The sequence below is a fragment of the Myotis yumanensis genome, unplaced genomic scaffold (assembly GCF_028538775.1).
Source record: "Myotis yumanensis isolate MYYU_CA2020_CCGP unplaced genomic scaffold, mMyoYum1.0.hap1 SCAF_9, whole genome shotgun sequence".
NCBI lineage: Eukaryota > Metazoa > Chordata > Mammalia > Chiroptera > Vespertilionidae > Myotis > Myotis yumanensis.
Window position 1 is genome coordinate 30,342,347 of NW_027223760.1, and position 72,089 is coordinate 30,414,435.

Here is a 72,089-nt window from a genome sequence, read left to right on the forward strand (position 1 = left end):
CTCAATAGTAAATGGGATCTTTGTAATGGTACCAGATTTATTATCAAAAGATTACAACCTAACATTGTTGAAACTGAAGTATTAACAGGATCTGCAGAGGGAGAGGCTGTTCTGATTCCAAGAATTAATTTGTCCCCATCTGACACTGGCCTCCCATTTAAATTGATTCGATGATGGTTTCCGGTGATGCCAGCATTTGTGATGACTAGTAATAAATGACAAGGACAAACTCTAGACAAAGTAGGCATATTCCTACCTGAACCCGTTTTTGCACATGGTCAGTTATATGTCGCTTTCTCTCGAGTTTGAAGAGCATGTGATGTTACAGCTAAAGTTCTAAGTACTTCATCACAAGGGAAATTAGTCAAGCACTCTGAAAGTGTTTTCACTCTTAATGTGGTGCACAGGGAGATATTAAAATAAGTTTAATCACTTTATCAGTGATTGTTTGCATCACTGTTGTTTTTATATCATGTTTTTGTTGTTTTCATATCATGTTTTTGGTGTTTTCATATCATGTTTTTGTCATTTTTATATCATGACTTTGTTGTTATATCTTTTTGTTACTGTTTATCCTATCTAATAATAGACAAACATGGTAATTGACCATACCTCCACTACGCTTCCCATTGGCTAATCAGCAGGATATGCAAATTAACTGTCAACAAAGATGGCGGCCGGCAGCCACACACCTGAAGTGATCATGAGGCTTACTTGCTCCAGTAAGGAGGAAACCAAGGTTCCCTGCCTGCCGCAGCCTGGCTCTGAGCTTCTGAAGCAACAATGTTTCAATTAGAGAAGCTAAACAAACCCCAGACACCTGCTTTCAGCTGGCCACGGCCTCAGAGCTTAGAGCGCCAGTGATGGCAACAGAGTTTCAATGATAGAAGCTAAACAAACCAAGATACCTGCTTCCAGCCTGCCACAGCCTCAGAGCTGGAGCCGGGCCTTAGAGCTGGAGCCCGGCCTCAGAGCTGGAGCTGGCTCTCAGTTCCAGTGACAGCTATAGAAGGTAAATAAATCCCAGAATAAAAAAAAAGAGACTGGGAGCTTCAGTCGCCCACCAGCCTGAAAACGGCCCTCAACCCCTTACCCAAACTGGCCAGGCACCCCAGTGGGGATCCCCACCCTGAAGTGGGTATGACCAGCTGCAAACAGCCATCAGCCCGTCATCCAGGCTGGCCAGGCACCCAAGCAGGACCCCCACCCTGATCCAAATCACCCTTCAGGGCAAACCAGCAGGCCACCATCTGTACACCACGCCACTATCCTATATAGTAAAAGGGTAATATGCAAACTGACCCTAACAGCAGAAAGACTGGGAATGACTGGTCACTATGACACACACTGACCACCAGCGGGAAGACACTCAATGCAGGAGCTGCCCTCTGGTGGTCAGTGTGCTCTCACAGGGGGAAGCTCTGCTCAGCCACAAGCCACGCTGATGGCTGCCAGTACAGCAGTGGTGGTGGTAGCCTCTCCAGCTTCCTCAGCAGTGCTAAGGATGTCTGACTGCAGCTTAGGTCTGCTCCCTGCTGTCAAATGGACATCCTCTGAGGGCTGCTGGGCTGCCAGAGAGATGTCTGATTGCCATCTTAGGCCCAATCCCTCAGGGAGCAGGCCTAAGCCAGCGAGGGGTCCTAGACTGCGAGAGGGCACAGGCTGGGATGAAGGACCCCCTCTCCCCGAGTGCACAAATTTTTGTGCACTGGGCCTCTATTTTATTAATACATTTATATATTATTTTCATATACATTTTACTAATTTCCTTTCATCTCTCACACTTCTATTATAGAGAAAGGGCAAATAGCAACATTAAAATATCTCTGCTAATAAATTCCTTTTTAAAATGTATATATATTTTATTGATTTTTTACAGAGAGGAAGGGATAGAGAGTTAGAAACAATGATGAGAGAGAAACATCGATCAGCTGCCTCCTGCACAGGCCCCACTGGGGATGTGCCCACAACCAAGGTACATGCCCTTGACCAGAATCGAACCTGAGACCCTTGAGTCCGCATGCCGATGCTCTATCCACTGAGCCAAACCAGTTAGGGCAATTAATTCCCTTTTAATGTGCACGAATTTCGTGCACGGGGCTACTAGTATTAATATAAATACATATAAACAAACAATGATGTACTTTTCAGGTTAAAAGAAACATACCCATGTTTAACAGACAACTCTCAGAGCGAAGGCTGGGGTGGAAGGGTGGTTGGGGAAAGATTAACCAAAGAACTTATATGCATATATGCATAACCCATGGACACAGACAATAGTGTTGTGAAGGCCTGGGGAGGGGCCGGTGAAAGATGAAGGGCTTAATGGAGGGAAAAACAGGGACACCGGTAATACTTTGAACAATAAAGATAAATTAAAAAGGAAAAGAAAGCATACCCATGTTTAAATAAAGGACTGGTGAAATAACTGTGTGTTAAAAGAATTTTTTCCTCCCAGGATTGGAAACAATTATAATACATTTTATGAAATAAATTAAAGGCCATGAGACAGGTTATTGCCATCATTGCTTCTCCTTCACATATCACTATCCATAATTGTGACATTTTGAACCCACCAACTGTCCTTCCCTACCTTGATTATTTAACCTGTGTGAGAAAATTGTCTATGTCTGTCCACATCTTCGAATATTCCCTTTGTAGAGCATGGGTTAATCTCAGCAGGTTTGAAATGACGAAATGCTTATTTCCAGAACTGCACACAACATAACTGAACTTTGACATTACTATAGAACATACTAAGTTCCTTAATCATAGGGCAGTGAGTTGTTTGGGGGCAGATGTACCAGCAATGTTCAGTATTAGTCATTGAATTTATAACTTGCACCTGGTTTGGGGAGGGTTGAGAATTTAGGCTGGTCATACAGCTGGAAGACACTTGGGCAACCAGCACAACTTGAACAGGTTTGGGCTGTCTGGTACCAAGGTGCTTCATACACATGGCAGTGGTGGTTCAAACCTGAAGACAGTCTGGCCGGTGGGGATCAGGGGTTGAATGTCAACCCATGAACCAAGAGGTTCTCTGTTCAACTCACAGTCAGGGCACATGCCCAGGTTGCACAAGAGGCAATTAATCAATGATGTTTCTATCTCTCTATCCTTCTCCCTTCCTCTCTCTCTAAAAATCAATAAACACGTATTTAAAAAGAAAACTAAAACAAAGTATATCCTAAGCAACCCAGTGATAGGAGGGTAAGAAAGGTCTACACTAGAGGTCTCCAGACTTCCCCCAATACATTTCATTCTCCTGCCATTGCTATATTATACTTGTTGCCTATAACTTTTAAATTGAGTTCTGTGGATAATTTTAATAATCAAACACTGCCTCAAACATAGTAACGCACCTTTTGATCAGCTTAATTCAATTTTCTTCATTAATAGTTCACACTTAAACACAAAAACTAAAGCTTGTCAAGCAAGTTATGGTACCACAGACTCAAATTCACTCTTGGCATATGAGTCTTTTCCAAAAGTAAATTCACTTTAAATCTGGGCTAGCCTGCAAGTAGCATGAAATAAAAGAGCAAATGTTGGTTCAATCAGTATTTTCTGGTAAACTTTGATCATTCTTTGCGTATCTGTAGGGTAAATAATACTTTTTCTTGCCAGACTATGTTTTAAAAACTTTGAAAACTATTGCCTTTTACCCCAAAACTACTATCCTTATCCTTGAACTTCAGAAAAATGTAGAAAACAAATTCTAAAACTAAAAATTATTGAAGTTCTCAAAGACTTAAATTTCCAAATCTCAAGGTATTCCCATTAGCTTTAATGACGTCAGCACTCCCATTATGAGTCAATGTCAGACTACTCTGTGCATTTAGGAATGTCCTCTCTAGTCATAGTCTTTGCGAAACTGCATGTTGATGTGACTAAATACTACAAATCTCATCATTGTACGGGTAAGGTACAAGTGTGCTTTCCAACTTAACCACATACACAGTACGAATGACCTGAGAATCTGGAGGTAAGATTCAAAACACAATACAAAAAAATGAACGTTACAAAATTTAAAAATTTGTGTTCCATAAAAGACACAATTAAGAGAGTGAAAAAGCAAGCTACAGACTCGGGGGGGGGGGGGGGGGGGATTGCAAACAACATATCCAGTAAATACCATGTATCAAAAATGTACCAAGAAATCTCCAAACTCAACACTAAGTCAAACAAACGAATTAAAAAATAGGCAAAAGATTAGAATATGCACTTCACCAAGAAGAAATAAAGATGTCAAATAAGTACATGAAAAAATGTTCAGCATCATCATCCACATGGCAAATGAAAATTAAAATAACCAGGGGATATCATGACAAATCTATCAAATAACTTGAGTAAAAACATACAAACAGGGCAAATTGTGTCAAGGATGGAGAACTGTAACTCATATGCATTGTTGGTGGGGATGCAAAATGTTACAACCATTGAGAAAAGCAGTTTGGCAGCTTCCTACATAGTCAAACACACCACATGATTCAACCATCTCACTGCTGGAGAAATAAAAATTAATGTTCATACAAACACCTGTATGCAAATGTTTACAGCAGTTTTATTCACAATCACCAAAAATTGAAAACAAACGAAATTCGTGCACTTGTAGGGTCCCTAGCGGCTGCTGAATTCCGGCCGTATACTCCCTCTCGTTCCCCAGCCGTCTATAGCTGCTGCCACTGCTGCCACTGCTGCCAGCCAGAGTCTCCCTCCCTTCCCCAAGTTGCCTGCTGCCACCACTGCTGCCAGCTGGGGCCTCCCTCCCGTCCCCCGGCTGGCCCAGCCCCCTGGTCGAACTCCCAGAAGAACTCCCAGTTGAGGGGACAATTTGCATACTGTGCTTTTATTATATAGGAGACTATGCAACAATAAAAACTAAAGAAGCTGTTGATACAAGCCACAACATGGTTGGATCTCAAACAGATTATGCTGACTGAAAGAAGGCAATTTCAAAAGACTATATATACTGTATGATTCCATTCATATGATATTCTCAAAAGATAAAACAATAGGAATGAACAAGAGCAAGTGACTTCTCCAGGGGGTGCAGGTGGTGGAGGTGACGATTATAAAGAAATAACATGAAGGCATTCTCTGGGTTATAGAAGGTTTCAGTATCCTACATGTGATGGTAGTTATATAAATCTATACATGTTCTAAAATTCATAGAGCTAGAAAGTCAATAATAAAGAGATATTCTAGCTAACATCTTAGCACACAAAGGTGGCAATGAGTGATGGACTGATTTGACAACTGATATTGAGGACCATTACTGCCCACATTCCACACTGCCCCACGCTGATGGAAATTATTGTATCCACTGCCTGTGTGTATATTAGCAAGAATGAATTTTTTAGAGAGAGGACAAGTCAATTTCAGGCAAATTTCAGGACACTTCCATCATCATGGACTGTTGCACAGTTCTTTAGAGGAAGATTAAAATAAATAACCATTGTTTCCCTAATTACTACTTCTTTCCCTTTCATTAACAACATCCAGAATGTTCCCAGGAGGGATTAACCCAGCGGTTCTCAACCTGTGGGTCGCAACCCCTTTGGGGGTCGAAAGACCCTTTCACAGAGGTTGCCTAAGACCATCAGAAAACACATATATAATTACATATTGTTTTTGTGATTAATCTCTATTGTTTAATTATGTTCAATTTTTAACAATGACATTGGGGGTCACCACAACATGAGGAACTGTATTAAAGGGTCGCGGCATTAGGAAAGTTGAGAACCAGTGGATTAACACCAACTCCACATGTAGAAATGGCTTCTACTAGTATTCTCTTAAGGCAATCAAATCAGTCTTTTATTTCCTTTGACCACTCTGATTGATTTAGCGATGGATGGTTCAACCAAAAAAGACTATTGAGGCAAAAAAGACTCCATTCCTGGGTTATGGTTGAGCTATGGAGGAGGTAAGCTCTGTGTCAGTGGACCTGAAGCTGGAGCTGAGTCACTTCAAGGGCTGATTACTGTCTTTCAATGATAAGGGGAGAGTCAGCTGAGACAGCCAGGAGACAGAGGGGGTGAAACTGTTTCCTGCTTTTTCCTTTGATCCTCTGGCCCAATGTTTCCAAGTTTACATCTAGGTGGTAGCAATCCAGACCCCTGCCCCATCCTGCTGCCTCAGAATCTCCAGGGAAGTTCTGGGACAGGAACTACTCTAGTCTCACCTTAAGCTAGTCCTAATGTTGACGTTTTCAGGAATACAAACCAATAAATTTCCTTTATATTCTAAGAGAATTTGAGATAGACCTGTTAGTTGGCAACAAAAGCATCCTAACAGAACCCCACTCGATTCCTTTCCTTTGTTGTTGTTGTTGTTCAATCTTTTCTTTGCGGAGGTATAAGCATAAACTCTCAATTGAGTTATTCTTATGTCTCGAATATAGTTCAAAGGACAATCTCAGTATTTCCATAACAACCTAGAAGAAAACAGGTTGAGAAATAGATCTGTCAATCTCTCTTCCCTCCCACTGCTCCTCCCTCTTGCCCTCCTTTCTTTGATTAAATAGGCCCTAGGACACCTGTCCAAAGTGTTCCGAATCACTCCTAGAAATCTGAAGTCCTAGGCTCGCCAAGATGGAACTCACTGCAGCAGATCACCGCATACCTCTAAGTGATGGAAACAGCATTCCTATCATTGGGTTTGGTACCTACCAAGACTCTGTATTGGTAAATTTATATCTCTTTCTGTATTTTTTTAAATAAGAAACTTTTCTAAAGTATAATCTGTACTTCATTTTAAATGGATCTAATTGATTGACTTTTTGTAATAATGAAAGCAACTTCCAAGGGCTATTGTTTGGCTGAATGAGTATTGAGCCAAACATTAAACTAAATCAATTTGTGATTTAAAATGATCTTGGATTAGAGAATGGGACCTTTCTGCTTTCTTGACTAAAATTCAGCGAGTGCTTCTTATTTTATTGATCTAAAGCACATGAAATCACTGAGGTTATGGCCTGTGATTTTTTTAAGTTCATATTTGAGCACTTTTAGTTTAGTCTAAAATGCATCTCTGTAGCAATATGTTTACAAATACATCTCCTAGGGCAAAGGAAACTACAGAGAAAATAAACAAATAGGACTATATCAAAATAAGCTTCTGCACAGCAAAAGTAACCATCAACAAAATGAAAAAGGAGCCCACAGTATGAGGGAACATTCTCATCAACACTTGCTGATTTTTTAAATTTATGCAACTCTGGTTTTGATTTGCACTTCCTTTCAACTCTACATGAGATTAATTTTTCATATTTTTATTAGGCATTTGGAGATCTTTTGCAAAGTGGCTGTGTCTTCCACGAATGTTTTTTTATTGTATTTCTCTTCTCTTATTGCTATAGTGGATTTTTAAAATATCTGTATATGAGTTCTTTGTTAGTTATATCTATGTGAAAATATCTCTTCTCACTTACCTTTTTACTCTTTTAATGAATGGTGTCTTCTGATGAACAGAGATTCCCAATTTTAATGTGCTCACCTTTAGCACTCTTTAATTTATCATTAGTACTTTCTGTGGCTTGTTTAAGAAATCCTTCTCTATCCAAGTGTTAAATTGGGAAATCTGGGAACAGCCTCTGAGAAGGAGATTTGCACACAGGAGGCTTGTTGGAGAGTACTCTGAGACCAGACCTGTAAGGGTGTGTGCAATGGGGACAGTTGAACTGCGATGCAGTTGCTCATCAATGCCACAGGGAGTTCTGGAATGGGAATGGTGCCACAGAGATGTGCTGAGTTCAGGTAAGAGCATCAGGCCTTTATACCCTGGGTCATCCATAGAGGGAACCAGATGTGAGTAATGAGCAGCCAACACTTCTGAGGACTGAGGAAATGCAGTTCATTATGACATGTTCTACCCCTGCTGTCAATTGCTTTTATATGCTAAGTTCACCCCTGGGAACAGCTCTTCCAGAATTCTGTTTGGTCTGTTTCCTGGGAAAATTTTTAAAGAGGTAGATTAGCAGGATGAATAAGGCCCTTGCCACTAAAGCTGTCTTCAATTGCAACTTCTACTTATTCTCTTCCTCCAAGAATACCCATTCTAAGTTCCCTGTATCCTTAGCCAATATCTCTGCTAGTCTGTGTGACTTACCTAGTATTATGTCCCAAATCCTCATCCCTGAGTTGTCTGAATCTCTAGTCAACTACCTTCTCAAGTTATGGCTGCTGCCTTGTCCATTAACAATCACAATTGGTAATAAGTATATCATTGGTTCACCTAACCTCTTGTGATTAGGTATGTTACCCCTGCCAACATGGCAATTCTTTCCTTGAATGCTGAACTCTTACAATAAGGAGGCTGATTTCCCCCTGTGAATTAGGACCTTTAGAATCACAGAGCCAAAAATTCAGGGATGGGAAGCACGCATTTTCCAAGTAGGTCAAAGGGAGTGATGCTAAAATGAATCACTCCAACTGGGTTTTCAGACTCATGTATTGTACTTATTACACAATACCATACAAATATGTGGCCCTAGGACATATGTTATATCCTGTAGTTCCAAAGACAGAGAAGCATCGATCAGACCGTCAAACCTCAGAGGGAAGGTAGGGGAGGTTGGGAGTAAGGGGGAGATATCAAGCAAAGGACTTGTATGCATGCATATAAGCTTAACCAATGGACACAGACAACAGGGGGGTGAGGGCATGAGTAGGGGGTGGGAGCAATCGGGGGATAAGGACACATATATAATACCTTAATCAATAAAGAAAAAAAAAAGAAAGTTCATCCTTAAGGACTTGCTCATTTCTCAAGTGGAGAAAGGGTGCTATTGGCCATTTTAGGAAACAGAACTCTTTATTTTATTGACATTGTCCTTAATTGTGAAAAAAAACCTTTGCACTTTAGATTCTCCTATCATATCACTTATTTCAGTCTCCATATATGGTATGCTATTTGATCTTTCTGATTTTTTTCTCTAAAATTTATTTTCCTAACAAAGCTGTTAGAATTTATATAGAATTCTCCAATGCTACATTTAAAATTATAAAGTTTGTTGTTTATGTCCACATATACAACTGGTTTATACAGATAGGTTAAAATTAATTAGTAATTGATTACTAATTTAGTAATTATAGTTCACCCCATTGCTGCTTCTGCCATGTAAGGGTGAATATTTTTTTAAATATGTTTTTATTGATTTTAGAGAGAGAGGAAGAGAGAGGAAGAGAGAGAGAGAGGGGAACATGGATCAGTTGCCTACAGTATGCACCCACGTCCTGGGTATATGCCATAAGTGGGAATTGAACCAGTTACCTTTTGGTACATGAGTTGATGCTCAAGAAACTGAGCCACTCAGCCAATGCAGGGAGAATACTTTATTTTATTTTATCTTATTTTATTTTATTTTTTATTGTCTAAAGTTTTACATGTGTGTCCTTTTTCCACAATTGAACCTCTCATTTCCCCAGCCATTCCCAACCGGGGCAAGCCCCCAGCACCCTAATGTCTGTGTCCATTGGTTATACTAATATGCATGCCTACAAGTCCATTAGTTGCTCTCTAACCTCCCCTTCCCTACCATTTGTCTCTAGATCGATCTATTTTTCTTCATCAAATTATGTTGATCATTTTATCCCATATATTAGTGAGATCATGCAATATTTATCTTTCTCTGACTGGCGTATTTTGCTTAGAATAATGCTCTCCAGTTCCATCCATGATGTTCCAAATGGTAACAATTCCTTCCTTTTGACAGCAGCATAGAATTCCATTGTGTAGATGTACAACCATTTTTTAATCCACTCATCTGCTGATGGGCACTTAGGCTGTTTCCAAATCTTAGCTATGGTGAATTGTGCTGCTATGAACATAGGGACGCATATATCCTTTCCGATTGGTGTTTCTGGTTTCTTGGGATATAGTCCTAGAAGTGGGATTACTGGATCAAAAGGGAATTCCATTTTTTAATTTTTTGATGAAACACCATACTGTTTTCCACAGTAGCTGTACCAGTCTGCATTCCCACCAAGTGTGCAAGAGGGCTCCTTTTTCTCCACATCCTCCCCAGCACTTCTTGTTTGTTGATTTGTTGATGGTAGCCATTCTGACAGGTGTGAGATGGTACCTCATTGTTGTTTTAATTTGCATCTCTCGAATGATTAGTCACTTTGAGCATGTTTTCATATGTCTCTTGACCTTCTGTATGTACTTTTTGATTGGACTGTTTATCTTCCTTTTGTTAAGTTGTATGAGTTCCCTGTAAATTTTAGAGATTAAACCCTTAGGAAAGATAGCTTTTTATTTTGATGTAGTCTCATTATTTTATTTTCTCCTTAGTTTCCATTGCCCTAGGAGCTATATCACTGAAGATATTGCTATGACAAATGTCTGCTATTATTCTGCTTATGGCTTCTTCTAAATTTTTTATTATTTCCTGCCTTACATTTAAGTCCTTTCTCCATTTTGAGTTTGTTTTTGTGTATGGTGTAAGTTGGTGGTCTAGTTTCATTTTTTTTCAAATATCTGTCCAACCACAGGGACTGGATGCCAATAGCCAGGGTCACACCTTGTAGCAGATCAGAGAGGAACCCAAGAGCCACATTACTGGGGCAGTGAACTCAGGGGGCCTGAGCACTGGATCAGTGCCACTGTGGTGACTGGAGGTCGGCAGCTGAGGAGGGGGAAGTTCAAGTTTTGCTGCCAGGGCCTTGTTCCATTGGTTGGATATGAGCACACCCAGTGGCGGCTCCCAGAGGCACGTGGGAGTCGCCTGCCAGGGTGGCAGGCTCAGGGGACCCACTTGCTAAAGCCAAGCAACTGTGGTATCTCTGGGCAGGCAGGTGGGGAGGGGGAAGTCCCAGTTTCTGTTGTCAGGGCTGTGTTCCCTTGTTTGGATATGAGCGCACCCAGCGAGGGCTTACCGAGGCCTCTGGGAGCCAGGCGATGGGCTCAGGAGGCCTGCGCACTGGAAACGCAACTTTGGTGTCCAGAGGTCAGCAGTCCGGGAGGGAGAATTCGCACGTACTGCTGCGGGATCCGTGAACCCTTGGAGACGGACTTCCTAGGGTCTGCAGGTCTGCAGGTCTGCGGGCGGGGAAGCAGGACTTTGGCTGGTGTGGCTGCTGGGTCATGGGCAGTGTCCAAAGCCAGTCTAGATGGTTGTGCTGATGAGTTCCTAGAGGAGGCCACTCTCCCCTTCAAGATGGCCTTGGGCTCCATGCATGAGCCCCGCAGGCTGGAGAGTACCCACAGCAGTGGTAGGGGCTCCCTGCCCAGGAGAGCCTGGTCTGCCAGCCTCTGATACTCCTGCTAGATTTTCCTGTCCCTCACTCACTCACACACACTACATACATCCACACACTCTCCTTTCACCCCCTCACTCACTCATACCCATCCTGCCAGACATCACCTGTTGTTCTAGAATCTGTTCCCATTCTTTTTTGTCTTGCTTCTTTTCTTCGGTATACTTATTTGATATTCATCCATGTTGCTGTGTATATCAATAGTTCATTCATTTTTACTACCTGTTAGTTTTCCATTCTGTGGCTATATCTCAGTTTACTCACCCAAACCTTTGATTTATAACTGAACCGATGTCAATGAACTGTGCCTTCCTATAGCATGGAAACCATGAAATATTTTGTCACTGGTAACATTGACCAAGTCACATCTCTGAAACCACAAATCTAAGGGCAGACCTGGGATGGATGGAGTCTCCCACTGAGGATGGAATGCTCCCTAGAAGGTCAGTTTCTCCAGCCTCTAGATACCATCTCCCAATCACAACAGCATGGAATTGGAAATTTGTCATTTTCACTCTACAGCAGTGTCCTGATTAATACTGATTAAACTAAATCAGGGGTCCTCAAACTACGGCCCTCGGGCCACATGCAAATACAAATATTGTATTTGTTCCCATTTTTTTTTTTTTTTACTTTAAAATAAGATATGTGCAGTGTGCACAGGAATTTGTTCATATTTTTTTTTTAAACTATAGTCCGGCCCTCTAACGGTCTGAGGGACAATGAACTGGTCCCCTGTTTAAAAAGGTTGAGGACCCCTGAACTAAATGAAAGACTCATTTCTTTTCTCCCAAACTTCAACCCCTTTATTTCAGACCCCTAAGGGGAGCTGTAGGGCAGGATTGAAGCTCGCCATCGATGTTGGGTACCGGCACATTGATGGGGCCTACAGCTACCAGAATGAGAACGAAGTGGGGGAGGCCATCAGAGAGAAGATAGCAGAAGGAAGGGTGAAGAGAGAGGATATTTTCTACTGCGGAAAGGTGAGAGTTTCCCTTCCCCTCCATCCCCTCATATTAATGATGGACCTGATGTCACTTTTCTCTGCCCAAGAAAGTTGGACTCACGAAGAGGAGTGAATTTTCAACTGCCAAATTCCTTACTCTTGCCAAGATGTTAGGGACTAATGAGCCCCTTGAAGTGGGCTTCGGGCAAAGCTTTCTTCATACATGGGCACAGATTTAAAACAATATGCAAAGAACCAAGTCTATAGAGCAAAAATTAGGGAAGTGGAGGGAAAGGAGGAGATGGTTCACGTTACAGAACAGCGGTTCTCAACCTGTGGGTCACAACCCCTTTGGGGGTCGAATGACCCTTTCACATGGGTCGCCTAAGACCATTGGGAAACACATGTATAATTACATATTGTTTTTGTGATCAATCACTATGCTTTATATTCAATTTGTAACAGTGAAATTGGGGGGTCACCACAACTTGAGGAATTGTATTAAAGGGTCACGGCATTGGGAAGGTTGAGAACCACTGTTATAGAAGTATTTGCTAAAGGTTTCTTTAAACCTTTGTGCCTCCTTTTGTGCCTATTTGTTCATAGATAACTAATTCTTTTTATTAATTAAACTAGAGGCCTGGTGCACAAAAATTTGTGCACTCGGGAGGAGAGGGGGGTCCCCCAGCCTGGCCTGTGCCCTCTCGCAGTCTGGGACCCCTGGGGAGATAACGACCTGCTGGCTTAGGCCTGCTCCCGGGTGGCAGAGGGCAGGCCCAATCCCTAGGTGCAGCCCCTGGTCAGGCTCAGAGCAGGGCCGATTGGGGGGTTGGGGCACCGCCCCGTCACACTCAAGGCAGGGTCGATGGGGAGGTTGCGGTGCCACCCTCTGTCATGCACAGAGCAGGGCCCATCAGGGGGGTTGGGGCTCCATACCCTGTCACACACATAGCAGGGTCGATCAGGGAGTTGGAGAACTCCCCCCTGTCACGCACAGAGCAGGGCCCATCAGGGGGGTGAGGAGCTCCCCCCTGTCATGCACAGAGCAGGGCCGATCAAGGGGTTGAGGAGCTCCCCCCTGTCACTCACAGAGTAGGGCCGATAGGGGAGTTGGGGCACCGCCCCCTGTCACACACAGAGCAGGGCGGATCAGGGTGTTGGGGCCCTGCACCCTGTCACACTCAGGGCAGGGCCAATGGAGAGGTTATGGCTCTACCCTGTCACACACAGAGCAGGGCCCGTGGGTGGGGGAGGGGTTGGGGTGCCGCAGCCTGTCACACACAGAGCAGGGCCGATCAGGGGGTTAGGGCTCCGTTCCCTGTCACACACAGAGCAGGGTCGATCAGGGGGTTGGGAAGCTCCCCCCGTCACACACAGAGCCGCAGGGCGATCAGGGGGTTTGGGCCCTGCCCCCTGTCACGCTGATCCCGGTGCTGGGGGCCTCACTGCTCCGCTAATCCCGGTGCCAGGAGGCATATTACCCTTTTACTATTTAGAATAGAGGCCTGGTGCATGGGTGGGGGCTGGCTGGTTTGCCCTGAAGGGTGTCCTGGATCAGGGTGGGGGGTCCCCACTGGGGTGTCTGGCCAGTCTGGGTGAGGGCTGAGGTCCGTTTTCCAGCTGGCGGGTGACTAAAGCTCCCAACTGCTCCTTTTTTTCTTTTTTTTTTTTATTCTGGGCCAGCTTTAGCTCTGAGGCCTCAGCTGCTGAAAGCCGGTTTCTGGCCTTTGTTTTTCCTTCTGTATTTGATACAATGTTGCGGTCCGGCTGGCTGAACCTGCTGACTGAAAGCCGATTTCTGGGGTTTTGTTTAGCTTCTTATTTGCAACATAGTACAGTTGCTTAGAGTTGCAGCTCAGAGGCCGGCAAGTCAGGTGGGGAACGTTGGAGTCTGCAGTCACTGGAGCCAGCAACCCTCATGTTCGCTTCCAGCTGCCTGGCTGCCAGCCGCCATCTTGGCTGACAGTTAATTTGCATAAGGATATGCTGATTAGCCAATGGGAAGGGTAGCAGTCGTACACTAATTAACATGTTTCTCTTTTATTTGTGTAGATCTTTATTGTGGAAAGTATTACATATATCCCCCATTGAGCCAGTCTAGCCCACCTCCAACACCCACACCAGGCCTTCACCATCCTATTGTCTGTGTCCATGGATTTTATATATATGCACATACACGCATACAAGTTCTTTCCTTTTTCTCTTCCCACCCACCCATCCTCCCTTGCTTTCCTTGTGTTCTTCGAAAATCAGTTCAATGCTTCTATGTCTCTGGATCTATTTTATTCATTAGTTTATTTTGTTCATTAAATTCTGCTTATGAGTGAGATCATGTGCTACTTGTCTTTCTCTGACTGGCTTATTGTTGCTTATCACAGCGGTTCTCAACCAGTGGGTCATGACCCCTTTGGGGGTTGAACGACCCTTTCACAGGGGTCTCCTAAGACCATGGGGAAACACATATATAATTACATATTGTTTTTGTGATTAATCACTATGCTTTAATTATGTTCAATTTGTAACAATGAAATTGGGGGTCACCACAACATGAGGAACTGTATTAAAGATCGTGGCATTAGGAAGGTTGAGAATCACAGTAATAGAAGTATTTGCTAAATGTTTCTTTAAACCATTGTGCCTCCTTTTGTGCCTATTTGTTCATAGATAACTAATTTTTTAAATTAAATCTTTATTGTTGAAAGTAATACATATGTCCCCCACTGAGCCCTTCTAGTCCACTTCCAACACCCACCCCAGGTCTTCACCATCCTATTGTCTGTGTCCATGTGCTGGGGTCCAACCCCAGCAGGTCCATGGGTCCCCAAAGGTGTGGACGGAGTCGGCGAAGAAGGAATGACACGGAGACAGCCTTCAGTTGATCAGCAGCCTAGTCAGGACCTCTAGCCAGGATCTCCAGCCAAAGTTCTGGCCAAGTTCTGGTTAGGATCTGATGTTTATTGTCTTGTTACATCTGTATTTATACCAGTTGATTTTAATCCTGTCAATTTCTATTGCAAAGATTAGGGCATTTCTTATCTCCATTCCAGGGAGTAAAGATTATGTAGCTTAAGCGTGATTGTTTGTAGTTAAAGTGATTAACTACCCGCCTGGCACTTAGTTAAGGGGTTGTATCCCCTCCCTAACCTCAGGGAAAAATCCCTACCTGGGGAAACAACCTTTCTCGGAGAGGTGACCTTGGTTAAAACACATAGCGCTAAGGGGAGCAAACATATTAAGAACAGTATGCTATATACACCAGGTCCCTTGAAACATATGCTGTGCAGATGTTTCTTCTCTGCAGCAACTGTGTCAAGCAGCAAGGATGGACCGGCTCCCGGCATCCATGGATTTTATATATATGCACATACACGCATGCAAGTTCTTTCCTTTTTCTCTTCCCACCCACCCATCCTCCCTTGCTTTCCCTCTGCTATTCAAAAGTCTGTTCAATGCCTCTATGTCTCTGGATCTATTTTGTTCATCAGTTTATTTTGTTCATTAAATTCCGCTTATGAGTGAGATCATGTGCTACTTGACTTTCTCTGACTGGCTTATTTTTGCTTATCACAGTGGTTCTCAAACTGTGGGTCGTGACCCCTTTGGGGGTCAAACGACCCTTTCACAGGGGTCTCCTAAGACCATTGGAAAACACATATATAATTACATATTGTTTTTGTGATTAATCACTATGCTTTAATTATGTTCAATTTGTAACAATGTAATTGCTGTCACCACAACATGAGGAACTGTATTAAAGGATCTCCGCATTAGGAAGGTTGAGAACCACTGGCTTAGCACAATACACTAAAGGTCCCTCCATGCTTGCTAAAAGAGTAAGGGATCCTTTTTCTGGTGCATAGTATCTATCTATCTATACAAAAGCCTTAGCAACCAACCGATCAACCAGTAACTATGATGCGCACTGACCACCAGGGGGGCAGACACTCAACACGGGAGCTGTCCTCTGGTGATCAGTGCACTCCCACAGTGGGAGTCCTGCTCAGCTGATCGCCAGGTAACAGACGCCGAGCTCATGGCTGGCAAGCGCTGTTGTGGTGGCACAAGCCTTTCCTGATCAGGAGTGACTGGGAGTGAGCCCATGGCAGGCACAGCGGGGCCAGGAGGCAGGAGCAGCAGGTGGTGATGAACTGCCAGTTTCGACCTAATCCCCGCAGGCCATGCTGAGGGATCCCATTAGTGCACAAATCTGTGCACCAGGCCTCTAGTTCCATGATATAAATGTACCACAGCTTTTTTATCCACTCATCTAATAATGGACACTTGGGTTTTCCTGGCTTTAGCTTTTATAAATTGTGCTATGAACATAGGGGTGCATATATCCTTTCTGATTAGTGTTTCAGGTTTCTGAGGATATATTCCTAGAAGTGGGATCACTGGGTCAAGAGGCAGTTCCATATTTAATTTTTTGAGGAAACTCCATAATGTTTTCCATAATGGCTGCACCCGTCTACATTCCCACTAGCAGTGTACTAGGGTTCCCTTTTCTCTACATCCTCGCCATCACTTGTTATTTGTTGATTTACTGATGGTAGCCATTCTAACAAGTGTGAGGTGATACCACATTGTTGTTTTAATGTGGATCTCTCTGATGATGAGTGACTTTGAGCACTTTTCCATATGTCTCTTGGCCATGTGTGTATCCACCTTGGAAAGTGTCCATTTAGGTCCTTTGCCCATTTTTTAATTGGATTTTTTTCTTCCTTTTGTTAAGTTGTATGACTTTCTTATATATTTTCGTGTTTTTGTTGTTTTTAAATATATTTTTATTGATTTTCAGAAAGAAAGGGAGAGGGGGAGAGAGATAGAAACATCAATGATGAAGGAGAATCATTGATTGGATGCCTCCTGCATATCCTTTACTGGGGATCAAGCATGCAATCTTGGCATGTGCCCTTAGCAGGAATCGAACCTGGGACCCTTCAGTCTGCAGCCGACAATTTATACACTAAGCCAAACAAGCTAGGGCTCCTTATATATCTTGGATATTAACCCTTTGTAAGATGTATCATTGCCAAATATTGTGGGCTCCCTTTTCATTTTATTGATGGGTTCTCATGCTGTGCAGAAGCTTTTTATTTTGATGTAGTCCTATTTGTTTATTTTTCTGCTTAGTTTCCTTTACCCTAGGACCGTGATTGGCAAACTGCGGCTCGCAGGCCACATGCAGCTCTTTGGCCCCTTGAGTGAGGCTCTTCCACAAAATACCACATGCGGACGCGCACTGACAGAGCGATTGAAACTTCGTAGCCCATGCGTAGAAGTCGGTATTTTGTGGAAGAGCCACACTCAAGGGGCCAAAGAGCCGCATGTGGCTCTCGAGCTGCAGTTTGCCGAGCCGCAGTTTGCCGACCACTGCCCTAGGAGATGTATCAGTAAACATATTACTAGGAGAGATGTCTGAGGTTTTGTTGCCTGTAATTTCTTCTAGTATTTTTAAGGTTTTACTGGAGGCCCGGTGAATGGATTCATGCAAACTGAAAGTAATTAGAAGATGGCCGGTGGGGTGGGACTGGGCTAGACGGGCCAGACACACCTTGGAGCCAACCTCCTATGGTCCCTCCCCCGCCAGCCGCAACTGGGGAAGCGCTGAGGCTTAGAGGGCATCTGCTGAGTGAGCGGGGTTTCTTCAGTAGATGGGGTCCCTCAGCCAGGCCTGCAGGGATCGGGCCGAAACTGACAGTCCGACATCCCCTAAGGGGTCCTGGAGTATGGGAGGACACTCTGCAAAGTTGCTGTTGCTTGGAGGTTCCTTTGTTGAGCGTCTGCCTCCTGGTGGTCAGTGTGCATCATAGCTAACATTCGGAGAGTCTACCCCTGGTGGTTATTGAGTGTCATAGCTACCGGTCGGACAGTCGAACAGTTGGACAGTTGCTTAGGCTTTTATATATATACTAGAGGCCCGGTGCACAAAAATTTGTGCACTCGGGGGGGAAGAGGGGGTCCCTCAGCCCGGCCTGTGCCCTCTCGCAGTCTGGGACCCCTCGGGAGATAATGATCTGCTGGCTTAGGCCTGCTCCTGAGTGGCAGAGGGCAAGCCCAATCCCTAGGTGCAGCCCCTGGTCGGGCTCAGAGCAGGGCTGATTGGGGAGTTGGGGCACCGCCCCCTGTCATGCACAGAGCAGGGCAGATTGGGAGGTTGTGATGCCACCCTCAGTCACGCTCAGGGTAGGGCTGATTTGGGGGTTGGGGCACCGACCCCTGTCACACTCAAGGCAGGTTCAATGGGGAGGTTGCGGCGCCACCCCCTGTGATGCACAGAGCAGGGCCAATCAGGGGGTTGGGGCGCTGCCCCCTGTCACTCACAGAGCAGGGCCCATCAGGGGGTTGGGGCACTGCCCCCTGTCACTCACAGAGCAGGGCCAATCAGGGGTTTGGGGCACTGCCCCCCCCCTCATCACGCACAGAGCAGGGCCCATCAGGGGGTTGGGGAGCTCCCCCCTGTCACGCACAGAGCAGGGCCCATCAGGGGGTTGGGGAGCTCCCCCCTGTCACGCACAGAGCAGGGCCCATCAGGGGGTTGGGGAGCTCCCCCCTGTCACGCACAGAGTAGGGCCGATAGGGGAGTTAGGGCACCGCCCCCTGTCACCCACAGAGCAGGGCCAATCAGGGGGTTGGGGCGCCCCCACTGTCACACTCAGGGCAGGGCCGATGGGGAGGTTATGGCTCTACCCCGTCACACACAGAGCAGGGCCCGTTGGGGGGGGGGGGGGGGTTGGGGCACCACCCCCTGTCACACACAGAGCAGGGCCGATCAGGGGGTTGGGACGCCACACCCTGTCACACACAGAGCCGCAGGGCGATCAGGGGGTTTGGGCGCTGCCCCCTGTCATGCTGATTTGGTGCCAGGAGGCCTCGTGGCTCCGCTGATCCCTGTGCTGGGAGGCATATTACCCTTTTACTATATAGGATAGAGGCCTGGGGGCCAGCTGGTTTGCCCTGAAGGGTCTCCTGGATCAGGGTGGGGGTCCCCACTGGGGTGCCTGGCCAGCCTGGATGAGGGGATGATGGCTGTTTGCAGCTGGTCACACACCCTTCAGGGTGGGGGTCCCCACTGGGGTGCCTGGCCAGTCTGGGTGAGGGGCTGAGGACTGCTTTCAGGCTAGGGGTTTTGACTGAAGCTCCCAACCACTCCTTTTTTTCTTTTTTTTTTTTTCTTCTGGGCCAGCTTTAGCTCTGGCTCTAGTTCTGAGGCTTCCGCTGCTGGTTTGTTTGCCGTTCTATAATCGAAACAATGTATAACTTCAGCTCTGAGATCCCAGCCGGCTATATTTGTTAGAATGTTTCAAACTGCCAGCTCAGAGTCCGGCAAGGCCGGGAACGTTGGAATCTGCAGTCACTGGAGCAAGCAAGCCTCAAGTTCGCTTCCAGCTGCCTGGCTGCCAGCCGCCATCTTGGCTGACAGTTAATTTGCATAAGGATACGCTGATTAGCCAATCGGAAGGGTAGCAGTCGTACGCCAATTACCATTTTTCTCTTTTATTAGTGTAGACTATAGGCCCTGTGCATGAAGTTCAAGCACCTGTGGGGGGCGGTCCTTCAGCCCGGCCTGCATCCTCTCATGGTCCAGGAGCCCTTGGGGGATGTCCAACTGAAAGCCAAGGGGGTTGGGCCCTAGGCGTCAGTCAGACATCCTTAGCGCTGCTGCAGAGGTGGGAGAGGCTCCCACCACCACCACTGCACTCGCCAGCCCTGAGCCCAGCTTCTGGCTGAGAGGCCCTCCCCCTTTGGGAGTGCACTGACCACCAGGGGGCAGCTCCTGAATTGAGTGTCTGCCCTCGGTAGTCAACGTGCGTCATAGCAAGCCATCGTTCCCCCGTTCGGTTGATTTGCATATAAGCCTTTTATTATATAGGATAGAGGACTTATATTTACGTATTTTATCATAGAGCACAAATTCTTTATTGAGCTATAATTCACGTACCAAAAGTTCACCATTTTGATTAAGTAATTATTTGTATATTCACAAAAGTTGCATGACCATAGCCACTACCTAATTTCAGAATATTTTCATCACTCTAAAAATAAAAAAATCCGATATCAATTGAAGAGCAATCAGAAAAATAAAACATCACGATTAAAATGAAAACCAATGGGAATAAAGAATGTATATTTACAGGCAGCTTTGCAGGAATAAAGCTGTAGAACTTTAAAGAACTTATAATACAATTCTCCTGAGGAACCTAAAGAAAAAAAGATACTGTTTCTGATTTCACCCTCTCCCAGACCTCCCCTCCTTCCAGCTCCCTACTCAGTCTCTTTCCAATTTCTCCAGGGATTTTCAGTTCCCCAAATCACCAGCCACTTATGCCTTATGATTCCAAGGGGCCGCATGGAGCCACTGTCCCAAAATATCAACCTGAAGCTTTTCACTTTATTATAGCTTTACAATTCTGATACCTAAAGATTTTATTATTACAGTCTCACATTAGAGTAAAACCTTAAGCCTTAAATAGTGCTCTCCAAATGTTTCCACAGAGGAGTAAACTTGAATTCATATTGTCAGGACCTACACCAAAGCAACCTGTCCAAAGCCAGAAAGACTTTTGAAAACTGACTTATCTTAAAATTTTTTAAACTTTTACATTATCTGCATGATTTATCCTTGTTTGTTTCTTGCAAGAATGAGGTTTTTAATAACCACCAAGAAAAATGAACCCCAAAATTTCCTTCTAGGAAACATTTAAACCTGTTGCAATATCTATCATGTTGGAAAAATCACACTGAATTAAATCAATTATTTCATAAAGTTAGCATGAATTAAAATTTACAAAATACTTAAACAGTACCTATTATAAAGCTAGTACTATATGGGTTTTTTAAATTAAAATATAAAAAAAACCCAGAATTTTCACTGACATTGGGTGGCAGCAATACCACCAAAGGGGCCCACAGTAACAACAAAAAACATTTTCCCACTATGCTCTCCACCTGAACATTTCTCTTGTCTTGCTTTCAAGGCTAAAAAAATAAAATGATTGCCTGACATCTATATAAATAAAAATGTAAATGTTCGTTTTTCAAAATCTTAAATCTCTGAAAGTTCTTCACCGATTGCTTTGAAATTTTGAAAGTATGTTGCATTCGAATACTCGCGTGTTTTTATATACCTATTATATAAATGTCACAACTGTGACAGGTAAAAACATGCCTTTTTGAAAAGCAGCGCCATCTGTTGGACATAAAAGCAACACACGCTATACTAAATATTTTACGCAATCTCTATATCTGCACAGACAATGGAACAACAAAAAATATTGTATGCCCACAAGCATTGTGAAATTAAACATATTAGGAATGTGTGCTTTCTCTTTTCTTTCTTTCCATTTAACCAGACTGAGCCACAGCAACTCGTGGCTGGGTACAGCTAATAATAAATAAAAGATCAAGATCACATTTTACTAATTTTACTTGCCCTTACTTGTGGCAAAAAGGGTAGAACTTTTATTCCCACTGAAATCTTTCAGCAAATTTGATTCTTCAAGATGTACTAATTTATCCTGAGATGCTTACTACCCCTCAGCAACTTATGTGTACAGACTTTAAAAGTACACATGCTCCTACTTGATAATCCAAGCCTTATTCTTTCATTACCTAACTCTTTCAAGAATGAGTAATTTATTTTTCTTTTTTTTCTTAAGCTATCTAAGTTTATCTTATTAACTTTTTCCAAATATATATATATATATACACACACACACACACACACACACACACACACACTAGAGGCCCACTGCAGAAAAATTTGTGCACTCAGGGAAGGTTGCTCAGCCCGGCCTGTGCCCTCTTGCAGTCTGGGACCCTTCAGGTGATGACAACCTGCTGGCTTAGGCCCGGTCCCCAGGGATTGGGCCTAAGCTGGCAGTCAGATATTGCTCTGGCAGCCCGGGAGCTCTGGGGGGATGTCAACTTGCCAGCGAGGAGCAGGCCTAAGCTGCAGTCAGACATCCTTAGCACTGCTGAGAAGCGGGAGAGGCTCCCTCCACTACCTCTGTACTGGCAGCCATCAGCCTGGCTTATGGCTGAGCAGAGCTCCCCCTATGGGAGCACACAGACCACCAGGGGGCAGCTCCTGCACCAAGCATCTGCCCCCTGGTGGTCAGTGTGTCAGAGTGACCAGTCATTGCCATTCGTTTTGCTTTTAGGGTCAATTTGCATATTACCCTTTTATTATATAGCATAGAGGCCTGGTGCATGGTGGTGGCCTGCTGGTTTACTCAGAAGGATGTACCGGATCAGGGTGGGTGTCCCGTTAGGGTGCCTGGCCAGCCGGGGTGAGAGGCTGAGGGCCGTTTTCAGACTGGCCACACCCCCTTGAAGGTGGCGGTCCCTACTGGAGTGCCTGGCCAGCCTGGGTGAGAAGCTGAGGGCCGTTTTCAGGCTGGCCACACCCGTTTCAGGGAGAGGGGTCCTGCTGGGGCGCCTGGACAGTCTGTGTGAGTGGCTGATGGCTGTTTGCAGGCTGACCACAGCCCCCAGTCAAACAAGCTCCCAGTGGAGGCTGGCTGGAAGCAGATATCTGGCATTTATTTATCTTCTATAATTGAAACTTTGTTGCCTTGAGCGGACGTCACAGCTGGCCAGGGCAGGCGGGAAGCTTGTCTTCCTCCATCACCGTGACAACCAAGCTTCCTGCTTGCTCCTGCTCTTTGGCTGCTGGCCACCATCTTGGTTGGGTTAATTTCCATATAGTCACTCTGATTGGCTCGTGGGCGTGCTTGGGGCAGAGCAGAGATGCGGTCAATTTGCATGTTTCTCTTTTATTAGATTAGATATCTATATAATAAAAGCCCAGTGACCGTTATGGTGAACCGACCAAAACGGCCAGTCGCTATGACGTGCAGTGACCACCAGGCGGCAGACACTCAAGGCAGGACCTGCACCCTGGTGATCAGTGCATTCCCACAGTGGGAGTGCTGCTCAGCCAGAAGCTGGGCTCACGGCTGGTGAGCACAGTGGTGGTGGCAGGATCCTCTCCCGCCTCCACAGCAGCACTAAGACCAAGCAGTAAGGAATGTTCAGGCAGGAGGTAAGGTTCGAGCAGGCAGGCGGTTAGAAGCTAGAGGTCCCAGAGTTCAAGAAGGTGCAGGCCAAGCTGGGGGCCCCCCACCCGCACGAATTTCGTGCCTCAGGCCTCTAGTATATATATAAAAACCAAATGTGGAAATTGTCCCCTCGGGAGTTCAACTGGGAGACTGGGAGTTTGATCGCTCACTATGACATGCACTGAACACCAGGGAGTCATGCAGAATGAAGGAAGGACCCAAAAAGCAGCCAGCAGCTGGGGAAAGGAGGCCCTGGCAGGCAGCTGGCAGCCAGGGAAGGAAGGCCCTGGCTGGCAGACGGATGGCCCTGATCGGCCCTTATCATTGGCCAGACCTAAGGATCTTACCCGTGTACGAATTTTGTGCACTGGGCCTCTAGTTGAGATATAATTGACATATAACATTATGTGAATTTGTGTGCAGCATGTTCATTTGAAACACTTATAGATTGCAAAATGATTAGCACCATACTGTTAGCTAACACCTGCATCTCTTCACATCATTACCATTCCTTTTCTTATGGTGAGAAAACATTTAAGACCTATTTTCTTAGCAACTTTAAAGTATACAATAGAGTATTATTAACCTGAAATAGCATGCTGTATATTAGCTCCCCAGAACTTACTCATCTCATAACTAGAAGTTTATACCCTTCGACCAACATCTCCCCATTTCACTCATCGTTAGCTGTCTAATTGTTGGCCTTGTTGTGGGATAAGTCTGGGATCTCATACCCTGCTGTGTTGGTGACATTATCGTTTAAAATAGACATCCAGTAACTTCTTAGTAGGAACTGACAAAATTTCCCTGGAGTCTGAGTATAACCAAATGAGAACAAAAGACCAGTAAATCTAAATCTTTGCAATAATTTAAAACTTCACCAGCTTCTGCACTGCCCGTGACATTGTGAAGGATCCAGTGAAGATGTCCACACAATCATATTTCTTGCTCAAATGAAGCACATCCTTTATCAGAGTGACATGAAAATAAAGGGGCCAGGTCAGCACAACTATTCAGGTACATGCTCCCTAGTTACACAGTGAGGAAAAGTTTAAGTACTGAGAGTCAATTAGGAAATTAGCACTGCACAGAGGAAGGCTTGTCTCCAAATTAGGTCCTCTGTGGTTCAGGTGAATCTTAAAGTCTCTGAATCTTTAGGTCCATTATTCTTATTTTAAAAATAATTTTTTATCTTTCAATTACAGCTAATATACAATATTATATTAGCTTCTGGTGTACAACCCAGTGATAAGACATTTATATAACTTACAAAGTGCTCACCCTGATAAATCTAGTACCCATATGAGACCATACATAGTTATTACAATACTATTGACTATACTAGAGGCCCGGAGCATGAAATTCATGCACTCGAGGGGCAGGGGGTGGAGGGGTCCCCAGCCTGGCCTGTGCCCTCACACAGTGTATTATCCCCACAACCGATCTCCCCAAAGAGGTAGGCCCCACCCACCCATCCAAAGCTCCTCAATGGATTTCCCCAAAGAGGTAGGCCAGAGCCAGGGGTCCCGCCCTTGGCATCACCTCGTGGAGCCACGGGACCTGCCTCAGTGCCATGCACACAGTGTCAAGTCCCCACCCACCCACGCGCATCTGCTGCACACCCAGTCTCCTGGTGATGGATGTTACAGTGTGACAGCGTGAGGGTGTGACAACCACATAGGCTTTTATTCGTATAGATTCCCTATGCTATGCTTCACAACCACATGACTATCCTGTTACTACAAATCCAATTTGTACTTCTTAATCCCATCATGTTTTTCACAGATCCCCCCAACTCTCCTCCCATCTGGCAACCATTCAAATGGTCTCTGAATCTGTGAGTCTTTATCTGTTGCTGCCTGTTGATTTATTTTGTTTTCTAGGTTACAGGTATAAGTGAAATCATATGACATTTGCCTTTCTCATTTTGTCTTATGTCACTCAGCACAGTTTCCTGTAGGTCCACCCATGCTGTAGCAGATGGCAATATTTCATTCTTCTTAATGGCTCAGTCATGTTCCATTGCATATATACACTACTTCCTTATCCACTGACCTACTGATGGGCACTTGAGTTACTCCCATATCTGGGCTATTGTAAATAATGCTGCAATGAACAAATGGATACATATTCTGGTATTATATTCATTTTTAAAATATTTTTTTTATTAATTTCAGAGAAGATGGAAGAAGGAGAGATAAAACATCAATAATGAGAGAGAATCATTGATCAGCTGCACGCCCCCCACTGGAGATCGAGCCTGCAACCCGGACTGGAATAATGTGCCCTTGACTGGAATCGAACCCAGGATATTTCAGTCCTCAGGCTGATACTCTATCCACTGAGCCAAACCAGCTAAGGCGGTTCTGATATTATAGTCTGATAAAGTTATACTATGGGTGTCAAGAGTTATATCAGCTTATCCTATACTCAGATGAAACTTCAGCATAAACATTTTTATGCAGTAAAATGAATGAATGTATTGTAAGGAATAAAGAGCAGTACCCTTTTCGTTGAAAGAGAGTGGATGTCATTAATTATCCTTTTTATTCTTTCAGCTGTGGGGTACACATTTTGAGCCAGAGAGAGTCCTCCCATGCCTGCAGAAGACACTCCAGGACCTCCAGCTAGATTATGTTGATCTTTACATCATGGAAACGCCCATGGCTTTTAAGGTGAGTGCAGACACCTAAAAGTTTGGCCTCTGCTCTTTGGCAGCCATGAGCCAGCAGCCATGTGCACAAAGCTAGTTCATTACTTAGCACCACAGAATGTTATCGTTTTGTTACTGTAGGTCAGACAGCACTGACCTAACCTAACAGATGCCCAGAAAGATTATGTGTAACATACTCAGGCTTGGATCCCATGGCTCTTGATTCTAAACCCAATGCACTTTTTATTACATCATGTCTTTACAACTGTAGTTTAAATTCTCTCCATCAATCCATCACATAGTCACCTAACGGTGCTCCATATTTTAATTTTCCAGCATCCAGACACACCCTTCTTCCCACTCATATAGACTTGAAAATATCTCTGCATGACAAAACGCAAAATAATATATACAACTGAAAACTTACTCACCTTCCACCCCCAAAAAGGGAAATAACCCAAAGAATGGTCAGGTTTTTGGGGGGTCAGCAACAAGATCATGGTGATAGCTATTCCTCTGGTTCAAATGCACTTCTTCCTTAAACTTCCTCAATCTATGTACTCTGTGTTAATTTAACCACCAACAACACATCCCTACTGCTTTCAAATGTCTCCAAGAAAGGAGAGACTGAAAATGAAACTGGTCATTGAGGTGCCCAGATTTCCTTCACACAAGCAACCTGGCTGCCCCTGTTCTGTTCTCTGGAAGCTCTTTCCTTAATGACTCTTCTCTATGGTAACATCCAAAAGGGACTTTGGGAAAGATTCCCCTCTTGCATTCTTCATACGAATTTGCAAGCTTCACAATGGCCTTCGTTAAGCAAAGACTTTCAATGGCCAGTTTGGGATTTCGTGGACAGTCAATATCCCTTAAAAATTTGCTTGGCTTTCAGTAAATTCACATTCAGTCAGCTCCATTAAAGAGTAATTAAAACTAGAAATCTTCCTGTATCGAATCTTTAGCCTGTGGTTTCTGGATCTTAGTAAAGAAATATCCTATCCTCCTCATCTGATCAGTCCTTAGCTTAATGCCCCTTCTGACTTGAAATAATACAAAACAGGGAGGCACAAGTCATGCATTCTTTGCACCCAGTCTCCATCTCATTGGATGGCGCTCCTTTGTTGGGTGTGGCATCATTGGCCTGAGATCTTGTCTTCAGAGAGAAATGGACAAGGATTCTCCCAAATTCCAATTTTATTTCCCTCTAGGATTCTTACCTTCCTGTCTTGGCTGACACAGACTTTTCTAACTCTAGAAGGCTCAGAGCTGAACTTCTGCCATTTGGGGAGGCATCTAGAAGCAGAAAGTACCTGTATTAGCAAAATATGATCTTACCATTCATCTTACAAGCCAAGTAGCAATAAACACATTTATATTTCTTCAGGACCTGAGTGAAGACTGCAAAAATGGCCAAAAAACTCTAACACCCAATGTTTTCCTACTAAGTGCCCTAAAGCTCCAATCGTAGTATGCCCGTTGTCAGAGTCTCAAGACACAACAAGGCAACAATTTAACAAGATGCCATGCTATTGCATAGCAAGAATATCCAATTCTCAGCTGGAGAATCCTCACTATCCACAATCCCATACTGACCTGGCCAATTCCACACTCTGTTCATTACTTGCCATACCCAACACCTTTGTTTTAGTCAGAACTCTTGTTATAAATGGCAGAAACCCAACTCAAATTGGCATTAGCAAAAGAGGGAACTGAGAATTCCAAGGCTTTTCTAATTCCAAAGGACTGGATCCAGAAGTTCAAACTATGTATCTACACTCTGGCCCTTTCTCAAAAATCTCTTTCTATATGAGGGCAAATGCCCATTGATATGCCAATCCTTCCTTATCAAAACAACTTAAGAATTCAGAGGAAGAGCCCGGCTGGCGTGGTTCAGTGGATAGATTGCTGATCTGCGTACTGAAGGGTCCCAGGTTCAATTCTAGTCAAGGGCATGTACCTTGGTTGCGGGCACATCCCCAGTAGGAGGTCTGCAAGAAGCAGCTGATCCATGTTTCTCTCTCATCGATGCTTCTAACTCTCTATCTCCCCTCCCTTTCCTCTCTGTAAAAAAATCAATAAAATACTTTTTTGAAAAAAAGAATTCAGAGGAAGAGAAACTACACATTAAACCTCATAAAGAAACAAAGATCAGCCTTGCTTGGGTCACATAAATTTTGCTGACTAATCTTTGTGTAAGGGCATTGGTGTCTGACATCTGTGGCCAAGAATTGGAGCTGGGTCAGCCCACACAATGTGCAATGAGCTTCTCTCTAAAAGAAGGTTAAGGATAGTAGAAAGCAAAATAACCGATTTCCACTGCACTCATTAATCAGAGCTCACGTAGCAAGCATGGTGGTATGAAGCATGGGCTACAGATTCAGGGCACCTTGTTTGCATCCCAGCTCTGTCACATGTGAGCCAGATGACTTGGTCAAGTTATTACCTGATCCTTTCACACATCACCTAAACATGGTCCAGTGGAAAGAGTATGAACTTTGGAGTCACACAGAAGAGGGACTGACTGTCAGCTTCATTGGGTATTAGCATATTGTCTTTGATATTCCTGAACTTTCCTTCAATTTCATGATTGGTAAATTGGAGATGATACCAACTCATTTGCCAAGTATTGTGAGGAGTCATTAGTGTTATATATGTGAAATTACAGACACAGTGCCTGACATTTTATAGCTAATAAAATGTTATAAAATCTTCAGGTGGAAATATATATTTCAATATACAGAATATCTTCAGTTCACAAAAGAAAAGGTTGAGGCCCCAGGCAATGAAATAGCTAACTCAGGTTTAAAATCCATCAGACTGAGACCAGATCCTGGATCCCCTGATGCCAATCCCATATTTGTGCTTCCACACTGTACAGCCCCTTCTCCCTCATGCTTTTTAAATGAGGAATGGCATTTTTAAAAGATAAATGAAGTTACCGATGGACAGGAATGAGAATCAATAGCATGGATTTTTAGAGGGTTGAATTATTCTTCTAATACTGTCTGACAGTAGGAGCAGGAGTAGAGGGAGAGAGACCATGGAATGATTCAGATGAGGGATGAGTAAGGTAGGCACAATGGAAGCTTAAGAGGAACATCATGGAAATAGCTAACATGAGCTCAGAAATGATAAGGACTTAATAAAAATAAGGGTACATAAAAAATATTTAACACAGTATATGATAGAGGCATAAAACCATTCTGAGCAGAAATAAAATTGGGAAATGCAAAAGGCAAGAAATAAGGAGAGAGGCTGGAGTGGAAATGTGGGCCATAGTGTTGAGAAGTACAATGAGTTTGGGAAGCAGAGACAGAAAGGGTAATTAACATGAATGATTATGTGGTATTGAGGAATAAGTGAGACAGGAGGAAAAAGAGTCAAAATTGTGTTTGCTAAGTTATCACGAGGGGAAAGTTTTGTCAGGTGAGATGCAGAAGAAAAAAATATATATAATGAATTTTGTCCAATGGCTTGATTTTCAATAAAAATTCCTATTATCCTAAAAAGACTTCAATGCTGCCAACCATACAAAATAGACACTATATCCTCATATTATTTGACTAGAGGCCCAGTGCATGAATCCATGGACTTAGGGGGTCCTTCAGCTCGGCCTGTGTCCTCTCGCAGTTCAAGACCCCTTGGGGGATGACAGTCTGCTGGCCACCACCGCCACTGCACTTGCCAGCCGTGAGCCTGGTTTCTGGCTGAGTGGCGCTCCCCCTGTGGGAGTGCACTGACCACAGGAGGCAGCTCCTGCATTGAGTATCTGCCCCCTGCTGGTCAATGCACATCATAGCAACCGGTCCATCTGCTGTTCCATTGATTTTCCTATTAGGATTTTATTATATAGAACTAGAGGCCAGATGCACAAAAATTTGTGCACTCTGGGGGAGAGGGAGGTCCCTCAGCCAGGCCTGTGCCCTCTCACAGTCTGGGACCCCTCACGGGATGACCACCTGCTGGCTCAGGCCCGCTCCCCGAGGGATTGGGCCTAAGATGGCAATCAGACATCCCTCTGGCAGCCTGGCGGCCCTCAGGGGATGTCCACTTGCCAGCAGGAGCAGGCCTAAGCTGCAGTCGGACACCCTTAGAGCTGCTGAGGAGGCAGGAGAGGCTCCCACCACCACCGCTGTACTGGCAGCCATCAGCCTGGCTTATGGCTGAGCAGAGCTCCTGCCATGTGAGAGCGCACTGACCATGAGGGGGAAGCTCCTGCATTGAGCATCTGCCCCTTGCTGGTCAGTGCACATCATCGCAACCAGTCCTTCAGCTGTTCCATTGATTTGCCTATTAGGATTTTATTATATAGGATATCTTTCAACAAAGTTGACCATTATCTCCTATATACTTTTTCTTCTTGTGACTTCTCTAATACCACCCTCTCTTGATTCTTTGGCAGCTTCTCTGCCAACTTCCAAATGTTGTTATGCCCAGAATAGTACTTCTATTCTCAATATTCTTGTCTTACTGAGCCACCCTGTGTCTATAAATGACTTCATATAGTTGGAAGGATTGATTTTTATTTTATATGTAAGGGCTACCAACTTTTGTCTACAGCTATGGCGTCTTTCTAAGCATCTTTCTGATACTTCTCTGTTCATCAGCCTTCTCGAATAGCCACTTGAACGTTTGGTCATTTCAAACTCAAAATATTCATAAAAAACTCTTGATTGCTAACCCAAACTCAGGAAATGATTACCACCATCCACCGCAGGAGCCTAGGAATCATCTTTCATTTCTCTCTATTTCATTTTCAAGCCCATAAGAAATGAGTCGCATGTTTACATACAGCCAAAAAAAGAGAAATCTGAAAGACAACGTTCCACACCAGCTAGCCTTAGTTGGGAAAGGATCACCCAAAAACCAAAAAAGGGGAGTTGACACTAGCTATGGTGTGAAGTAGGAAAAAGAAATGCTGAACTCCTGGAAATCCCCAAAATGAAAGGAAAAAAACCAGTGAGCAAGTCCGCCAGAACTGAGAAGTAACATGCCGTGCTCTCCTCAACTTTGGTAAGGCTAGACTGTCAAACACTGAGTCTCAACCTCTACTATTTTTGATGAGAAATTCTGTCATTAGGAGAAAATTCATGGCTTAAGAACAATAATCTGTTGATAAATAAAGGGAAAGTGAATGCCAGTACGTATAGGATAATAAGATTAATGTGTCACATATTTTGGAAAAATGAAAGAATTTTTGGACAGTCCCATAAAAGTAGTAAATATATATGTAAATATAATTTATTATATAATTATATAAACACTAGAGTCCCAGTGCCCAAATTCGTGCACGGGTGGGGTCCCTCGGTGTGGCCTGTGGGGATCGGGCCCCAAGCTCATGCCCCCTGCCTCACAGCCCCAGCTCACAACCCCATCCTTGCAGCTCCCACAGCCCCACCTGGCATCCCGCCTTGTCCTGGTGCTGCCCCATCACCTGCTCTACCATCCTGCCTGCAGGGCAATTGATTGGGGTTGGGCCACCTGCCCTGCTCCCTCAGCGCCTGGGAGCCGGGCAGGTGGCCCCACCCCCTGCCACCGCTACTGGTCACTGTCTGGTCACTGGGTGACAATCAGTCATAGCTGCCCCCCCCCTCACCCGGCTCCTCAATGCCTGGGAGCAAGGTGGCAGCCCCGTCCCTTGCCGCTGCTGCCGGCACTGCCTACATACCTGCTCCACCATCCCACTTAGGTCCCACTCTCGTCAGGTCCCATTAGGGCTGGTAGCGTCTCCACTGCCACCAGCTGCTACCACTGTGTCACCGACACCCACCATTTCTATGCCACTCCCTGGTTGTCAGGGCACATCATAACGAGTGGTCAAACTCCCGGTCAAGGGGACAATTTGCATATTAGGCTTTTATTATATAGGATATAAATAATTAAACTTGAATTGCTTTCCCAGAGCTAGGGTATATTGGCCTAAAGACAATTCAAATTCCATCATTTCAATTCCCAGATATAAATAAAATGAATTACATTTGTTTTTGTTTTACTTTCTCAGCCTGGAGATGAAATTTTTCATAAAGATGAGAATGGCAATTCGATAGTTCCCCAGACAAATCTGTGTGCTACTTGGGAGGTAAGTTCAAGTGGGCCTTGTATTCTTTCATTTTAAAAGACTATATTTTTGAATTGTGATCTGATTATTCCTATTTGATTTAGGAAGAGATGCAGCCTTTACCCTCCCAGTCCAAATTCTGGAGTCATGGAATATACTCTAATGAGTACAGCATTGCTTTCTAATGGGTGTCCCCTCTAGGTAACAGTTGAAGACCTGAAGGGTGGAGTTGTTTTGAGGGGTGAAGAGGCAGCCACTAGTTTTCTGGTGCTTGGGGCTCTCTACCCAAGAGACAATATACTGACTCCTGATGTCCCTGGAGCTGAGTAATTTGAAGTATGGTGTTTCTCTCTAAGGGTCTGCCTGACAGGTTAGCCAGTATCCCCAGGAGAAAATAAGCTCATTGCTCAAAATAATAAGGTATTTATTTCAAAAGGAAACAACATATCTCAATTACAGATCCCAACATAAACAGAACAGAGAACCAAGGACTTTTGAATTATCCAATTAATATATTAAAGAGATATGAAAAGATATTAGCAATGAGAAATAAGAAAACATTTTTTAAAAACAAGAATTAAGTAATAATTAGGAAAAATAAAACACAATGCAATAGATGGGATAAATATGAAATGGATATAAAGAAAAAGGGATCAAACTGAAAGATCAGAATGAGGAAATCTCCCAATATGAAGTACGAAAAGACAAGAAAAAATTAAATATGAAAGAAAAGCTAAGAGATGTACAGTACTTAGATGTTCAGTACTCACATAATAGAAAAACAAGAAAGAAAGAAAAAGGTAAAGAGGTAATATTTAAAGGAAAAAAAAACAGAGATATTGAATGAGCATAGATTACTAAAGAGTGAAGAGAAGGAAACCCACACCTAGACACAATATAGAGAAATTTAAGAATATCAAATATAAAGAAAATGTTAATGCTTCCAGAGTATAGCAAACAAGTCAGTAAAGGGGACAAAATGGAATAATAAAAGATAATCCAAGAGAAGGCAGGAAAAGAAAAACAGAAGGTATATGAATAGATGAGGAAATAAAAAAACAAATACCAAGATGAAAGATTTAAACTCAGTGATATCAATAATCACAGTACATATACATATTTAAAACAACGCAGTTAAAAGGCAGAGGTCAGAATGGACAAAAACCAAAACCGCACTATATGTTATATACAAGAAACCCATTTTAAATAAAAACGTTTATACAAACATGTTTAAAGTCAAAGGTTTAAAAAATTATAGGACAGGAAAAAATATACTATGCTAACAGTAATAAAAAGAAAGCTGGAGTAGCTATTTTAATATCAACAAAGATTCCAGAGCCTCTTTATTCCCAGGGATAAAGAACTTTGTTTTATAATAAAAAGGTAATAAATCCTAAACATCTATGCACCTAATAACAAAACTCCAAAAATACATGAAGCATAAACTAACAAAACTGAAAAGGGAAAGGCAATAAAAGAGTCATTCATACTAGTATATAATGAGACTAGACGCCTGGTGCACAAAATTCATGCATGGGGTGGGGGGTGTACTGCAGCCCAGCCTGCACCCTCTCCAATCTGTGTCCCCTTGGCTAAAGTCCAACTGCCAGTTTAGGGGATCGGGCTTAAACTGGCAGGTAGACATCTGTCTAACAATCCTGGACCGCTGGCTCCTCATCACTCACCTGCCTGCCTTCCTGGTCACCCGTAACTGCCCCCCCCCCCCCCCTTGCTGGCCTGATCACCCTCACTGCCTATGCAGGCCACCCTGATCGCCCCTAGCTGCCCCCCCAGCCCCCCCACCAGCTTGGTTGCCACCAACTGCTCCCCCTGCTGGCCTGGTCGCCCCACACAGCCTGCTGTTCAGTCATCTGGTCATCCCTCCCTAATCCTCCTGCTGGGCTGGTCACCCCCAACTGCCTCCCCTGCAGGCCTGGTCACCCCATGCAGCCTACTTGTTCAGTCGTTTGGTCGTCCCTCATTAAATCCCTGCCAGCCTGGTCATAGGCAGCCATCTTGTGAAGGCATGAGGGTTAATTTGTATATTACCTCTTTTTTAAAAAAATATATTTTATTGATTTTTTTACAGAGAGGAAGGGAGAGGGATAGAGAGTTAGTAACATCGATGAGAAACACTGATAAGCTGCCTCATGCACACCGCCTACTGGGGATGTGACTGCAACCAAGGTACATGCCCCTGACTGGAATCGAAACTGGGACCCTTTAGTACGCAGGCCGACATTCTATCCACTGAGCCAAACCGGTTAGGGGAACATATTACCTCTTTATTATATAGGATTGGTATGAGTTTTGTTTTGATCAGTTCTGTTACATTATCAGCAGCAAAAGAGATAATAGAATAGTATTTTCAAAGTATTAAAGAATAAAGAACATTGAACTTGAACTTTATATCCAAACTGTAAGACAAAAATGATGCATGATGAAAATATTTTCTGATCCCTACATTGCTCAGAAGTTTTGCCACATAAAGACCAACACTGAAAACTATTACTAAATAAGAGGAGCAAAACTCTAAAAGATGCTTCAAGAAGTGTATAAACTAAAAGTAATCAAATCAAATATGATATAGTTTTTATTATCTATAAAATTATTTAATATTAAATAAAGAGAGAAAAATATACCTATAATAATAGGAAATGAAATTCTGCATAGACTCTTAATATCATAGATGTTGGAGTGAAGGTAAATCAAGGAATGTGTGAGCGTATAAGTTCTTATCTTTATTAAAGGAAAGATATAGTATAAACTTTTTAAAAGGAAGTATTAAAAAGAAACATGAAAGTGGGAAAAACTGAAGTAGGAAATTAAGATGGTAGAAACAATGCAAATATATTTATAGTTACAATAAATATGAACTAAATTCGCCTACTAAAAGGCACAAAGTTTGACAGATTAGAATTAGGCACATCTAAACATAAAGACATGTGAAAAATTAGGCTAGGCCTAATTTTATATTAAAATTTAAAGGATGGGGGGGGATCTTATCAGTCTAATACTTAGAAAACGTTGTATAGTTATATTAATACTAGAGGCTCAGTGCACAAACTTCATGCACAGGTAGGGTCCCTATGCCTGGCCAGCGATCAAAGCGAATCAGAGCCTTCTGGCTGCCGGCTGAGCCTTCCTTCTTTCCACACTGCCCTCTTGTGGTCAGCACACATATCGAGGGGTCCAACTCCTGGTCGGTCAAACTCCCGAGGGGACAATTTGCATATTAGCCTTTTATTATATAGGATCTGACAACATAGTTTTTTATTTTATTCTTTAATCCTCACCTGAGGACATGTTTATTTTTATTTATTTTTTCATGATTTCAAAGAGAGGAAAGGAGAGGAAGAGACAGAAACACCAATGATGAGACAGAATCATCCATCAGCTCCCTCCTGCATGCCACCAAAGGGGACCAGGCCACAATCTGGGAACGTGCACTGACTAGGAATCGAACTGTCATCTCCTGGTTCATAGATCAATACTCAACTACTGAGCCATACAGGCTCAAATAGGTACCCAATAAAATATCTGCAAATATATAAAACAAAAATTATATGAAAACATTTTAAAGTAGAGCCCAACGGGCGAAGCTTTGTGGTTGAGCATGAACCAAGAGGTCAAGGTTTGATTCCACTCAGGGCCCATACCCAGATTGCCAGTTAGAACTCCAGTGGGGGGAATAAGGGTTTCAGGAGGCAGATGATCAATGATTCTCTCTCATCTTTGGTTTTTCTTTCTCCCTCTTCCTCCCTCTGAAATCAATAAAATTATTTTTTTAATTTTTAAATAGAATGCATGAAAACATTGATAACTTCAATATTATAGTGGGAGATTACTGACATATTCCTATAAATTTTCGAGAAGCCATGAAAAGCTCATATATGTATGAGAGAGAGTGAGAGACAGAGATAGAGAAGAGAGATCTGCATCAAAAAACAGCAGAATATACATTTTCTACACATCTAAGACACTTATTAAAATTGATTAGGTACCATACCATAAAGAAAGCCTCAACAAATTTAAAGAAATAAGATCATTATAAACAAACAAACAAAAAAGAAATAAGATTATTATATATATATATTACTGGAGAAAGATATGGTATACAATATACCGCAAACAATTCCTACTTGTGTCCACCCCACATTTTTTTCTTCACAGAATGACTATTAACATACCCGGGGACTTTCCCTTTTAAAGAATTTATACTAACCTTCTAAACATTCATTCTTGCTTGTTTTGAGGCTTCTTTCTAAATTCAATGGCATTTACTCTACACAGGCTTTGGAAGCTTGCAAAGATGCTGGCTTGGTGAAATCCCTTGGTGTATCCCATTTTAACCGGAGACAGCTGGAACTAATACTGAACAAACCAAGACTCAAGTATAAGCCAGTCTGCAACCAGGTACAGTCTGACAAGAGGGTGGGATGTGACAAGGAATTTCAAGAGTTACTTAACATAAAGGACCATGGGTTAGGTGTCAGAAAATTTTGTGCTCACTCTACAAAAAGACCCTGGACAAGTTTTTAACTTCTCTCAACTTATGTCTCTTAAAAAATAACAAATAAAGATTTGAAAGTTTAAATCCAGACCAAAGTAACCCAAAAAAATTTTTGAAGAAATATAATGATGGGAACAAGACCTGCCCAATATTAAGACAGTTGGAATAGAAGAGATTAAAAATGGTAGCAGAGTAAGTGGATGCTATACAGACCCACTTCCAGGACCAAACTGGAATTGCAACTAAAATACAAAAAAAGCCATCCTGAGTAATAAACTGAACACTAGCTGGAGAGAACCCTGATAACCAAGCATGGAAAATGGAGACCTCAGAGAGGCTGGTAAGAAGGGTGGAGATGTGAAAGGGATGGACGGGTTCTAAGAGACAGCACATGAAGTTCTGGAGATATATCTCAGCTATGGGGGGTTCCAACTAAGAACTCTGGGGTTTAATCCCCAGGCTGGGCCCCCAGAAGGGAGCACCAGAACTAAAAAAGGTGCCCACATAACATCTGGCTGTGAAAAGCAGCAGAGTTGCTGTCTGCCAGCCAGAAATGGCTGGAAATGCAGGCACCCTCTTAAAGGGCCAATGCACAAAATTTAATGTGCAGCCACTCATGTTGGGCTCTCGTAGAGGTAAAGCAGAGTGGACTGGGGCTCTGTGAGCAGAAGCTAGATTTGGGGGCTCTGGATTAGCTCAGAAGGCAGACACCCTAACGCTAGCTGGTTTGGCGCAGTGGATAGAGCGTCAGCTTGTGGAATGAAGGGTCCCAGGTTCGATTTCAGTCAAGGGCACATGCCTGGGTTTTGGACTCAGTCCACAGTAGGGGGCATGCAGGAGGCAGCTGATCAATGATTCTCTCTCATCATTGATGTTTCTCTCTCTCTCTAACTCTTCCTCTCTGAAATCAACAAAAATACATTTTTAAAAAAGAGACAGAGAATAATAATCTATAGGAAGAAGCAATCGCTCCAATTGCCCAGTTGGTAAACCTCTCACCACACCTGTGTATGATTGCCTGAGGACTACTCAAGACTGAATCCAGTCAGACTCAGACAGAGATGGGTCTCTGGAGGCTTTGAGACTTTCCCTGATCTAATTAGTCAGAAACAGCATTTGACACTGTCCTTCACTAGAGATTGGGAATCATATCAAATCTACCTAATACATAGTCATAAACCCAAACAGGTAGCAATAATGAGAAGACAAAAAACAAACACCACATAAAAGAACAAGAGAATTTTCCAGAAGAAGAGATAAATGAAATGGAGACAAGAAATTTTTCTGATATAGAATTCAGAATAATGATGGTAAAGATGCTCAACACCATGAGAAAGATATAGTAACTATGGAAAAAGAATAGTTGGAAATAAAGAATGACCTAGTACTAATAAAGAACTCATTGGAAGGAATACACAGCAGATTAGGGGAAGCTGAGGATTAGGTTAGTGAATTAGAAGACAGGACAGAAAAAAATCACACAGAGAACAAAAAGAAAAAAACAATTGAAAAACAAGAAGACAGCTGAGCTGTGGGACAACATGAAATGGAAAAATATTCGCATAATAAGTGTACCGGAAGAGAAAGAAAGTGAGCAAGAGACAGAGAACATGTTTGAACAAATAATAGCATAATATTTCCCTCACCTGGTGATGGAAAAATTCACACAATTAGGAGGCAGAGAAAGTCCCAAGCAAGAAGAACCTAAAGAGCCCAACACCAGACACATCATAATTAAAATGTCAAAAATTAAACAAAAAAAAAGAGAATCTTAAAGGCAGCAAGAGAAAAGCAATTTCTTACCTACAAAGGAACTCCCATAGGCTGTCAGCTGATTTATCATCAGAAACTCAACCAGTAACAAGGAACTGGGATGAAGTACTCAAGGTAATGAAAAGCAAGGATCTGAAACCAAGATGACTATATTCAGCAAGGCTATCATTCAAAAATAGATGGTGAAATAAAGAGCTTCCCAGATATAAAAAAAAAAAAAATTTAAAAAAGCTAAAGGAGTTTATCACCACCAACCAGCATTGCAAGAAATGCTAAAGGGACTGCTGAAATGAGAAGAAGAAATAGAGAGAGAAATCTAGGCAAACAGAATACAAATAGCAGTAAAAATTATTGATCAGTAATAACCTTAAATAAAAATGAATTAAATACTAAGGCTCAACAGGAAAATGGGCAAAAGTAATAAATAGAAATTTGCAAAAGACAATTTGCAAGATTGGTAAACATATGAAAATGTGTAATTGTGCTAGTAATTACAGAAATGGTGTGGGGAAATGCCTAGTTAGGTGGAAACAATACAGATCTTTGCCTCATACCATACTCCAAAATTAATGTCCCTATGATTTAGAGTTATAGAGAAAGACAAAGTCATTGTAAATACTACACAAGAATTTCAGTTTTCTGAAGCTATGGACAGAAAAGTAAGCCATGGAAAAAATATAATGAAGATGTTAAATTTAATAGTATAAAAATGTTAAATGGAAAAATATCAGAAGCAAGGAGCAAGTAAATATAGATAATTGTATTTTTAAATATAATAGAAAAGAGGTTGATATCCTTGTGAATTAAAAGTCTGATAAAAATCAATGAAAAAATAGAATACTAAGAATCAACAGGAAAATGGGCAAAAGTAATGAATAGAAATTTGCAAAAAACAATTTGCAAGATTGTTAAACATATGAAAATGTGTAATTGTGCTAGTAATAACAGAAATGTAAATTTAAGTGTGATGACATGCTCCCCCTCCTGAGAGCATGCCAGCACCCTTCCCTTCCCCTTCTTCTTCCCTCTCAGGCATGCATCTCCTAAACTCTAGGGAATGCCAGGAGACCTGGAATCAGGGAAGCAATGGCCAGAGGCAGCTCAACCTGGGCTAACCCCCTGAAACTGTCTCCAAAGCCCCCTTTTCTCTGATTTGGCTCACTGAGAAATTAGTGTTTTTAGTAACTTAAAAAGTCTGGCATGAGTCCATGACAGAAAGAATGAATTATTACCTATATCATGACTATAGCCCACAGCTAAAATGGAAGAGTGGCTATTTTACAAGTACCACTTCCAAACTGACACCTAAGCTAACACTATACAATATGCTCTCAGGTATACAGAGTAGCAACCTTTGACTTCCTAGCTGACATCCATCCATCCCTATATTCCTCCTTTTCCCTCACCAGCACATCTCCTTCCTACACCCCCAAGAACAATATTCTGTCATTTAAATGTTGAAATGACAATAGGTTTCTTACAAATCTACTTATATAAAAACCATGGGTGGTGTTCATTATGACCAGGGTCTGGCGACCAAAGAGAAGGAAGTCAGTCCTGCAGGGGTTGTCCTGGCAACGGCTGTGCCCTCCCTGAGCTGTTTCCCGGGAGCTGTTTCGGGCAAGGTCGGGGTTTGAGGCAGGAACCCGCCCTGGGAGCGTGGTTCCCTGGGAGTGTGCCGAACCAGCACGGCCAGGGCTGAACCTGAGTGGGGGCAGCTGAAAGTCTTAGAAAAGACAGAGAAGAGAATGAAAGCCGGGACTCGGTGGGACACTGTTTCTCTGAGAGACAGCGATAACATCCACAGCCATGCCTTTATTTTATAACAGAAGCTATGAGGCAAAGTAAGGGCGTGACCAAGTTGTTTACAACATTCTCCTGGGTTTCAGTCCTACTCAACTACATGCACCTGAACTCTATCAAGCCTACATCACTCAGGCACATGGGGCCACGTGTTTGGACCATAGATTAAAGCTTACAACTATAGCTGTTGGCTATAATTGTGCTGGGATGGCCCTGCCCTCCAAGCTGGAACTTGCACGTGGCAATGCGAGGACTGTGCCCTCTCCTCCGTCCAAGGCTTGAACCTGTCCAAAACACTGTAGCGGCTCCCCACAATAAAGTTTTAATTCGGTTTCTTTGTTACTGATGTTGTGGCCCCACCCCATAACAAAGAAACAATTTCTGGAGGATGAGGCCCAGGAATCAGGATTTTAAAAAGATTCCCAGGTGATTTTAATGTGCAGCGAAGAATTGAAAGTGGGTGCAATCATCATGCTATTGGGAAATCTCAAAAGTAAATGGGATCTTTGTAATGGTATCAGATTTATTATCAATAGATTACAACCTAACATTATCGAAACTGAAGTATTAACAGGATCTGCAGAGGGAGAGGCTGTTCTGATTCCTAGAATTAATTTGTCCCCATCTGACACTGGTCTCCCATTTAAATTGATTCAATGACGGTTTCCCATGATGCCAGCATTTGTGATGACTATTAATAGATCACAAGAACAAATTCCAGACAAAGTAGGCATATTACTACCTGAACCCGTTTTTGCACATGGTCAGTTATATGTCACTTTCTCTCGAGTTTGAAGAGCATGTGATGTTACAGTTAAAGTTCTAAGTACTTATCACAAGCGAAATTAGTCCAGCACTCAGAAAGTGTTGTCACTCTTAATGTGGTGTACAGGGAGATATTAGAATAAGTTTAATCACTTTATCAGTCATTGTTTGCATCACTGTTGTTTTTATATCATGTTTCTGTTGTTTTCATATCATGTTTTTGCTGTTTTCATATCATGTTTTCATCGTTTTTATACCATGCCTCTGTTGTTCTTATATCCTTCTGTTACTGTTTATTTATTAATAAATTTATATATTATTTTCATATACATTTTACTAATTTCCTTTCATCTCTCACATTTCTATTATAGAGAAAGGGCTAATAGCAATATTAAAATATCTCTGCTAATTAATTCCCTTTTTTAAAAAAAATATTTTATTGATTTTTTACAGAGAGGAAGGGAGAGGGATAGAGAATTAGAAACATCGATGAGAGAGAAACATCGATCAGCTGCCTCCTGCACACTCCCTACTGGGGATGTGCCCACAACCAAGGTACATGCTCTTGACCAGAATTGAACCTGGGACCTTTGAGTCCGCAGGCCGATGCTCTATCCACTGAGCCAAACCAGTTAGGGCAATTAATTCCCTTTTAATGTGCATGAATTTCATGCACCGGGCTACTAGTATATAGAGAAAGATGGTAACTTTTTATCTCAGAATGAAAAAGAGAGCAAAAATTTGACAGTGTGTCACCTCATGCGAATGAGTAAATATCCTAATCTGTTGGCACAAGAATGTTGATCAGCTACACAAATATATCTGACCAAGGAGGCAAGACCTTTTGGAAGATCACAGCTTGAGCCTATTCATGTGTTGTGTGGTGTCTGAAAGCAAAGCACAGCAATACTGTAGAGATGGCTTACCAATACTGCAGCCCTTCAGAAGCCCCAACTTCAACAGTTTGCAGCATCCACAGTGATACTCCCAAAGATTTTGCCTCTGTCCTCTCTGTATAATATTTACTGTTTTCAATGTTGAATGTAAAAAAATAAATAGAACTCTCATCCAAGAAAATAAAATTTATCTTTAAATTTAGTTTCATACATGTTCTTCCTCTTGTGAAAATATTCTCAGATGTTTGATAGCTAGAGCAGAGGGCTTCAGTAACATGTTGCTTCTACTTACTAAGACTAATCTGAACATTGAGACTCTTTGTTATAGAAATTGTATTTTCTAGGATGTTTATTATAAATAACTGATTCTGTTCATTTCAAGTTTGAAACTATGATAGGGACACAAAATTGAATTCCACCCCCCAATTATTTTATAATTAATTCACAGATGGTGCCCTTACTAACCTTGCCATAATTAACTTCGCCAGTATATAAACAATGTAAGTTTCCTTGTTAGGAAAAATATTTAGAATTTGTCTCACTATCCATAATACTTTAAAAAGAAGTTTATTTAAAAGATTTTTTAAAACTATATAAAATTGCATTCACCTACAAGGCCTTAATTTTGTGCTCTGCTCTTCAATGCAACCACATAGGTGGAATGCCATCCATATTTCACTCAGACAAAACTCCTGGAATTTTGCCAACAACATGACATTCTCATAGTTGCATTTATTCCTTTGGGGATCTCTAATAATCGAGACTGGTAAGTAATACTATATGTCTCTTCAGGAAGTGTTTCCTTTGATGTAGAGTATGAGGCTAATGTGAATTATTTTATTTATTTAAATGATTCTATTGGGCTGTGTAATCTTAAGAAACTTACTTAAACTCTTCAGGTCATTCTCCATATATCCAAACTGAGCTAATAAAACTTCCTCACTGAGATGTTATAGGAATTGATTATGCTACATGTATAAAATTACCTAACAGTGCCTAAAATACAGAGGTGATCCATAAATGCTAGTTTAGTTGTTATTTGATAGAGTCTCTATGGCCTAAATTCTGAAATTTTAGAATTTTTTATCTCTGTAATCATTGGCAACACTTCTATATGATGTGTTTCATAGACCAAAGTAGAAATTTTTCTACTCTATTATGATTCCAAGAGTTGTATTTCTACTTATTCCACTTCAAGCTACCGGCCTTCTCACATATGTCTTCTTTCAGCCCAGCCCTCTCTGTAAGATACATCAAAACATATGTACTTTCTCAAAAAGGCAGCAATATAAATTTGCCTCTCTTGATCTTCCCACACAAAGAACAACTCTTCATTGAGGACTCAGCAATCACAGAAATTGCTTACAGGTGACCTGAAATGTCCTGGTAGGTTACCAGGTGAATGGGAAGACAGAGAAGGAGGATTGATTAACCACTGCTTCTCATTGATCTAGCTAAATAACATGCATGTTTTTATTTTTTTAAGGTTGACTACATACTTTGAACCTTTGTTAGAGGATGAACTTCTAAACTCATTGGGGAAAAAGTACAATAAGACTGCAGCTCAAGTTGCTTTGCGTTTCAACATCCAGCGAGGGATAGTTGTCATTCCTAAAAGCTTTGAGCCTACATTGATCAAACAAAACTTTCAGGTAAGAGAACTGCTTCTGAAAATGTGAAAAGTAGGATTTTTTTATTCAAATAATTTTGTTTAGACTAAAAAGAAACTTGTAACGCCTTCATATTTTATTTTATACCAGCTCCCTGACCCACTCTGCAAATATCTGCATTTAATTTTAGCTGAATTTGAAACTATTGCTAGCACTTTGGGGATTGCTTTGCTGATTGTACATTACAGGCATACTTCAGAAATATTACAGGCTCCATTCTAGACCACCATAATAAAGCGTGAAATGCAATAAACTACCACAAATTTTTTGCTTTCCCAGTACATATAAAAGTTATGTTTCACTATACTATTAAGTAGTATTATGTCTATTTGGGTACATACTTTAATTTAAAAATACTTTATTGCTAAAAATTATTAACCAGCATTCAAGACTTCAGTGAATCGCAGTTTTTTTGCTGGTGAAGGGTCTTGCCTTAATGTTGATGGGCTAAAATTCTAAAAATATTAGAATGGTGCTTGCTGAAGGGTGGGGTGGCTCTGGCAATTTCTTTAAATAAAAAAATAGTATTTCCCATTTTGATTAACTCTTCCTTTCATAAACAATTTTTCTGTCATCTGTGATGCTGTTTAATAGCATTTTTACCCACCGACCTTCTTTCAAAATTGAAGTTAATCCTCTCAGGTCCTGCTTAATGGACTAACTTTATGTAATAATCTTCTGTTGTCATTTCAACAATACTGACAGCATATTCACCAGAAGTAAGTTTCATCTCAAGAAACCACTTTCTTTGCTCACCCATAAAAAGCAACTCCATGTTCATTCAAGTTTTATCATAAGATTGCAGCAATTCAGTCACATCTTCAGGCTCCACTTCTGATTCTAGTTCTCTTGCTATTTCCACCACATTTGTGATTACTTCCTCCACTGAAGTTATCAGTGAGGGTTGGAATGAACTTCTTGCAAACTCCTGTAATGTTAATATTTCTACCTCTTCTCATGAATCAGGAATGTTCTTAAAGGCATCTACAATGTGAATCCTTTCCAGGTTTTCAATTTACTTTGTCCAGATCCCTCAGAAGAATCCCTACCTATAGCAGTTATAGCCTTATGAAACATATCCTATCTAATAAAAGACAAAAAGGGTAATTAACCGTACCTCCACTATGCTTCCCATGGGCTAATTAGGGCAATATGCAAATTAACTGCCAACAAAGATGGCGGTTAATTTGCATACATAGGCACAATGATGGGAGGCGAAAGGGGAAGGACAGAAAAACAGTGATAGGAAACCCAGGCAGCAGGCAAGAGCCACAGGGGTCTGCCTCGCCTGCGGTCCCGTGATCACATGGCGATCAGAGGGAGAGAGAGCCAGGGCGCAAGCCGGGCGGAATGGTGGTTGACATGGCGATCGGAGGGAGAGAGAGCCGCATCTGGATCAGAGAGGCGGGGCGTAGGCGAGGCAGCACCCCGGCACCCCAGCACCTGACATGCAAAGGTTGGGGATAAAATGACTTTTCCCAATCACATCTGCAAATATCCTTGGGAAGTCATCACTGAAGAGTTCACAATAAGTCTCTTACTTGGCAAGGAAGAAAACAGTTGGCAATGGAAACAATCCCTGACATCAAAGTTAAGGTCCCTCCGAGTAAAAATGAATATTTCCAAAGTAAAAGAGGGAGCAGGCAAAAATAATAGGTTCTCATGACTTCCACTGAAGTTTGAGCATATGACAGAGTCAAAATGAACATACAAATTAAAACAGACAGTGGACATTCAAGTGACCCAAATCAACGGTCACTGTTTGTCCCAATAGCAGCAATGCTTCTGTGATAATATAGTTTAACAAACATACAAAACAAGTCACATGATAAGAGAGGTTCGGCTTCTAAAGTAAATTGAATATGTTCTTAAAAATTCTCATGTCCTCCCCCCTGACTATAATTCTTAATTTCCCAATCAGAAAATTACCCCAGGTGATCCAGTAACATGTAGAACTCCAGTAACCTACCTTATTTAAAAAAACAAACATCCCAACCATTTTTAAAATATTTAAATTGATATTTTAGGGTTAAAATTATAGAAGATATTTAGATCCAAATATATTTTCTGAATAGAAAACATTTCAGTTTTTGATTTAAAAAAAATAAACATAAAAAAATATGTAAGTGACACATTTTCAAAGGAACTCTGAATTAGTACCTTTCCCTCTGACTTTCTTCTAATTAGGGAATCTATGGAGTTCCCTATACTGCACAAGTTTTAATGAAAGAAAATAAGACTTTCTAAGAGCATCAAATACATGTTTTCTTATTTACAAACATTTTTACTCTTCTCTCCCTCTCTCTCTCTCTCTCTCTCTCTCTCTCTCTCTCAAATATATTCTTACCGATTCAGAGAGGAAGGGAGAAGGAGAGAGATAGAAACATCAATGATGAGAGAGAATCATTGATTGGCTGCCTCCTACACGCCCTGTACTGGGGATCAAGCCCACAACCCAGGCATGTGGCCTGACCTGGAATCAAACTGTGACTTCCTGGTTCATAGGTCGATGCTAAACCACCCAGTCACACCAGCCCGGCTCAATTCTTATTTATAAATTCATTCCAAGGACATATACAGCTTGAAAAGCTTTGGACGTAGTTTCAAAAAAAACTACCTTTTAAGTAACAAGAAAACAGTTAGGGAAGAAAGTTTAAATTAAAAGGAAAAAATTGTTTTAATTTATTCAAGAGTGGGAACATCCTCCATGAAAATGTGTACCTTGACTGTGGATGGCTAGGTGGCCTTATCACACCTTAGGTATTCAAATGCTTTTTACAATGAAAAGAAAAAGAGTTTCATCTCATTTATCTCCCAGGGTAGATGTCTGTCAACAGAAGGTGGACATCAAAAAAAGGAGGGGCTTGCACAATCAATCCAGAAAGTCAGCAATCTATGAATAATCCAGAACTGAGTATTTATCTCCTCTGCCACACACCCTCCCTCCCAGCCAGTGAGCAAGATAATTACTCTCAAGTCAAGCTAAGTGCCCCCCAGTCACAGTGGCCCAATGCTGACATACAAAGCATACAAATAATTCTCACTCTGGCATAAAAGTGACAACTTTCTTGGAAGAAAAGCAGATACTGTAAATTTCTCAAAGTCTTCCTGAAACATTTTTTAAAGTAATTTTTACTTCTTTAGAAAAAATGCATACATGGCAAATCATCTGTAATAAAAGGCCCATTCTATAAAATTTGACCTGGTCCTACTCATAGCTGAAATCATAACCATATTTACAGACAAATATATCTATACTAATAAAAGAGTAATATGCTAATTAGACTGGGAGACCTTCCAGGAAACCTTCCAGATGTTCTTCTGGACAAAGCCATGGTGGCAGGGCCGAGGGAGAGGCGGTTAGAGTCCAAGAGGGAAGGGCAGTTGTGGGTTATCAGGCTGGTGGGGAACGGGGCCAGGCCATCAGTGGGGGTCAGTTGGAGGTGATCAGGACAGCGGGGGCGGGGGGGGGGGAGCAGTTTGGAGTGAGCAGGGCAGCAGGGGAAGAGTTAGGTATTAGCAGGCCATTGGCGAGAGAAGGTAGGGGCGAGTAAGCCAGCTCGGGGGGGGGGGGGGGGGGGCAGTTTGAGGTGATCAGGCTGGCGAGGAAGGTGCATTTGGGGACAAGCAGGCTGGCAGTGGGGTGGGGGGTGGCAGTTGGGGGTGAGAAGGCCGGCAGGCAGAGTGGTTCCAGGCAATCAGGCAGGCAGGCAGGCAGGTGAGCAGTTAAAAGCCACCAGTCCCGGAATGCAAGAGGGATGTCCGACTGCTGGTTTAGGCATGATCCCTGTAAACTAGCAGTAGGACATCCTTCGAGGGGTCCCAAATTGCAGAGGGTGCAGGCCAGGCTGAGGAACACACCCTCCCCCATGCACAAATTTCGTGCACTGGGCCACTAGTTTCTTAAATAATAAGACTTGAAAGTCAAAATTACTCCTGGACCCATAAGCTGCAGAATGGATGTTGTGTTAGCAGGCCTGAAAACATTAATCTCATTGTACATCTCCATCAGAGTTCTTGAGTGACTGGGTACATTGTCATATTTTGAAATAAATTCATTGATTTTCTGAACAGTTGATGTCAACAGTGGGCTCAAAACATTCAGCAAATCATGTTATCATCCCAGCTTTGTTTTTCCAGAATAGATTTAGCATAATACTTAAAATTCTAGTTTTTCAAAACGGTAAATGACCGTTTGCTTCAACTTAAGGTCACCAGCTGCATTAATCCTTAAGTAGACAGTCATCCCTATTCCAATGCTGGAGTTGAGGTCATGTGACAAACAGCCCTACTAGATGGTGGAAGGGAAGTTCATAAAAGGAAAAAGTGGGATTCTGTGATTAGCCAAGAGAAGAAAGAATACTGGACAGTAATATCAACTACCGACAGTATTTTAACACTTTCCCAAATAACTCACAGTAAAAGTCATAGACACTGTTTTTAGCCATCTTAAAAGAGAGAGCCACTGCATGACTAATGTGTAGGCTCATCAAAAATATTTTTAAAAAACAACTACAAATTATGCCCTGGCTGGTTTGGCTCAATGGATTGAGCATCAGCCTGGGGATGGAAGGGTCCCAGGTTTGATTCTGGTCAAGAGCTTGATTCCTGGCTCTGGTCAGGGGCTCATGTGAAGGCAACCAATTGATGTGTCTCTCTCACATCAATGTTTCTCTCTTTCTCTCCCCTTCCTTTCCACGCTCTCTAAAAATCAATGGAAAAATATCCTCAGATGAGGATTAACAGAAAACAACAACAAAAACTACAAATTTGGAGGTATCTGAAACAAAAGTGTTCATGGATTCAAAACTTTACTGTTCAGCACCGCCAGTGTGGCTCAGGGATTAAGCATCAACCTATGAACCAGAAGGTCACAATTTGATTCCAGTCAGGGCACATGCCTGTGTAGCGGGCTCAATCACCACTGCAGAGCATGCAGGAGGCAGCCAATCAATGAGTCTCTTTCATCATTGATATTTCTCTACTTCCCCCTCCCTTCCTCTTTGAAATCAATAGAAATATTTTTTAAATAATGAGAGAAGTGATTAAAAGGACAAAACAAACGTTTTTTGAAAGTACAAAAGAAAATTTAGAGATAAGGGAATATTTTTTTAGTGTACACAGACTCAAGTCCAGAATCAAAAGTTCAGCATCTTATCCAGAAATAATAAGAATTCTTCAGATGTTGTGAACATACATTGTTTCACAGCATTTAAAATTTCTTGTAAGATGTCCCTAGCAGAATTATCTTAAGACAAAGTGCAGAAGAGAATTCCTGTTCCACTGCCATTAGGTGGACCCCCAGCACTAGACCAACTCCTCTTAGACATTTTCAGAGATGTTCAAAAATCTTAGAAAGTTTCCAATTGCTGATACCACTCCATAATCCCAACCTTGACCCATTTTCTATCTTTTTAAATGTCTGTCTTTTATTTCTGTTATTTCAGATCTTTGACTTTTCTCTCACTACGGAAGAAATGAAGACCATCGAAACCTTGAATAGAGATCTCCGCTTAATGGGTCTGGACGAGTGAGTTCTGGGGGATCCTTAGTCAGGTACCACCCAGCGGTGTTAGATTGAAAAGCATCACCAAGTGGGCTCTTATGAACCTGGACCAATGTCCCCAAAAAGCACAAGGCTAAAGGCCACTGGCAGTATATTCTGAATATGAAATTGGTCTGGGTAAATTACATTCATTCTAGGAACTCCCTGTAAATCTACATTTTTATTTAAAAGAGGATTTCTGGCATTTATATCACATCCTATTACAGGTTAAGTCATGGCATGCTAAAGACCTTAAGAAGAATTTAGTCATAGTGTATAAATAATACAATTCAAATTAATACAATCACACCACAAGTATTCAAACACCATATGTATCTTCCTAAAAATCAAAGTGATGCGCAAATCAATAAAAAATACTTCCTGAGACAGATACATGGGAGTGTAGTAGAAAGAGCATCAAGTTGAGAGCCAAGAAACTAGTTTTATTTTATTTATTATTGACACTATTACAGATGTACCCATTCCCCCCTTTACCCACCCCCCACCCAGCTCAGACCACCTCCCCTCCTCCCTCTGGCCATCACCATACTGTTGTCTGTAACTATGGGCTATGTATATATGTTCTTTGACTAATCAAGAAATTATTTTTAGATGAATGCTCACCGATAAGTTTTGAAACTTCTAGCTCCACCATTCTAGCTCCATCCATCTACAAGTAAAATTCCTAACACTTCTTCAAATGTTGCCAGATTCGGTTATTTAATGACATAGCCCTTTATTCTCTAACTAGAGGCCCTGTGCACAAAAATTTGTGCACTCGGGCGGGAGGTCCCTCAGCCCGGCCTGTGCCCTCTCGCAGTCTGGGACCCCTCGGGGGATGACCACCTGCTAGCTTTGGCCTGCTCCCACCGGGATTGGGCCAAAGCTGGCAATCAGACATCCCTCTGGCAGCCCGGCAGCCCTCGGGAGATGTCCCCTTGCCAGCAGGGAGAAAACCTAAGCTGCAGTCGGACATCCTTAGCGCTGCTGAGGAGGCAGGAGAGGCTCCCACCACCACCGCTGTACTGGCAGCCATTAGCCTGGCTTGTGGCTGAGCAGAGCTCCCCCATGTGGGAGCTCACTGACCACCAGAGGGCAGTTCCTGCATTGAGCATCTGCCCCTTGGTGGTCAGTGTGTGTCATAGTGACCAGTCATTCCCAGTCTTTCTGCTGTTTGGGTCAGTTTGCATATTACCCTTTTACTATGTAGGATACAGGCCTGGTGCACAGGTGGGGGCTGGCTGGTTTGCCCTGAAGGGTGTCCCGAATCAGGGTGGGGGTCCCACTTGGGTGCCTGGCCAGCCTGGGTGAGGGGCTGATGGCTATTTGCAGCTGGTCACACCCTCTTCAGGGTGGGGGTCACCACTGGGGTGCCTGGCCAGCCTGAGTGAGGGGCTGATGGCTGATTGCAGCTGGTCACACCACCTTTAGGGTGTGGGTCTCCACTGGGGTGCCTGTCCAGCCTGGATGAGGGGCTGATGGCTGTTTTCAGGCTGCCCGCACCCCCTTCAGAATGGGAGTCCTCACTGGGGTGCTTATCCAGCCTGTATGAGGAGCTGATGGCTGTTTTCAGGCTGGCCACACCCCCTTTAGGGTGGGTGTCCCCACGGGGGTGCCTGGCCACTCTGGATAGGGGCTGAGGGTTTTCAGGCTGGCCAAGCCCACGAGCGACTTAAGCTCCCAGCCTCTCCTTTTTTTCTTTTTTTTTATTCTGGGATTTATTTACCTTCTATAATTGAAACTTGGTTTCTGCTCCATCTCCGAGGCCACGGCCTGCTGAAAGCAGGTATCTGGGGTTTGTTTAGCTTATATAATTGCAACTTTGTTGCTTTTGGAGCACAGAGCCTGGCCGCAGCAGGCGGGGAAACTTGGCTTCCTCCATCACTGGAGCAAGCAAGCCTCCTGTTCACTTCAGCTGCGTGGCTGCCGGCCACCATGTTTGTTGGTGGTTAATTTGCATATCTTCCTGATTAGCCAATGGGAAGTGTAGTGGAGGTATGATTAATTTCAATCTTTGTTTATTATTAGATAGGATATTATCGGTCCTTGAAAATAAAAAGTGAATACACACACATGGTATGTATATACATACACATGATTTTTTCTTCTTAATATTCTTTATTAATATTTCCAGTTCTTCAGATCACCTGAATAGTCATCTTCTCTTTAAAATCTTCTCTTTAAGTGAGCAATATAAATGCTCATAAAAATAATTCATATACTTTGGATACTTTGGACCCCAAGTATTTCAAGAGTCAAAAACTACTGTGCCTTAATATCAAATTTCTGAATCCATTTCTGAATGAATAAAATAGCTTCCTATGGAGTATTTTCCAGAGAAAAATATTTTGACATCTAACTGCAAGAATGAAGGAATAAACAAACTCAGAAATAAAAAAACATGTAGGCTAATTAATAGCTTTTGAAAATAAATGTTTTATATTGAATAAATATTAAATTAGGAATATATAGTAGGATGTAGTCAGTCCACCAATGTACTGATTATTTTTATAGACAATTAGTTGGTAATGTTACTTATTTTAACATTTGAAATGTTTAATACCTAATTCTAGAAACACTGAAAAAATAAGTCATCATACAAGGAATAGAAAAATCTCAAGGAGAAACAAATATTAGGCCCAATGGGTCAAAAAAATGCATTATTTAGGCATGTTGGGCCATGAGTCTTTTTTGTTTTTCATCCAGTTTATTCTTGACTGGATTTCACAGCCTTTTTCTGTAATTTAATCTGTACTTTATTTCAATTTATATTTAAATTTTTAAATTAAATCTTTATTATTGAAATTATTACATATGTCCCCTTTCTCCCCCATTAATCGCTTCTAGCCTGCCCTGGCCCCTGCCCCAGGCCTTCATGACCCTATTGTCTGTGTCCATGTGTATTTTAATTGAAAGCTCATAGTACTTGTATGAGTACTATGCTATTGCTATTTAAGAGACAGGTTCAACATCATCACTGTCATCACTAGAGCAGAAACTTCCTTTGCTGGTCATTACCTTCTAGATCTCAAACTATCAACTCTCAGGAGGCCTAGTGAGAAGGGGGAGGAAGCACTGTACTGAGAAGAGGGTGACCTTGCTTGGTGACAGAGCTGTGAAGAGAAGTGCCTATGAGGTTCCGCTATCAGGACTGCTGAAGGGAGCGAGGAGTTGGAAAGAGGCAGGCTTCACTCACCTCCTGTGTTTTTGTTCTGAGCAAAATGTTGGTGTAGAGGCAACCAGCCCCCTCCATGCCCAAACACACACACTGAAACCTCCAGGGCTTTAGTAAAAGTGCTGGCTTGATGAAAACTGGGAGGAGATGGGTAAGAAACCTAAGGAATGATTAACAGAGAGAGGGAGTGGTCGCTGAAATCCTCAGAAGATGCTAGTAACACATACAGCTGTGCGACTTTGGAATGAAAGTTTTTCCCTTGTTTTGGCAGTTGGTCTGGTCATCCTGAATATCCATTCCATGATGAATACTGACTTGAGAGACCTCCTGCACTTATTTTTCCCTGCGTGTGTACCATCACCTTTGGCTGGGTGATTCCCCCACACGTGGAAGTGAAAAGGGATTTACTACCCTCAGATGAAGTGGCGATGGGCTTAACTTCTGTATAAGAGAAGTGACTTTGACTTAGCTATGTTGAAGAAAAAAAAATGTTTAAATCTGTTGAAATAATAGTTGGGAATTAAATAATTAAATTTTCAGCAAAGCCATAATGATTTGGTGGTTGTGGGTTTCCATCACTTTATATTCATTTTACCCAGCTTTAGGGATGGATAACTGCTAGTTTTCTCTTGCACGCTTTAAAGGGAACGAGCTTCAACATAACTGGTGATCACAACTTACTGCCTATCACTCCTGCTCCCATGTATCATACAACCAGCATTATGCAAAATGGCTTCAGACTATCAACATTCACATATAAAACCCTGTACTGTAAGACAGTCCGAAGATAATTATTTTAAAAGAAGCCTTTAAATAACATAGCGAAAAAAGCTTTATAAAATTTTAAAAATATGTCTGGGATAACTGTGTCAATTTCAATGTAGCAAGTTCCAAAGATCACTGGTAATTTTACTCGAAGGTTTTCAAAGTGAATAAGAAGATTATCAGAATTCTGCAGGAGAAATATATCTATTTTCAATTCACAAAAGCAATATATTTTATTCATTTATATTGGGTCACTTTCACAGAGCAAGAGAGGTCTTTAAAAAGTATTTGTCCACAAAATACTTTTTAAAAAATAAAAAGTATTTGTCCAAACCAATTGCTTATAATCTTCAGACCTGAAAACATACACTTCTGAGAAATTATGACTTTAAAAACATTTGATCTGTACTCATTATTTCCACTGATTCTAATATTAATATTTATAATGCTGTGCTCTGAAAAATGTATTGTTCACAAATATTAATAAACTATGGTAACTTACTCAACCACATGGATCTCCATTTTGTTGTGGGGGTAGTGGGCTTGTCATCTGAATTCAATTCAATTTTTAAAAAAGTGATCAAGTTCCTAGTACACATTTAGCACTGGGTAGAGAGGGAAGAAAAAGGAGAACAGAAACAAAAATGAAAGAACAGAAACTTGAGTCCTGATCTCAGTTGTCAAATCACTTCAAAGTATTTTGAGAGGGCTGGGGTGGAGGAGGGACCATACCTATCAAACCATTTTTTAATTGATTTTTAGAGTAAGAGGCAGAAAGAGGGGGAAAAAGAAAGAGAGAGAGAGAAATATTCATCTAAAGTCAAACATTGATCCACTGCCTCCTGCATGCCCCCTAATGGGGATCAAACCCACAACCTGGGCATTTCACCTGACCGAGAATCAAACTGGTGACCTCTCAGTGCTTGGGACAAAGCTCAACCAACTGAGCCACACCAGCCAGGACTCAAACCAGTTTTTAAAAACAGGCAATGGAAAAAGTTCCCACCATTTCTCAGGGAAAAAATATAAATTTCTAAAAATTGGAAGAGGGGAATCCTCACTTAGTCATAACAGAGATGCTGGGGATAGAGAACAGAAAGGTCAAGAAAGAGTGACAGTCTGATATGAGCTTCTGCATGTCACTTCTTCCTCCACTCTCACTCCTCTCAAGCTTTCCATTTATTCTGGGGTGAATTGTATCCCCAAAATTTATATGTTGAAGTCCTAGCTTCCAGTACCTCAGAATGTGACCTTATTTCGAAATAAGGCCATTGCAAATGTAAATAGCTATGATAAGGTCATTGGGGTGGACCTTAATCCAATATGAAGGTATCCTTATAAAAAGGGGAAATTTGGACACAGATACTAAAACAGAAAAAAAAATGCCAAGTGCAGAACGAGGCAGAGATCTGGTTGATGCTTTTGCAATAAAGGAACCTCAGAAGTTTACATCAACCTACTAGAACAGTGATGGCGAACCAATGACATGCGTGTCAGAGGTGACAAATGAACTCATTTTTGGGGTTGATTTTTCTTTGTTAATTGGTATTTAAATATATAAAATAAATATCAAAAATTTAAATCTTTGTTTAACTATGGTTGCAAATATCAAAAAATTTCTATATGTGACACGGCACCAGAGTTAAGTTAGGGTGTTGGGGTCCAACTCCAGCAGGTCCAGGGGTTCCCAAAGGTGTGGACAGAGTCAGCGAAGAAGGAATGACATGGAGATAGCGCTCAGCTGAGCAGCAGCCTAGCCAGGTTTTCTAGCCAGGTTCTCCAGGCAGGTTCTGTTTTTATTGTCTTTTACATCTGTATTTATACCAGTTGATTTTAATCCTATCCATTCTATTCCAATGGTTAGGGCGTTTGTTATCTCCATTCTAAGGTCACTATTCTATTGTTCTGTTAAGCTACAAGGAAGTAACTGAAGGAGAATATCCTAAGTAAAGATAATGTACCTTAAGTGTGATTGTTCATAGTTAAAGTGATTAATTACCCACCTGGCACTTAGTTAAGGGGTTTTATTCCCTTCCTTAGTCCTGTTAATCCCTAACTCCAGAGAAAAATCCCCACCTGGGGAAACAATCTTTCTTGGAGAGGTGACCTTGGTTAAAACACATAGTGCTAAGAAGGGGAGCAAACGTATTAAGAACAGTATGCCATATACTCCAGGTCCCTTGAAACATATGCTGTGCCGATGTTTCTTCCCTGCAGTGACTGTGTCAAACCCTTCGGACATTAGGGTTTTTCAAAATGCTGACATGCCAAGCTCAAAAGGTTCGCCATCACTGCACTAGAAGCTCAGGAAGAGTCATGGACCAGATTCCCCCTCAGAGCCCTCAGAAGGGACAAACTCTGCTGACACCTTCATCTTGGACTTTTGGCATTCAGAACACTGAGATAATACATTTTTGTTGTGTGGGTCAGTTAAGCATCATCCTGTGCACCAAACAGTTACTGGTTTGATTCTTGGTCAGGGTCCATGCCCAGGTTGCGGGCTCAATCCCCGGTCAGGGTGTGTGTGGGAGGGAGCCGGTCAATGTTCTCTCTCACATTGATGTTTCTCTTTCTCCCCCTCTCCCTTTCTCTTAAAAAACAACAAACCAAAAACAATAAAAATATATTTTAAAATAAAGAAATATTTGTTCTGTATGTCTCCCAGTTTGTGGCACTTTATTACAGCAGCCCTAGCAAACTAATATACCATCCCTCTGTCATGATTTCCAGCCTCTCCAACTGAAGTCAACGATAAAAATCACCGGATTTAGTCTAAGCTTTGCTGAGCTCAGGCATTGCTGACCAATACTTTTGACCCTCCTGGGGACTTTTGTAATCCCAGAGATGTTTATTAACCCAAAGCAAACTCCAGTCTAATAAGAGGCCTCTGATGTGCTGTGGAGTAAGGTATGTCAATAGTGACATTAGCTGCCTGGAAAAGGAGAAGAGGCCAAAAGCATATGGTGCTGATTGATCCAGAAAAACACAGGGACATGAGCAGCAAAGGATTTCTGCTCAAGCCCACAGAATATTTCTTGACTTACCTAATCCTGACTGTTCTCCAAAGGGACTGCCCTTGGGCACTATCTTCCATAGGCAATGACACTGAGGGCAGTGGAAGAGGCCATGAGAGGGACATAAACAATAATCCCATGCCTGAAGCCTTCAACACTTTAGATGTGCACACATCTGAAAGTGACCACACTTATGGGAATGAATGAAGGATGATAAAATCATATTTCTCAGAGTTGGTATTTCTCTGTAAGTCCCTAACAATTCCAGGCTGCTGATGGGGCTTCATTTTCTGATAGTTGTAGACTAGTAACTATGTTATGGCAAAATTACCAGGCAGCAGGAGGACAGACAACCAGGCACTTGGAAGATTAAGAAAAGGCACTTTATTTCTACCCCCAGCACTCTGGTTCAGGGGAATCAGTTCCCAAAGCTAAGCCCCAGCTTAGGTTCTTACTTTCCTTTTATACTTTTTCAGAGCTTCCGGGTTTTGCTGGGGAATTTCCATTAAGCTGCCATTGCCAGGTGTAGCAAGAAAGATTACACAAGCAGATCTGTGGCTATGGGGTTAAGCAAGAGAGAGAGTACAGAAGGGGACTGTTTTTTTCCTCCTCAACTCAATCTGGATGTCTTGAGCAAGGGAGAGGGAGAGAGAGAGAGAGAAACATCAATGTGAGAAAGTGTGAAGGCTAAAAAGGGCTAATTCCAATGTAACCCTGATATTTTGGGGGCTAGCAATTGGAATCCATGCCAGCAAACTCAGTGTACATTCTTGATAACCTGTAATTAAGTCATTACCTCCTTCCCAGAAACTGGTCTTGCAGAACCTGTTACAGAGGCCATAAAACTATGAACAGTGCACTGCCCCAGAGGGAGGGTTATTAACACTGGCACCAGGCCAAACCATGAGATATGGCCTGGAGACCCCCAACACCTGGGAGCCTTCTTGCAAGGCCCATGAAAAGGACCAGAAGCATAATCCGTATTTGTGGGACAAAGACCACAGGGAGATATAAAAAGAAGCCCCCTGCATGTTTCGGTACTCAGATTTGGAAAGTTATTCCCTGAGTCCGCTGGCATATTATACAGTGTCCCTCCTTTTCTTTAAAGTGTCGCTTGGTTTTTCTTTGGTCTTCTGCAACAAAAGAAGCATCTATCAGTTGCCTCACACATACACCTTGACCAGGGATGGAATCTGCAACCTGGATATGTGCTCTTGCTGGGAGTAGAACCAAGACCCTTCAGTGCATGGAATGATGCAATAATAGAGCCACACCAGCCAGGGCAAGAGTTTTTCTTGAAAAAGTTAAAATGTGCTTATTCCTAATGCCATAATCTTAGCTTGTTGCATATAACTAAAAACTAACCCATTTAAAGTGCCCAGTTGGTGTGGCTTAGTAGAAGAGTGTCAACCTATGAACCAGGATGTCATGGTTCCATTCCTGGTAGGCATAGGGTTGCAGGCTCAACACCCAATGTGGAGGTGCAGGAGGCAGCAGATAAATGACTTCCTCATCACTGATGTTTCTATCTCACTATCTCTCTTCATTCCTCTCTGAGATCAATATGTATAGTAAACCACCCATTCTTTACAACTTACCTATGTTTTTTTCTGATGCATTTTATATTTTCTCAGATCATTACACTAATACCAGGTTTCATGCTGTCAGTATTGAAGTATGGTACGTATTTGCTTTGTTTAACAATGGACAGGTTACTTTGATTTTCTAAATTGTATAAGTCATCCCATTCGATTGAATGCCTTATTGATTGAATGACTATCCCATTGATTGTGATCTTACTGGTTATCGAAGCACATTCTTCTGTACCTGGGAAACAGGACAGCACAATTACCCTAAATTGTTTTAGTGGCCACAGATGGTGCGTTCCAGTTGACTCAGTGGTCCTAAGACCAGGACAGTGCAATTACTCTAAATTGCTTCGATGGCTCTAGATAATGTGTTTCTATCAACTCAGTGATCCGGAGACCCAAAACTATAATCTAGATAACATGCCTAAGTTTAACCCAGGTTACCCAAGGGCTCTAGATAATGTATTTCTGTCAATTCAGTGACCCCGAGACCCGAAACTGTAATTAACATGCTTAATTCTGCTTCTGTAATCTGCTTTTTTTGCGAGCCAGGTGCCTCATTCCAAACCCTGAGATGTAATCAATACCTTTGTGATTTTTTTGCCTATATAATCCTGGAACTGTGACCAAATGACTACTATGAGATTTGGGAATGTCCCCTCATAGTCCCGGATTGCAATAAATGTGACTCTTTAATTCGACTTCTTGAGGCGTCCTTCTGTAATTCGCGGGGTACATTACAACAGTATTTCTGTTTAAAGCATATGGGCAAATGCGTCCCTATGAAAATGAGTTAATGCAGGCAACAGAAATGATAAATTATTTCTTCAGTATGAGTGAAGAGAAAATTGCTCTGATAATAACTGACTGTTATTGAAAGACAGAAATAATCTGAGAGGTTAGATTAAGGTGTAATCTACTTTTCTTCCTGTTCTAAATTTCTTGAAATAACTAAGCAGAGAGCCAATTAATTAGATCAAAACATATAGCAGCTCTAGAATACAAAAAAAGGTACATCAGTGAACCAAAAATCCCTAAGGATAGAAAGCAGAAGTAATTGGATTGACAAAGAAATAAGAATAGAAAACTGTAGCCAATAGTACTGATATGGGATTTTTGGACAGGAACATGCTGTGTACCCCTGGGTAGGATGGCTTCCCCAGGCTCTTTGTCAGTCGGAGTTGAAGAATGAAACCACATATGGAAGATGGTATAGCAAAGGTGGAAATGTATTGAAGAACAAGCACACACACCCATGTGAGGAGGGGGAAAGTCCCACAGCACAGACTCCCACGTGGGGAGGGGAAAGAGTCTCACCATGGTTTGTAAAGGCTGCAGTTTTTTGTGCCTCAATATCCCCTCTGATTGACCCCTATTCACCTTTGATTTGGCCACCATAGTAACTCCTAAGCTCAAAGGTCAAACCTCACATGAGATATGTGAGGCCCACCTCCCTCATTGTTCTCCTATTCCCTCTGGGCTTTCTTCCTCCTTCTTTATTTTGTAAATATAGATCTTTTGCTACTCCCAGTTCCCTTATCTTATGGAAATGTAACTGCTGCCTCTTCCAACTTCCCTGTCTTATGGAAATGTAACTGCTGCCTCTCCCAATTTCCTTGTCTTATGGAAATGTACCCTTTTGCAACTCTGTAGTCCTGTGCTTTTTCCATGGACCCCTTAATTTCAAAAATTCCCTAAACTTGCCTATTTCACCCCCGAACTGCTGCAAACACAATCGCAACGTTACACATGCTTCAAACTTTAGTTCAAAAAATTGAAGAAAAGCAAGTAGACATTTTAATGACCTCACATTCCACCAGGACTATTCCCTCCTACACATATACAGTCCTGAGAGGCTGCCAAGAACCGTATTTGTTCTTCCAGCTGAAACCACTTCTTTCTTTTTTTAAAAATTTCTTTTTGAAATTTTTCAATTACACTTGACATTCAGTATTATTCTGTATTGGTTTCATATAGATATAGTGGTTAGACACATATAATTAACAAAGTAACTTCTCCAGTAAGCTAGTACCCACCTGGCACCATATATAGTTATTGCAATACTGTGGTCTATAGTCCTTGTGCTATATTTTACATCCCTGTGACTATTTTGTACTACCAATTCAAGAAACCACTTCTTTCTAATCAAAGTGAATATTATTCTGGAAGAGGGCAGGTAACACAATACTGAAACTGGACTGAGAAACAGATCACAGTCTCGAGTAATTTCAAAGAACCACACAAAAAATAAGATTAAAAAAAAAAATCACAAAGCAATTCTGGCCCTCACTTCTGAGATAAACCTATGGAGTGGGGGATGATAGAAGAAGTGACAATTGAAGGAACAAACAGGAGGACATAGTACTAAAGAAGACCCTTGGCTACATAAGGACTAGTGCATTATGACTGAAGGAGACAGAATTTGCCAGCTCAAAATATGCCACTTTGGCATAAGCTTATTTTGAGCTGAAGGCAATTGAGAAGAAACAATTACAAGAAAAGCTCTATTTGCCTAAAGGGAAGACATAAATTTGCAGTGTTCATCATCCCCTCTCTTCTTGGAAAGGCAAAAGTTAATCACTGGAGATAACTTTAGATGCTTATCAGGTGGGAGGTACAAAAGGGGAATTTACATAACAAACTACGTACACATCCTATCTAATAATAGACAAACACGGTAATTGACCCTATCTTGACTATGCCTACCATTGGCTAATCAGCACCATATGCAAAGTAATCGCCAACAAAGATGGCGGTTAATTTGCATACATAGGCTCCAAGAGGTGGAGGGAAGACTGAAGGCGAGCAGGAGCAGCGAAAATGGAAGACTGAAGGTGGCTCCAGCTGGAGCAGCGAAGACGGAAGACTGAAGGCGACTCCGGCCAGATCAAAGGCCTGGGTCCCGGGTGCCGGAGGAAAACCTGTGCCAGTAGCCAGGAGAAGGGAAGGCCTATTGCACGAATCTCTTCGTGCAACAGGCCTCTAGTACTTACATCACTATCAAGTGGGAAATCAAAGTACATTGTGATAACGTTTTTTATAGTGCATATGAAGTTATTTGACAATAGCCTATTTTAAGTTAAACATGCATCAGGGAAACTCTAGCTAGAGAAACCATTTGTTTTTAATTGAGTTAACACTTGGAGTGGGGGAAACGAGTTAAGTCGGCTCGAGTGAATTGCGCGTACTCCGTGGGAGCCGTCTAAACTCGGTTCATATAGATTTGCGGTGGAGTGCGGGAAACGTGTAAACTCGGGCCGATTGTAACTGCGTATTACCAAATATTTGTTTGTTCGCCGTTCACAAAGATACCTACCTGCGTATGCGAACCGTTTCATACCCATTGGGGTAATAGGTATCATAAAAATCCCTGATTTTGCGCGGGAAACCTAAATAATTGCCCGCGCCATCTTATATTTTGGCGGGAAATTCACCCCACACCGGAGTGTTAATAAGACAGTAGTGGAGATAAATAACATCTTAATTATATATACATATACACACACACACACACACACACACACATATATATATACAATATATATATATGTATGCACACACATATATACATCCTATCTAATAATAGACAAACATAGTATCCAAGGAACAGCAGCCTCCTGATCACCACACCCTCTGAGGAACAGCAGCTGTTTGTGAAGCCTCCCCCCACCTGCCAGAGGAGCCACCACAACTATGAACAGCACCCATCAGAGGAGCTGCTACCAACTGAGGAGCAGCTGCTACCACAACCACCGGGGAGCAACCGCAGCCTGAGGAGCCACTGCCCCCCAAGGAGCAGCCCCTGAACGACTCAACATCTAGATATGGCGGTACCATCAAATATGGGTAGACAAAGAAACCCCCAAAGGAAAGAAAAGGAGGACTCGCCAGAAAAGCAGCTAAGTGATACAGAGGCATGCAATATGACAGAAAAAAATTCAGATTAAGGGTCCTAGAGTGCATAAACCGATGGAGGAAAAAAATCAACAACTTATGCAAGAAGCAAGAAGAAACAGATGAAAAAATCAATAAATTATGTAAGAAACAAGAAGAAATGTAGAGTGATATAGCTGCAATAAAAAACACCACTGAAAGTTTCAACAGTAGACTAGGAGAAGCAGAGGACCGAATTAGCGAATTAGAAGACAGGGAAACAAAACACACCCAAACCGAAATGCAATTGGGGGAAAAAATTAAAAGACAGGAGGAAAACATAAGGGAGCTATGGGACAACATGAAATGAAACAACATACGAATAATAGGGGTGCCAGAACAACAGAAAGAGGAACAAGGATTAGAAAACCTATTGGGAGAAATGATATCAGAAAACTTCCCAGAGGTGGGGAAGAAAAAAATCACACAAGCACAGAGAGTCCCAAACAAGGTGAACCCGAAAAGACCCACACCAAGACACATTATAATTACCATGGCAAATGTTCAGGACAAAGAGAGAATCTTACAGGCTGCAAGAGAGAGACAGAAAGTTACATTCAAGGGATCTTCCATTAGATTATCAAATGATTTCTCAACAGAAACACATCAGGCCAGAAAAGAATGGACAGAAATTTACAAAGTGATGCAAAGCAAAGGACTGAATCAAAGAATACTCTATCCTTCAAGGCTATCATTCAAAATTGAAGGGGAAATAAGAAGCTTCACAGACAAAAAAAGGCTAAGGGACTGGTGTAAAAAAAAAAAAATAAAAAGCTCAGAAAGAAAACAGCCACACACACACAAAAAAAGAAATGGCTACAAACAAGTACCTTGCAATAATAACTTTAAATGTAAATGGACTAAATGCTCCAACCAAAAGACATCGAGTGGCTGAATGGATAAAAAACCATGACCCATACATTTGCTGTCTCCAAGAGTCCCACCTCAAAAGATGGGACTCACACAGTCTGAAAGTGAAGGGATGGAAAAATATCTTTCAGGCAAATGGAAATGAAAAAAAAAAGCTGGGGTAGCAATACTTATATCGGACAAAATATACCTCATAGTGAAGGCCATAACAAGAGATCAGTAAGGCCACTTCATAATACTAAAGGGATCTATACAACAAGAAGATATAACCCTGATAAACATATATGCACCCAATGCAGGAGCACCCATATACATAAAAAAACTCCTGGAAGATATCAAGGGAGAGATCGACAACAATACAATCATAGTAGGGGGCATTAATACACCACTGACATCACTGGGTAATTCCTCTAGACAAAAAAATCAGCAAAGAAACAGCAATCCTAAATGACTCACTAGATCAGATGGACTTAATTGACATCTTCAGAACATTTCACCCCAAAGCCACGGAATATATGTTTTTCTCAAGTGCTCATGGGACATTTTAAAAAAATAGACCACATATTGGGCCACAAACGAAGTCTCCCCAGATTCAAGAAAATTGACATCATACCAAGCATCTTCTCAGACCACAATGGCATAATATTAGAAATGAACTACAATAAAAACAACCCAAAATACTCAAACACTTGGAGGCTGAATAGCATATTATTAAATATTGATTGGGTTACCAATGAGATCAAAGAAGAAATTAAAAACATCCTGGAAACTAATGACAATGAAAACACAACAATCCAAAACCTATGGGACACAATGAAAGCAGTCCTCAGAGGGAAGTTTATAGCTCTACAGGCCTATCTCAAAAAACAGGAAAAAATGGTAGTAAATCATCTAACACTACATCTCAAAGAATTAGAAAGAGAGCAACAAGAAAACCCCAGAGTGAGCAGAAGGAAGGAGATAAAGATTAGAGCAGAAATAAATGACACAGAGACCAAAAAAACAATACAGAAAATCAATGAAACCAAGAGCTGGCTCTTTGAAAGGATAAACAAGATTGATGAACCTCTAGCCAGGCTCACCAAGAAGCAAAGAGAGAGGAACCAAATAAAGAAAATCAGAAATGATAGAGGCGAAATAACAACAAACCGCACAGAAATACAAATGATTGTTAAAAAATACTATGGACAACTCTACTCCAACAAACTAGACAACCTGGAGGAAATGGACAAATTCCTAGAAAAATACAACATTCCAAAACTCAATCAGGAAGAATCTAAAAATCTCAACAGGCCAATAACTATGGAAGAAATTGAAGCAGTCATCAAAAAGCTTCCAGCAAACAAAAGCCCAGGACCAGACGGCTTCACAGGGGAGATTTACCAAACATTCAAGGAAGAACTAAAACCTATCCTCCTCAGATTACTACAAAAAATTCAAGAGGAAGGAACACTTCCAAGCTCATTCTATGAAGCCAGCATCACCCTAATACCAAAACCAGGTAAAGATAACATAGAAGATGGCTAACGCCGGAGTTTGCTGCCTCGAACAACCACTTCAAAAATACAACTAAAAGACGGAACGGACATTATCCAGAACCACAGTAAGGCTGGCTGAGTGGAAGTTCTACAACTAGGAGGAACCGAGAATCAGAGGAGGTGCAGTGCTGAAGTAAAATACTAAGGCGCGGAGTGCGCGCAGCGGGGCTGGTGGCTGAGGGTGTGGTTGTCTGTTTCAATCCGGAAGGAGTTTCAGACTCTGAGCTCCAGATCCGGGCAAGTCTCTAGGGACCCAGACTCAAACGGAAAAAGCGGGACTGTCTGGCTTCGGTCCCTCCGAGGTTTGCAGCAGTTGCTGGGACAGAGAGGCAGAGCCCCTGGGGACGGACTGAGAGCAGCCATAACTGCTTCCTCCTCCACCCTGTTGATCCCGTGGAACCCGCCCCGCCCAAGCCCTGCACAGAGGCATTTGCCAGATAGCCTCAGGCAAAGGCTAGATTAGCACCTCCCTAGAGGACAGAAGTTCTCCCACCACAAACACAGCTGATTCTCACAGCCAGTCGGCCTGGAGGTAAAATCCCTCTAGTATTAACTACAACAATCAAGGCTTATCTACAACAAGACTGCGCACAAAGACCACTAGGGAGTGCACCAAGAAAGCTTAAAAAATGCGGAGACAAAGAAACAGGACAAAACTATCAAGGGAGGATATTGAGTTCAGAACCACACTTTTGAGGTCTCTCAAGAGGCTTCTAGAGTCTGTCCATAAACTTGATGAGATGTACAGTATATCTAATGAGACCCTCGATGGTGTGATAAAGGACTAGAAAGTAAGCATACACTGACTAAAATAAAGAATATTACTACGGGCAACTCTACTCCAACAAACTAGACAACCTGGAGGAAATGGACAAATTCCTAGAAAAATACAACATTCCAAAACTCAATCAGGAAGAATCTAAAAACCTCAATAGGCCAATAACTATGGAAGAAATTGAAGCAGTCATCAGAAAGCTTCCAGCAAACAAAAGCCCAGGGCCAGACGGCTTCACAGGGGAGTTCTACCAAACATTCAAGGAAGAACTAAAACCTACCCTCCTCAGACTACTACAAAAAATTCAAGAGGAAGGAACACTTCCAAGCTCATTCTATGAAGCCAGCATCACCCTAATACCAAAACCAGGTAAAGACATCACAATGAAAGAGAATTACAGGCCAATATCCCTCATGAACATAGATGCCAAAATCCTCAACAAAATCTTAGCAAATCGGATCCAGCAGTACATCAGAAGGATCATACACCATGACCAAGTAGGATTTATCCCAGAGATGCAAGGATGGTACAACATCCGTAAATCAATAAATGTGATACATCACATAAACAAATTGAAAGAAAAAAACCACATGGTCATATCAATTGATGCAGAAAAAGCATTCGACAAAATCCAACACCCATTTTTGATAAAAACTCTCAGAAAGGTGGGAATAGAAGGATCATACCTCAACATAATAAAAGCCATATATGACAGGCCCACAGCCAACATCATACTCAATGGACAAAAACTAACACCATTTCCCCTAAGAACAGGAACAAGACAGGGATGCCCACTCTCACCACTCCTGTTCAACATAGTACTGGAAGTATTAGCCATTGCAATTAGGCAAGAAGAAGAAATAAAAGGCATCCAAATTGGAAAAGAGGAAGTAAAACTGTCCTTATTTGCAGATGACATGATATTATACATACAAAACCCTAGAGACTCCATCAAAAAGCTACTAGACTTAATACATGAATTTGGCAATGTAGCAGGATACAAAATTAACCCCAAGAAATCTGAGGCATTTCTATACACCAATAGTGAACTTTCAGAAAGGGAGATCAGAAAAACAATCCCATTTACCATCGCACCAAAAAAATTAAGATACCTAGGAATAAACTTAACTAAAGAGGTTAAAGACCTCTACTCAGAAAACTACAGGACGTTGAAAAAAGAGATAGAGGAAGACATAAACAGATGGAAGAACATACCATGTTCTTGGATTGGTAGAATCAACATCATTAAAATGTCCATACTACCCAAAGCAATCTATACATTCAACGCACTTCCCATTAAAATACCAATGGCCTTCTTCAAAGATCTAGAACGAACTCTCCAAAAATTCATCTGGAATAAAAAAAGACCCTGAATAGCTGCAACGATCCTGAGAAAGAACAAAGTAGGTGGGATCTCAATGCCAGATATCAAGCTGTATTACAAAGCCACTGTTCTCAAAACTGCCTGGTACTGGCACAAGAACAGACATATAGATCAGTGGAATAGAATAGAGAGTCCAGAAATTAGCCCGAACCAATATGCTCAATTAATTTTGACAAAGGAGGCATGAACATACAATGGAGCCAAGATAGTCTCTTCAATAAATGGTGTTGGGAAAATTGGACAGACATATGCAAGAAAATGAAACTAGACCACCAACTTACACCATACACAAGAATAAACTCAAAATGGATAAAGGACTTAAATGTACGACAGGAAACCATAAAAATTCTAGAAGAATACAAAGGCAATAAAATCTCAGACATATGCCAAAACAATTTCTTCACTGATACAGCTCCTAGGGCAGTTGAAACTAAAGAGAAAATGAACAAATGGGACTACATCAAAATAAAAAGCTTCTGCACAGCAAAAGAAACCATCAACAAAACAACAAGAAAACCCACCTCGTGGGAAAACATATTTGCCAACGTCATATCTGATAAGGGCTTAATCTCCAAAATTTATAGGGAACTCATACAACTTAACAAAAAGAAGATAAACAATCCAATCAAAAAATGGGCAAAGGATCTAAATAGACACCTTTCAAAAGAGGACATTCAGAAAGCCAAGAGACATATGAAAACATGCTCAAAGTCACTAATCATCCGAGAGATGCAAATCAAAACAACAATGAGGTACCATCTCACACCTGTCAGAATGGCCATCATCAACAAATCAACAAACGACAAGTGCTGGAGAGGATGTGGAGAAAAAGGAACACTTGTGCACTGCTGGTGGGAATGCAGACTGGTGCAGCCACTATGGAAGGCAGTATGGAGGTTCCTCAAAAAATTGGAAATGGAACTCTCATTTGACCCTGTGATCCTACTTCTAGGAATATATCCCAAGAAACCAGAAACACCAATCAGAAAGGATATATGCACCCAGATGTTCATAGCAGCACAATTCACCATAGCTAAGATCTGGAAACAGCCTAAGTGCCCATCAGTAGATGAATGGATTAGAAAACTGTGGTACATCTACACGATGGAATACTATGCTGCTGTTAAAAAGAAGGAACTCTTACCATTTGCAACAGCATGGATGGAACTGGAGAGCATTATGCTAAGTGAAACAAGCCAGTCAATGAAGGAAAAATACCACATGATCTCATTCTTTCATGGATAATTAAGACCATTACAAACTTTTGAACAATAATAAATACAGTGACAGAGCTGCCTCAAACCGATTGTCGGACTTCAGTGGTAAGGCCAGGGAGGGTTGGGGGACAGGAGGGAGGGGAGTAAGAGATCAACCGAAGGACTTGTATGCATCCATATAACCATAACTAATGGACATAAGACACTGGGGGGTAAGGGAGGGCAGGGGCTTGTCAAGGGTGGGGGGGGGGGGGAAAGGACACATATGTAATACCCTTTGTAATGCTTTAAGCAATAAAAAAATAAATAAATAAAATAAAATAAAGAATATTATACAGACTCCCAACAGCAGACCAGAGGAGCGCAAGAATCAAGTTAAAGATTTGAAATACATGGAAGCAAAAAACACCCAACCGGAAAAGCAAAATGAAAAAAGAACCCAAAAATACGAAGATAGTGTAAGGAGCCTCTGGGACAGCTTCAAACGCACCAACATCAGAATTATAGGGGTACCAGAAGATGAGAGAGAGCAAGATATTGAAAACCTATTTGAAGAAATAATGACAGAAAACTTCCCCTACCTGGTGAAAGAAATAGATTTACAGGTCCAGGAAGCGCAGAGAACCCCAAACAAAAGGAATCCAAAGAGGACCACACCAAGACACATCATAATTAAAATGCCAAGAGCAAAAGACAAAGAGAGTATCCTAAACGCAGCAAGAGAAAGAAACTGTTACCTACAAGGGAATACCCATACGACTGTCAGCTGATTTCTCAACAGAAACTTTGCAGGCCAGAAGGGAGTGGCAAGAAATATTCAAAGTGATGAATACCAAGAACCTACAACCAAGATTACTTTATCCAGGAAAGCTATCATTCAGAATTGAAGGCCAGATAAAGAGCTTCACAGATAAGGAAAAGCTAAAGGAGTTCATCACCACCAAACCAGTATTACATGAAATGCTGAAAGGTATTCTTTAAGAAGAGGAAGAAGAAAAAGGTAAAGATACAAATTATGAACAACAAATATGCATCTATCAACAAGTGAATCTAAGAATCAAGTGAATAAATAATCTGATGTACAGAATGAACTGGTGATTATAATAGAATCAGGGACATAGAAAGGGAATGGACTGACTATTCTTAGGGGGAAAAAGGGTGTGGGAGATGCGGGAAGACACTGGACAAAAATCATGCACCTATGGATGAGGACAGTGGGTGGGGAGTGAGGGCGGAGGGTGGGGTGGAAGCTGGAAGGAGGGGAGTTATGGGGGGAAAAAAAGAGGAACAAATGTAATAATCTGAACAATAAAGATTGAATAATAAAAAAAAAAGATAACACAATGAAAGAGAATTACAGGCCAAAATCCCTCATGAACATAGATGCCAAAATCCTCAACAAAATCTTAGCAAATCGGATCCAGCAGTACATCAGAAAGATCATACACCATGGCCAAGTAGGATTTATCCCAGGGGTGCAAGGATGGCACAATATCCGCAAATCAATAAACGTGATACATCATATAAACAAATTGAAGGAAAAAAAACCACATGGTCATATCAATTGATGCAGAAAAAGCATTTGACAAAATCCAACACCCATTTTTGATAAAAACTCTCAGCAAGGTAGGAATAGAAGGATCATATCTCAACATAATAAAAGCCATATATCCCAAGCCCACAGCCAACATCATACTCAATGGACAAAAACTAACACCATTTCCCCTAAGAACAGGGACAAAACAGGGATGCCCACTCTCACCACTCCTGTTCAACATAGTACTGGAAGTAGTAGCCATTGCAATTAGACAAGAAGAAGAAATAAAAGGCATCCAAATTGGAAAAGAAGAAGTAAAACTGTCCTTATTTGCAGATGACATGATATTATACATAAAAAAACCCTAAAGACTCCATCAAAAAACTATTAGACTTAATAAATGAATTTGGCAATATAGCAGGATACAAAATTAACGCCAAGAAATCTATGGCATTTCTATACACCAATAGTGAACTTACAGAAAGAGACACTAAATATACAATCCCACTCACCATCGCACCAAAAAAATTAAGATACCTAGGAATAAACTTAACTAAAGAGGTAAAAGACCTCTACTCAGAAAAGTACAGGACGTTGAAAAAAGAGATAGAGGAAGACATAAACAGATGGAAGAACATACCATGTTCTTGGATTGGTAGAATCAACATCATTAAAATGTCCATACTACCCAAAGCAATCTATAAATTCAACGCACTTCCCATTAAAATACCAATAGCCTATTTCACAGACCTAGAATGAATTCTCCAAATATTCATCTGGAATAAAAAAAAAGACCCCGAATAGCTGCAGCGATCCTGAGAAAGAACAAAGTAGGTGGGATCTCAATACCAGATATCAAGCTGTATTACAAAGCCACTGATCTCAAAACTGCCTGGTAATGGCACAAGAACAGACATATAGGTCAATGGAATAGAATAGAGAGCCCAGAAATCGGCCCCAACCAATATGCTCAATTAATATTTGACAAAGGAGGCAAGAACATACAATGGAGCCAAAATAGTCTCTTCAATAAATGGTGTTGGGAAAATTGGACAGATATATAAAAGAAAATGAAACTAGACCACCAACTTACACCATACACAAAAATAAACTCAAAATGGATAAAGGACTTAAATGTAACACGGGAAACCATAAAAATTCTAGAAGAATCCAAAGGCAATAAAATCTCAGACATATGCTGAAGCAATTTCTTCACCGATACATCTCCTAGGGCATTGGAAACTGAAGAGAAAATAAAAAAATGGGACTACATCAAAATAAAAAGCTTCTGGACAGCAAAAGAAACCATCAACAAAACAACAAGAAAGCCCACTGCATGGGAAAACATATTTGCCAATGTTATCACCAATAAGGTTTTAATCTGCAACATTTATAGGGAACTCATACAACTTAACAAAAGGAAGATAAAAAATCCAATCAAAAAATGGGAAAAAGACCTAAACAGACACTTTTCAAAAGAGGACATTCAGAAAGCCAAGAGACATATGAAAACATGCTCAAAGTCACTAATCATCTGAGAAATGCAAATCAAAACAACAATGAGGTACCATCTCACACCTGTCAGAATGGCTATCATCAACAAATCAACAAACAACAAGTGCTGGACAGGATGTGGAGAAAAAGGAACACTCATGCACTGCTGGTGGGAATGCAGACTGGTGCAGCCACTATGGAAGACAGTATAGTATTTCCTCAAAAAACTAAAAATGGAACTCCCATTTGACCCCATGATCCCACTTCTAGGAATATATCCCAAGAAAACAGAAACACCAATCAGAAAGGATATAAGCACCCATATGTTCATAGCAGCACAATTCACCATAGCTAAGATCTGGAAACAGCCTAAGTGCCCATCAGCAGATGAATGGATTAGAAAACTGTGATACATCTACACAATGAAATACTATGCTGCTGTAAAAAAGAAGGAATTCTAACCATTTGCAACAGCATGGATGGAACTGAAGAGCATTGTGCTAAGTGAAATAAGCCAGTCAATGAAGGAAATATACCACATGATCTCACTCATTTATGGATAATAAAGACCATTATAAACTTATGAACAAAAATAGATACAGAGGCAGAGCAGCCTTGAATAGACTGTCAAACTACATCGGGAAGGCCGGGGAGGGTTCGGGGCAGGAGGGGGGCGGTTAGAGATCAACCAAAGAACTTCTATGCATGCAAATAAGCATAACCAATGGACATAAGACACTGGCGGGTAGGGGAGGCCAGGGGATTGTCAAGACATATGTAATACTCTTTGTAATACTTTAAGCAATAAATCTATTAAAAAAAGAAAAGAAAATGGGGGTCCACAAAAACTCATACATGAATGCTCTTAGCAATCATTAGAGTAGCCAGAAAGTGGGGGAAATCTGTATAACTTAAAATTCTACCGGAGAAATGGAAACAGTATGTATATATATATGTATGTTTAGGACAAGATTTATTGCTAGGAATTGGCTTACTTGATCGTGGGGCTGGCTTGGAAAGTATAAAAGTCATAGGAGAGGCCATAGGAGAAAAAGGCTGGAGCTCCCTGGCGGAAACCAATGCTGCAGTCCCAGGCTGAATTTCTCCTCACCCAGAGAAACCTCACACAACGGACCATCACTCATCCTGAGTATCCATCAACAAAAAAATGGCACATCACTGGTATATCCAAACAAGGGAATATTAATTAGCCATAAGGAAAAAATTAAGTACTGGTTCATGCTACGACATGGACCAAACTTAAAAGCATTATGCTTATCCAAGCCAGCATGGCTCAGGGATTGAGCATAACCTATGAACCAGGATGTCACTGTTCCATTTCTAGTCAGGGCCAATGCCCAGGATGCAGGCTCCATCTCCAGTGGGGGTCATCCAGGAGGCAGCCAATCAATGATTCTCTCTCATCATTAATGTTTTTATCTCTCTCCCTATCCCCTTCTCTCTGAAATCTATAAAAATATATTTTTTAAAAACAGTATGCTTAGAGGCTACCCCAAAAGACCATATATTATATGATTCCATTTATATGAAACGTCCAGAATAGCAAATCCCCAAAAACAGAAAGTACACTGGTGGTTGCCTAAGGTTGGGAGATCCGGAAAAATGGGAAGTGACTGTTAATGGAGTTTCTTTTGGGATGATTAAAACTACTGATACTTCTACCAGGATCAGAAGGGAGGCTAAATTACCTAAAAAACCCTCAAATGATTTGTCTGCTGAGACTAGGGCCCCGAATTAAATCTAGTGATTCTAGTCTTGTTTTAAGCAACAGAACTCAATTGGCAAAAAAAAAAAAAAATTGCATTTGGGGCCCCAATATATAAGAGAA

The 72,089-nt window shown here is 41.7% G+C and overlaps 1 protein-coding gene across 2 annotated transcripts; it reads left to right on the forward strand.

Annotated features, from left to right (window-relative positions):
• Positions 1–6,596: 6,596 nt before the first annotated feature.
• Positions 6,597–52,438, forward strand: LOC139016881 (aldo-keto reductase family 1 member D1-like). Of its 2 annotated transcripts, XM_070425056.1 has the most exons (9): positions 6,597–6,689; positions 12,080–12,247; positions 25,832–25,948; positions 31,928–32,005; positions 36,278–36,400; positions 42,391–42,500; positions 43,221–43,386; positions 48,852–48,934; positions 52,396–52,438. In XM_070425056.1, the coding sequence occupies exons 1-9, from the start codon at positions 6,597–6,599 to the stop codon at positions 52,436–52,438; spliced, it is 981 nt and encodes a 326-aa protein (XP_070281157.1). The 2 variants fall into 2 exon arrangements, with proteins under 2 accessions (XP_070281157.1, XP_070281159.1); XM_070425058.1 differs by lacking the exon at positions 36,278–36,400.
• The last annotated feature ends 19,651 nt before the right edge of the window (positions 52,439–72,089 follow it).

Excerpts from the sequence above, each read along its gene's own strand:
- LOC139016881 (XM_070425056.1), top strand. The coding sequence starts at position 6,597 with ATGGAACTCACTGCAGCAGATCACCGCATACCTCTAAGTGATGGAAAC. Across the intron at positions 32,006-36,277 it reads ATCTGTGTGCTACTTGGGAG|GCTTTGGAAGCTTGCAAAGA; the intron begins GTAAGTTCAAGT and ends TACTCTACACAG. Across the intron at positions 48,935-52,395 it reads CGCTTAATGGGTCTGGACGA|TTGGTCTGGTCATCCTGAAT; the intron begins GTGAGTTCTGGG and ends TTGTTTTGGCAG.